This window comes from Carex rostrata, chromosome 6 (assembly GCF_964058835.1).
Source record: "Carex rostrata chromosome 6, lpCarRost1.2, whole genome shotgun sequence".
Taxonomy (NCBI): domain Eukaryota; kingdom Viridiplantae; phylum Streptophyta; class Magnoliopsida; order Poales; family Cyperaceae; genus Carex; species Carex rostrata.
The window spans coordinates 11,985,927-12,058,015 of NC_135923.1; the positions used below are offsets into that span (position 1 = coordinate 11,985,927).

Here is a 72,089-nt window from a genome sequence, read left to right on the forward strand (position 1 = left end):
TTCAATAAATCTTAAAAAATAGTAAAAAAATTCCAAAAAATGTAAAATTTGGTCTCCAAACACATATTAATGTGAAGAACAAGATGAACGGTTCGGATCGACCGTTAGAATTTTGAAAAGTCAAATATTGAGCCATTGCACGGAGGCCCTCTACGCTATGCGTAACATGCTTGCATATTCCTATATATATATATATAGTAAGGCTACCATAGATTGCAATGCATAGGCATTTTTGTGCATTGGACTATAAATCACCGGATTCAAAGTCCAAATGATCGATTCGAACCGTTCATCTTGTTCTCCATATTAATATGTGGTTGGAGACCAAATTTTACATTTTTTGGAAATTTTTTACTATTTATTAAGCCACTTTTAAAATCACTGATCCAACGGTAACAATAAAATCAAAAGGCACTGTTGGATCAGCAATTTTCAAAGTGGCTTAATAAATAGTAAAAAAATTCCAAAAAATATAAAATTTAGTCTCCAAACACATATTAATATGGAAAACAAGATGAACGGTTTGGATCAGTTATTTGGAATTTGAATCCGGTGATTTATAGTCCAATGTACCAAAATGGCTATGCATTGCAATATATGGTAGCATTACTCATATATATATATATATATATATACATATATATATATATATATAGAGTTAGGCTGGGGTGCTATGGATAGCATAGTGGCCTCTATGCTACGGCTCAATATTCGAGTTTTCAAAATCCAAACGGTCGATCCGAACCGTTCATCTTATTCTCCATATTAATATCTGCTTGGAGACCAAATTTTATAATTTTCTGAATTTTTTTACTATTTATTAAGCCACTTTGAAAATCGCTAATCCAACGGTTTTACTGTTTTGTGCAGCCACCATTGGATCAACAATTTTGTAAAATACTTAATAAATAGTAAAAAAATTCAGAAAAATGTAAAATTTGGTCTCCAAGCAGATATTAATATGGAGAATAAGATGAACGATTCGGATCGACCGTTTGAATTTTGAAAACTCGAATATTGAGCCGTAGCATAGAGGCCACTATGCTATCCATAGCACCCCAGCCTAACTCATATATATATATATAGAGAGAGAGAGAGATGGGCTATGGTGCATTGCAATGCATGAACCCTTTTATGCATTGCACTCTAAATCATGGGTTTAAAGTCCAAACGACCAATCCGAACCATTCATCTTGTTCTTCATATTAATATGTGCTTGGGGACCAAATTTTACATTTTTTGGAATTTTTTTACTATTTATTAAGCAATTTTGAAAGTCGCTGATCTGATGGTCCAGAAAATTTTACAGTTTTTTACTGTTCACAGCAAAACAGAAATTTTCAAAAATGCTTAATAAATAGTAAAAAAATTCCAAAAAATGTAAAATTTGGTCTCCAAGCACATTTCTATATGGATTAAACATCTAACGGTTTGGATCGGTCGTTTAGACTTTAAATCTGTGATTATAGTGCAATGCATAAGGGGGTTCATGCATTGCAATGCACCATAGCCCATCTCTCTCTCTCTCTATATATATATATATATATATGTAGAGAGTCCGGCTAATGTCATAACGTTATAATTTCAACCTAAGTTATAACGAGTCAGTTTTTGAGATTTCAAAGTCTGAATAACCGATCCAAACTGTTCATCTTGTTCTCCATATTAATATGTGCTTAGAGACCAAATTTTACATTTTTTGAGATTTTTTTTACTATTTATTAAGCCACTTTGAAAATCGCTGATCCAACAGTGCCTTTTGGTTTTAATATTGCCGTTGGATTAGCAATTTTCAAAGTGGCTTAATAAATAGTAAAAAAATTCCAAAAAAAATGTAAAATTTGGTCTCCAAGCACATATGAATATGGAGATTGTGTGGAGCAGTTTGGATCGGCTATTTGGACTTTGAAATCTCAAAAACTGACTTGTTATAACTTAGATTGAAATTATAACGTTATGACATTAATCGGACTCTATATGTATACACACACACACACACATACACGTCCCCCCCCACACACACACATAGATATATATATATATATATATAGGCTGTGGCTAATTTGCTGCCGGTAGCATTTATGCCGGCGGTGCTGCCAGCCTTTTTTTATTTTGTGATGTCCAAACAACAAATCCAAACCGTTAGATGTTTAATCTATACTATAATCTACATGGAGACCAAATTTTACATTTTTTGGAATTTTTTTACTATTTATTAAGCTGGTTTGAAAACCGCTGATTTCAATGCTGCAGAAATTTACTGAAATCAGCGGTTTTCAAACCAGCTTAATAAATAGTAAAAAAATTCCAAAAAAAATGTAAAATTTGGTCTCCAAGTAGATTATAATATAGATTAAACATCTAACGGTTTGGATTTGTTGTTTGGACATCACAAAAATAAAAAAGGGCGGCAGCACCTCCGGCTAAAATGATGCCGGCAGCAAATTAGCCGTACCACACACACACACACACACACACACACATATATATATATAAAGAGAGAGAGAGTGGCTATGCTCAAATCAATTTTTCCTGGGCCCAGGAACAAACGAATCGGTTTTCATATTTTCAAAGTTCAAACAGCCGATCTAAACCGTTAGATGTTTAATCTATATTAAAATGTGCTTGGAGACCAAATTTTACATTTTTTGAAATTTTTTTACTATTTATTAAGATGGTTTGAAAGTCGCTGTTTTTATTAAAATTCTGCACCATAAAAAAACAGCGACTTTCAAACTATCTTAATAAATAGTAAAAAAATTCTAAAAAATGTAAAATTTGGTCTCCAAGCACATTTTAATATAGATTAAATATCTAACAGTTTGGATCGGCTGTTTGAACTTTGAAAATATAAAAACCGAGTCGTTTGTTCCTGGGCCCAGGAAAAATCGATTTGAGCATAGCCACTCTCTCTCTCTCTCTCTCTCTCTCTATATATATATATATATATATATATATTCCAAGGAGATGGCTAAAATGAGCCATGACCTATATCATGTTGGTGCTCCATGGCTCATTTTAGCTATTTTGAAAATCCAAACAACTGATTCGAACCGCTCAACATGATCTCCATATTGAAATGTGCTTGGAGACCAAATTTTACATTTTTTGGAATTTTTTTACTATTTATTAAGCCACTTTGAAAATCACTGATCCAACGGTCCAGAAATTTTTACTGTTTTTTATTGTTCACAGTAAAACAGCCATTTTCAAAGTAGCTTAATAAATAATAAAAAATTCCAAAAAATGTAAAATTTAGTCTCCAAGCACATTTCAATATAGATATCACATCTAACGGTTCGGATCGGTCATTTGAATTTTCAAAATGAAAATATGACGTAGAGTACAAACGCTTGGTGCTCCATGGCTCACCCAAGTCAATCTCATATTCCAAAGACTATTATATGTGACATTTTGTTATGAAAATCAAATATCATTATGTAAAATTATTATTTTTATATATACAATCATTTTAAGCTATTGTTATCAAATTCAAACATTATTGTGTGACATTTTGTTATCATTAATTATGCGGCGATATTTATTGTATTGATCAAATATTCTGTTATATAAAAGTTGCGTTATAAAAATAATTATTAACCGAGGCTTCGTCTCCCTTCGTATTTTCTTTCTTCTTCTGTTAGCGACATGACTGAAGTCTAAAAGACTACAATACAGAGATTTGAACGCTCTTAATTTCAATTTCGGTACAAGACAAATATAGTTGTAAGTATGAAAACCTGGAAAATGACATAGACAATTTCTTTATTAATTTTCTTTATGATATAAAATAAAGTTATATTTTTTTAAGCTAGTGGCTGCGATTCTACAGTGACAGCTTGCATGCCGGCTTCTAATCAAATTTTATTCGAGGTCTTAATTGGGAAAATATTTGATAAGATGTCTATATTGACCACGCTTTCAAAGAAAAAAAAAATCATAATAGGGAAAGCAATGGAATATAAATTAAAGTATATGGATTGGAAAATGGACAAAACTAGCATTGTTTTCAAGGGGGCCGCATGCATGTTTAATTTTTATATTCGAGTCGCTTATTGGAGAATTTTTATTCATATATATAATTCTCAAAAGTGTGTTACTGTTACATCATCAAGTCTAATAATTATCTCTTAAACAATCTCAAGTTAGCTTCATCCTGTATTTCATTCCTAATTTCCTATATATATATTTACATTCCGATTTTTATAATATTTACAAACAACTACAGATAATATGACAATTTCAACATAATTACTAAATAAGCCAACTTGCTAAATTATTAATTATTTAACATTATGCAATTAATATTGTGATTAATTGATATTATTTTGTGATTGGGATGGAGGTGGTCTTATATACACTGAACTTCCCAAAACACTGACAACATTTATGCATTTATATTTTAAGGCAATTCTAATTTCTGTTAATTTTTACGATATGAAAATGTGATATTTTTATAGTTACTATCAAAAACTATCCAAACAAAAGTTAAATCTAGTAAAATTATCCAATTCTGTTTGTTGGTAATATTTGTATTTTTAAATTGCTTCGATTAGTTCGACTGCTTAATAAACTTTATTGGATTTGACGTGTGCTATGTTATCGATGGTGTTGCCGTGTTGGTATATAATAATAGATAGTGGTGTGTCTTGTGGACTTTATGTCTTTATGCCAGTAATATACGCGGAAACGACATCTTGTGTATTTTACATAATACGCACAGCATTTTGTTATTTATAGGTCTTCAGCTGTGAATTTTTTTTATAGGGGTACCAATTTTTTTTTTTTTTTCGATTTCTCGTCTAGTACAAAATTCATGTTTTCGTTTCAAATTTCATACAGAATTCGTTCAAAATCTGGAAGTTGATATTTTGAGCGAAGAAGAATGTACCTTGTATTAAACGAATTAATTATTATTATTTTTAACTGGCATACTAGGGTTCGCCATCATTTTTCAATAATTTAAGACAAAAAAAATAATAATTCAACAAACTGTACTAACATCTTAATACTCCGTCTTACCTTTTTTATTCCTTTCATTTTTTAAGGATCGTTTGATCCACTTTAAGATTCGTGCTCACAAAAATTGATTCCAGTGCGTACGGATATTAAAGTTTAGCGTACATATCTTAATATCTCCTTGATATGATATGCATTGAACCTGCTCCGCATATAACACAGTATCTTCTTGACCCATCTTTTCTTAATTTTTTTTTTTTCCTAGCAGAGCAATTCCGACTTATGATGCAGTTGGAGCAAATCGCATCAGATCAAATTCAGTCGTTGGTCAAAACTATATGATTCGCTCAAGATTCATACGTACTTGATCCACACAGATGTTAAAGCTATTATTACGAATCTCAATGCATCAAGCGACTCCGAGCAAACATGCTACCAGATTTGATCCCATGCCTATTAGATCTCCCAATTTCATTTACGATAGTTTCCGGAGTTTTTTCTTTACCCTAATCGCGGTGTTTCATTATTTTATTTTTTTACGTGAAACTTCAAGCATCAGACTTGCGGCAAATTATCATTTTTTTTTTCTAATTTATTTCCAATTCCAAAAAAATATCAAGTGAAAAAGATAATTCTATAAAATAAATTTTATACACAACAAATTTTAGATTCAAATAATTTTTCTACACGTTAAACGTGTGTGATGATATACAATTCAACTTATCGCATGGTATTGTGCACAACAACAAAAAATAAATTTCCTTTTTTTTTCTGAGTAAAAATAGAGATCTAAGTCTCTATCTATTTTATTCATTGAATCATGTCCAAACCATCTTAGATTTGCAAACAAAATCTGTTCATAAATCATGAAAATAATTGCTCAATACATTTGAGCAAAAGAAACAGTAAAAAAAAAAAATGAAACGTACTAGCAACATTCAATACCAACAAAAACCAGTAAAAAACCAGAAAAGAAAAAGACAAAAAAACAGTGTAAAAACTAGAAAAGAAAAAACTGAAAAAAAACCAATAAAAGACAAGCAGTAAACCAGTAACTGTGAACCGACTTTTGAGGATTAAGCAGCGACCTGGAGCTACAAACTTCGATTATTTTAAATTGGTCCATTTTTGCAGCATCATCCATTCCAACTTGACCTCTTCAACTATCTCAGCAGTTCCTTTCTCCTGATCATTGAAGATTCAAGAACACCTGATCATTGAGAATCTAAAATTTGAAATACAAAATTTAAGAAAACCAATGTTGACATCATCCACGTCTACCCGTATGTGCTCCTACTAGTATGCATCTTTACTGTTTATGCACCTCTACCAGTACGTTGTGCCATTCATTCTTCCACCAGTTCTTCTAGCAGAACATGCAACTCCTTATCTTGATCTCAAGAACTGTACCAACGTTACCAGAAGCGCGATTGACTTCAGCTGTACCATCGGCATTATTGATACTTGCCCCTGATCGCATCCATTATGTACCAATAATTGTACCAGTGGTACAATTGCCTGCCCTGCTACCACCAGTACCATAGATTCCAGCGGTACCGTGATCGATCTTGTTAGTGCGGTGAAGTTTCTCAGTCGGGAAAGTAAAACTTTTATTCATCTTGTACGATGCGATTTTAGCACTTCTAATGCGTGTGACTCCACTACTCTTGAATCTGACTAAGCAGTTCATAAAGATTAGCCTTCTTTTCTTGAAACATCCTTGTACATCTTTCACTCACACCGTATTATGAAATGAGTTTTGAGAGTATATAATATATTAGGTATATTAAACTAATATGTTTATTAAATTAAAAGTGAGAAGCATAATATATGAACTATCCTATCAAGATAAATGAGAAAATTATGGAGAGAAAGGTGTAGAAGGATCTTCAGATATGACAGTAAGGAGGTGGTGATGCTGGTAAGAGAGAATATGGTAGAATACCAGAGTTTGTTGTCCCTAAGAACACCTAGAGGGGGGTTGAATATGGAGCCTTTTAAATTTTTTCCTTAAATGGTTTGATATTCAACTATACAAATAAATCACGTGTGTACGTAAGTTGTTCTTGGCGAAAACAAGAAACTTAAAAATAAACAAGTGTACGTAAAGTAAATAGAAGAGTTAAGAGGCACTTGACGCGAGATATGATTACGGAGTTCGACACTAACACTTATGTTTCCGGAGCTTCACGACCTTCTTGATGGCGCGTCTTTCTTTACCCAATGAGAAATGAGTACAAGGTGAAACCGGTGAGCCCTTACAAACCTTGGGAAGTCACACGGCCCTAGCATGAAATTGTCTCTTGAGCAAAGGCTCTAGTGTTTGAAAAAACAAGAGATCTCACACAAATTACTCTAATTCTTACACAAGATTGAGTATGGTAGAGTATGTTGGTCCCAAAGACACTTAAGAGGAGAGTGAATAGGGCTTTTTCAAATTTTTAATCTAAGTTAAATTAACTAGCGTGTCTATAAGCTATTTTTGACGAAAACTCGAATAAATTTAATCTAAACTAAAATATATGAAAGTAAATAGTAGAGTTTAGAGACACTTGACACGAAAGTTGTTTACGGAGTTCGACACTAACGCCTACGTCTCTGGGGCCTACGACCTTCGAGATGGCGCGTCTTTCTTTATCCAATGAGAAATTAGTATAATGTGGAACCGGTGAACCCTTACAAAGCTTCTGGAAAATCACACGACTCAAGCACGGAATGACTCACGAGCACTAAAGGCTCAAGGTTGAACAAGGTGAGCAACAAATGCTCAAAGGCAAGCAACAAAGGCTCTAGTGTATAGGTGAGAAGGTTGATCACGTAGGATCACTCTAATTGATTGAGTATTTGTTGAATAAGTTTTAGATTGAATATGAATATTGAAGTTGAAGTGCATAAGCAGCAATGGTTTTTTCTAGATCTGAAAATTCGTGATTTGAAGTTAGGGGCGGCTAGAGTGATAATCCAAACCCAAATTTCTATTTATAGAGAGCTGACCAGAATGAAGTAATTTGACCTTAACCGTTATAACGGTTGGCCATCTTACGACTGGGTTTGGTTGTCGTTAACCCTAACAGTCGTTAACTGTTGCCACGGATGCATAACGGTAGATAACCGTGGTAATGGGTCCATAACGGTTGGCCTCTGAAAATTCAGGGATGCCAACCTATTTTATATGTTATGCTACCGTTGTTAAGGAATTGTTTTGTGGCACCACAGATAAATTATCCGTTGCAATGGTTGACCTCACTTAGATCAATTTGAAACTTATTTTACCAATTTTACAGATTTAGAATCTTAATCTTGAGATGATGCTTCTGCTGTCCAATGCCTAGTGCTTCATGACTTCATCCTTGATAAATGTAGCAATTGTACATCCATACTTGATGTGTATATTGCAATCTCTATAGTCATTAACCTGTACAATATCTCAAGACAAGAAAACTGTAAAAATTAATAAATATATGTTTTGTAAATCTACTCAAACCAACAAGTAGATTATGACACAATCCAACATAGTATGCTTGAGATTATTGTAAGGATATTGAAGTTTGATGCACAAGCAGCAATGGATAATTATATATTTGAAAAGATTACGAAATATTGCAATTTGAGGGGGCTAAATTGTTATCTCAAACCTAGATTTTGCTTTTATTTATATAGAAAGAAACAAAAAATGATAACTAGCATCAATAGTTGAAATGCTTGAATAAGTATTGTAACGGTTAGCCTCAGTTGGTAGGTTTGGTTGTGCTGGAAACCCTAACGCTTGTCAAGCGTTACAACAGAACTCTCTGAAGATTTTGAGGTGGTCCGAATTGATTTATTATGTTACAATATTTAATTTACCGTTATGACAGAATAAATCGATTAGTCTGTGAAATTTCAGATATGAATTGTTCCGTTGCAACACTATCTTAACCATTGTAATGGTTTGAGACCCAAATAGACTCATCACCAGCGTATCAGACGTAGATATCTGGCTCATCTGATATGTCATCAATGGCGTCACATCCAGGCAATCCTGCACATCTCAAGAGAGAGTCAAGGCGCGTCTTGTACCCACATTGGCACACCGCAGGTATATTGTGCTTGAGGATGGCTTTCCCGAACCTCTTTCAGTCCCGCACTGTGTCCATTGTCGCCGCTATGACGCAGCTCTTCACCAGATATAAGGCCTGCAAAAATGAGAGTATATAAATGTTGTACATATGTAAATATTGCAAGTTTTTTAAAGTAAACATACCGTAGATGCAAACGGTGCGCCGGCTGGAATGATACGTGAACCCGTCCTCTCCGATCTTTCGGCCTCGGTGCCGGCTCCTGAGGGTTGTCAGTGATACGCCCCTCCAGATACACCGTGTACGCGCCACACTCCTGATACCAATCTCTATATGGCATGTATTTTTTTTTTAAAAGTCATATATTACAATCATAAAGATTAAATAGAGACATAAAAAAGTCATATTCTTACACTGGTGATACATCCATGCGAGGGTGCTCTTCAACTATGGATGGGTTGGGTGCAGATGCCAGCTGGACATATTTTGCGTGCCAGTGCGCCCAGTCTCTGCCCGGAGAGATGTCCCTGGCAAAATGAAGTTGTCGCCATAGGTCCTCACTAATCGGCATCTTTGTGCCTCTTTTCTTCTTCTCTTTCTGCAGATTAGCGTGCGGTATCCCCAGCAACTCCTCACACAAGGACCTGAAATCCCCGTACTCAACACCCATCACAAGCTCCCCGACAATAGTCATGCCCCACAGATAGATGACATCCTGTAGGGTGACTGTCATCTCAGCATGGGGGAGATGAAATGAGTGGGTCTCAGGACACCATCGCTCAATGAGCCCAAACGACAATCCCTCGTCGGCATTCTCCTCGGCTATCTGGGATAGCTGGTGTAATCTCATGGCACGCAACGTACCTGCATAGGCCGTCTGGTACTTAAGCCACATCTTGTTGTGGCGTACCGTAACTGCATCTAGTCCTTAAATTAAAAAAAGGTCAGATCATTCAAATATTAATGTAAATAAAATTAGAAATAAAATTATAATTTTATTAATGATATAAAACTTACCCCACTGGCAGCCTCTGAGATACGGTGCTTCGCGTTCGGGTACCAGAGAAAGTCTGATACCCGATCAGTGCGGTGCTGGATACCGGGGACCACAGATGCTAACGCCTCCTGGACGTACTGTGACATCTCAGCTGGAGTGGGTATAGTGATTGCACCTCGACTAGAAGAAGGTGCATCCCTACTAGAAGACAGTATATCTCTCGTAGATGCCATGTTGTATTTTATATTTTGGTCTTTTATTAGGATTTGTAATTAAATTTCCTCACAATTAACCTATTTATAATTTCCCTATTGGTCTAAACATGATCGGTGTTAATTTTGACAGCTACTTAAAATTTGGACCTAATTTACTTGGTCTAGTAAAAATAAGTACTTTTGGTAAAATAAACTAATTATTTTGAGATATAACTAATTTTGGTACAGTTCGATATTTATTTTGGTTAATAACTAATTTTAGTACAATTCAATACTTATTTTGGTTAATAACTAAGTTTGGTACAATTTGATATTTACTTTGGTCAATATCTTAATCACAAATTTTAAACCCTAAATCCTAAATCATAATCCTAATCATAATCCTACTCCTACTCCTACTCCTAACCTAAACTAACAATTGAAATTAGAAAGAAGAAGAAAATTACCCGATTTGAAGGGATTGAAAAACCAGAGATTGTGAGGAAAAATGGCACCAGCGGCCCCCATATATAGGCCGGGGGGTGGCCACTTCCCCTAGATTCGGGCAGGGGTGGCCACTTCAATAGATGCGGCCACGGCTGCTGGGCCTAGATGTGGCCCAAAATCATGGCCCGCTTTTTCTAGATGCGGCCCGCGTAATAGTGCTTGCTTCTACAGGATGAGGCCATGCTAAATTTCGAAATTTCGAAAAATTGTGTTGTTTTGGTTTATCTTTTTTTTATTATGGTAGATTTAAAAATTTCGAGTGTAGGGATAAATATTATTATTCTTATTAAAATCATGACACCACTGATATCCTATTAGAGAAATGTTCATGTACCCCGAGCCACCAAACCCGAGCCCGTCCCCGAACTGGTTTAACTGGGTTTAACCGTCCGCTAATAACGGTAATTTATTAATTTTTCATTAATTAACGAATTGTTGTTTTAACGCATTGTAGTTTTAATTTAATTGTTTTAAACGTTAGCTTTGCATGCTTTTGTACTGTGTTTTAATTTCGTGGACAGTTTGTTAGGAACAGTTGTAATCACCAATCCCCAAATTAGTCCTCCAGATTGTTAACGATCCTCTAATCATTAATTAACTACTTAAGTACTTTAACTAGTTAAACTAGTTATAAGTACTTGAACGTACTTTAAAGTACAATTTAAACCCAGTTAGCTCGGGGACGCGGTGGGGGATTTGTTCTAATTTTAATTATACAAATTAACAGCTTTTGATATTTAATAACTAAAAAAATAGTCTTCATTTTGAACAACTAATATATTAAATGAAGATTTTTCAATGTTTGTAAACACAGGTTTATATGCTTTAAAATGTGTTTGTAAACACAGGTTTATATGCTTTAAAATGTGTTTGTAAACACATGTTGTTTGCTTCATGCACAAATTTTCAATGCTTTGTTTATATTGTTTGCTTGCCAGTACATATTGGTTTACATGCTTTACTTGTTCACAGGTATAAGAATTTAACTCATTTACAATGAAAATTAAACACTTGAATTAAATGCAAAAAATGTTCAGCACATCACGCCAAGCAAATTGGATAATTAAATGCAAAAAATGTTGTTAGAAGGGAAATTGAGCAAAATTTCCAGCACATAACAGTGAATTCTAAGAAAAATCAACCATATATCGGATTCAACAGTAACTATAATTAAATGCCTAACTAGAGAAGAGAGATGGGGAAATATCAAGTTTGAATTACCATAAACAATAAAAATTCAAAAAGAAATGAAATATATTGCTTACCAGCTCAACGTATCATGAAAACAATTGAGAATAATGATCAATTGAGAAATAGAATGAGAAAACATTACCTAACAGGTTTAATGAGACAATTTTGATGAAAATTTGTAGTTATACCTATCATCTTCTATCTCGATGTCTCTTACACCGACTGTTCCAGTGTTTGCCTTTATATGTCTGGCTTGATCCACATCTGCAATAATACAAGTTTATTTACCTCTAAAGTGAAGAATTTAGAAACTATGTAGTTATGAAGGACAACAAAGAAAAACAAATTAGTGAAAAAGCTCTTAATGTTTCAACCAATTATTTTCAGTGTTTAGACTTTAAGAGGGTTCTGAGCCAGTATAGTTTGGAATACCTTATCTAATAAAACATAGGGGTCAAACTGAAAAATTCCCAGCAGCACTTCTAAACTCTAGACAAACTTGCCTACTACCCATGTGTTTATATGTTTGTAAACACAGAGTTTTCCATGTTTGTAAACACATGTTTATATGATTTAAAATGTGTTTGTAAACACATGTTGTTTGCTTCATGTACAAATTTTCAATGCTTTGTTTATGTTGTTTGCTTGCCAATACATATTGGTTTACATGCTTTACTTGTTCACAGGTACTGTTCTTGGCACATTATGCACAAATGAAAAAAAAATGTGCTGGGGGACACCCTCGGGGATTAGTACAAATTTAGAGTTGTAAATTTCGTGATCGGGGACGCGCTTGGGAATTGGTTCAAATTTAGAAATGTAAATTTTTGCTCGGGGACAAATTCGGGGATTCGTTTTGTTTTAAAAAATAAAAATTTAACTCATTTACAATGAAAGTTAAACACTTGAATGCAGTTGATTAAACGCTTTCCTTTATATGTTTAAATTATATGATTGTTTCACTGCATTCGGCTGTGCTTTTGTTAAATTATATGAATGGTGCATAATTTTTTAGATCAAGTGATTTTCTACCTATCTGAAAAAATAGTAAATTTTTTTCAAAAAATATAAAATTTGGTCTCCAAACACATATTAATATGGAGAATAAGATGAACGGTTCGAATCGACCGTTTAGATTTTGAAAACTCGAATATTGAGCCGTAGCACCGTAGGTCTCTATGCAACCCATAGCACCGTAGCCTTACCCTATATATATATATATATAGAGAGAGAGAGAGAGAGAGAGAGAGAGAGAGATAGGCTAATGTGCTTTCGGTAGCATATGGGTCGAAATACACACGGTTCAAATTTGAAATTTCAAAATTCAAAAAGTCGATCTGAACCTTTCATCTTGTTCTCCATATTAATATGTGCTTGGAGACCAAATTTTACATTTTTCTGAAATTTTTTACTATTTATTAAGCCACTTGAAAAATTGCTGATCTAACGGTGGCTTAACAAAACAGTAAAACCGTTGGATTAGCGATTTTCAAAGTGGCTTAATAAATAGTAAAAAAATTCATAAAAATGTAAAATTTGGTCTCCAAGCACATATTAATATGGAGAACAAGATGAACGGTTCAGATCGACTTTTTGAATTTTGAAATTTCAAATTTGGACCGTGTGTATTTCAACCCATATGCTACCGAAAGCACATTAGCCTATCTCTCTCTCTCTCTCTCTCTCTCTATATATATATATATACATACATATATATACATATATATATACAGAGATGGGCTATGGTGCATTGCAATGCATGAACCCTCTTATGCATTGCAATATTAATTATGGATTTAAAGACCAAACGACCAATCTGAACCGTTCATCTTGTTCTTCATATTAATATGTGCTTGGGGACCAAATTTTACATTTTTTGGAATTTTTTTACTATTTATTAAGCAATTTTGAATGTCGCTGATCTGATGGTCCAGAAAATTTTACTGTTTTTTACTGTTCACAGCAAAACAGCAATTTTCAAAAATGCTTAATAAATAGTAAAAAAATTCCAAAAAATGTAAAATTTGGTCTCCAAGCACATTTCAATATGGATTAAACATTTAACGGTTCGAATCGGTCGTTTGGACTTTAAATCCGTGATTATAATGCAATGCATAAGGGGGTTCATGCATTGCAATGCACCATATCCCATCTCTATATATACATACATATATATACATACAGAGATAGGCTAATGTGCTTTCATAAGCACTTGGCCCAAAGTGCTGCCACCCCATTTTCAATTTTTCAAAATCCAAACAGTCGATCTGAACCGTTCATCTTGTTCTCCATATTAATATCTGCTTGGAGACCAAATTTTACAATTTTTGGAATTTTTTTGCTATTTATTAAGCCACTTTGAAAATCGCTGATCCAACGGTGGCTTTCCAAACAGTAAAATCAGGGGTTCACCGTTGGATCAGCGATTTTCAAAGTGGCTTAATAAATAGCAAAAAAATTTCAAAAAATGTAAAATTTGGTCTCCAAGCAGATATTAATATGGAGAATAAGATGAACAGTTCGGATCGACTGTTTGGATTTTGAAAAATCGAAAATGGGGTAGCAGCACTTCGGGCCAAGTGCTTATGGAAGCACATTAGCCTATCTCTATACATACATATATATATATATATATATATATATATATATATATATATATATATATATATATATATATATGAGTAGAACTAGGGTGCTCTTAAGCTCACCAAAGTATTTGGTGAGCTTGACTCTAAAACCCATCAAATCAATTTCAAATGACGAATCCGAACCGTTGAAACCCGCCTACCTTACGTGTGATGCGTCTACATGTGAAATTTTTAAACATTCAAATTAATTTATTATAAAGTCAAGCGGTCAAAAAACGTTCAAAAAATGAATGCACCAAAATTAATTTATTAACCTTCTAATTTTGACCGATTGACTTTATACTAAACTAATTCGAATGTTTAAAAATTTCACATGTAGATGCATCACACGTAAAGTAGGCGGGTTCTAACGGTTCGGATTCGTCATTTGAAATTGATTTGATGGGTTTTAGAGTCAAGCTCACCAAACACTTTGGTGAGCTTAAGAGCACCCTAGTTCTACTCATATATATATATATATATATATATAGAGTTAGGCTGGGGTGCTATGGATAGCATAGTGGCCTCTATGCTACGGCTCAATATTCGAGTTTTCAAAATCCAAACGGTCGATCCGAACCGTTCATCTTATTCTCCATATTAATATCTGCTTGGAGACCAAATTTTATAATTTTCTGAATTTTTTGACTATTTATTAAGCCACTTTGAAAATCGCTAATCCAACGGTTTTACTGTTTTGTGCAGCCACCGTTGGATCAACAATTTTGTAAAATATTTAATAAATAGTAAAAAAATTCAGAAAAATATAAAATTTGGTCTCCAAGCAGATATTAATATGGAGAATAAGATGAACGGTTCGGATCGACCGTTTGGATTTTGAAAACTCGAATATTGAGCCGTAACATAGAGGCCACTATGCTATCCATAGCACCCCAGCCTAACTCATATATATATATGTGTGTATATATATATATATATATACATACATACATATATATAGAGCTGACGCTTGATATCCAATATCAAAGGTTTTAAAAAAAAAAAAAATGAGAGAGAGAGACAGGGATGAGGAACCTCAATTAAAAAGCATCTGGGTCCATCAAAGAGAAAGAGAAGTGGAGAGATGAAGGGTATATCGATCAATACAATTTTTATAATATTTAAATAAAAGATAAAAATAGATAAATGGGGATTACGGAACAGCCATATAAATTCAATAAACACAGCACATCAGATAATGGTAGCCAAGAACCATCACAACAGTATACTAACTACAAAATAACAAGATACAAATTAAAACATAATATTCTTGGATTAACTAAAAGAGAGCCTGGTCTTGGCCGAAGTTCAACAGCCCAGTGTGATAAATCCTTACTGCTAACAAAAAAAAAATTCAACCAAACAGCGTAACTTCTGAATAGAACACATCTTAGAGAGAGAGAGAGAGACTAAAGAAACTAAAAATGGAAGTAGCAGAGCAAACAAAGCCACTGGATGCTTAGAAGAAAGGAGGGAGAATAACCCAGCGTCTCGGGTACTTTGGCCGGCCTTCTTTTCCGTCAAATAGCTGCGCATTTGAAAACATAAAATTACCAATTGAGATCCAGAGTAACAGAAATTATTTTATTCCCACAAAAACATTGAGGACTTCAAGTACTACATGAGAAACACATCAAAAACCTTGATAAATCAAACAATGCAATTTCATGTTTTTGGTATTTCCCTAGACATAGCCAATTACATTGCCTCATCATTTATGCCAGAGATACATTGAGGAACAAGGGGTGTGATTCAGGCATCTTTCGATTAGACTGGCGAGGGAGGGATAGAATTACAGCTTATTAATTATCAGTTCTTTATGGGTCATGTGATATTTCCAACTTTTCAGTTTATTAATTAACAGTTTTTTATGGGTCATGTAATATTTCCAATTTTTCTGGTCAGGCATGGTACCTTTCAGTTTCACAATTGAATATGTATACATTTTAAGGTTTTGCAGGGAAGGCAACAACAATGGCACAGGACAAATGTGTCATGCATTGAGCAGGCAATAAAAACGACACAATTACTTTGTACCAAAAAAAAAAGCTGATAACATGGGCAATAGGTACCGACCCCAGTTGGTGTGTCCCTCCTGGGCCTTTTTAACAAGTTTCACAAAAGCCAGTTTTGAAACCAATATGGGTACAATCAAATACTGAACAAAAAAAACCAAAAACCAGAAGAAAAAAAAAACTTTATTTTACCTTCCTGAGGCGGCGGTGTTTCCCCATGGCCCAATTGGTCATGATTGATGTGGCCACCACAAGAAAAACGTACCCTGCAACTGTCTGTGTGGCAATGTTGAACCCGAGCCACTGGTATATCTCTGTTGTGTAATTGGCACAAGTGACAATATTAAACAGGAAACCTTTTGGTATCTGGTAGCCCCCATTACCACTGGGACTTCTCAGACTCCTCAGAATTATGTGGCAGTAGAAGTTTGCCACCTGGCAGAGCAAGCCAAATGCAAATCCAATTTTCCACTGAGTCTCACCCACGGGTGTGTAGAGTGGGTGGTTCACATAATATGCGACGTATGCACCAAAGGTCCAGTAATATAAGCAGTTGCGAAATACATTGGAGAGAGGTGAGGTGGCGTGGCTGAACCGGTGAACGAAAAAGGTCTCAAGAATTCTCTTGGAGTAATGGAGGCACCAGTAGTACATGGCATAAGTCTGTACCTGGTGGATGGTACGGTCAGTATCAGCATACCCGAAGTATTTGTAAAGGGGCAAGTAGTAGAAGAGGGGGTAGATGACCAAGGGGCCCAGGTACTCAAAGAAGAAGAGGGTGCGGTATGAGACTTGTGGGCCCAGGTCCTTGAATACCACAGTTAAATTGTCAGATTTGCCCTTCTCACAGTAGTCCAACAGCTTGGATTTTGGGCTGAGAACTATGGGTTTGGCCGACCCACCCGGTTTTGCTGGGAGAGTTAGCCTCTGTCTAGAGGGATAGTATTTCTTGGCTGTTGTATGAAAAGTACATTAAAGTGAGATCATGGAATGAAAATCATGTCCATGAAAAAATGTTACATATTGTTTAGCGCTCAAAATAAGCAAACGATTTCCCCGTGCTTTGCAGAAAGTTACTATCTGAAAACATGTATGAGGACTGGTCACTCTTTTTCAATAACACTACTTTTGACCATGTCATAAGAAAACTGTCACTTTCAAAAGTAGGAAAACATCAATTCATAGGCAAGTATATTTACTACAGACATACTGATTTCATTACAGTTGATCAGGATTTATGAGTTCAGGAACCAAACCACTTTTCTCAATCAAATTAGTAGTGTTACAGTCTAGTTTATATCATAACCGTTCTGCAAGACTAATTGTAAATAATTAATTTAAGTATATCAAAAACCCAAATAATTTTTTTTTTTTGAGATAAAAACCCAAATAATTGTGCAGACAGCCAGATTCACCCAATCTTTGGCAAACTAATATAATGCCTTTAAAAGGCGGTAATAGACAGAGGAACCAAATTACCCAGATTAATAACGCATATCTAAAAATTACAAATTCTCTCTAAGGCAGATAGCTTACTCAGTCACTCACAAAAAGAAAAATTAGCAATTTCATACTTTATTTTTTTGTCAGTATTTGTACTTACTTCGGGCATGGATTGTCTCCTGGAGATCCTTGACGGTTGCCTGCGATCACGCCAGAACAGTATAAATCAATCAGTTATCTTCATAATTCAAAACACACACACACACAGAGACCAACTCAGCTCCCTACCTAAACAGACATGAAAATGATCCCGAAATTGGAGAGAAAATTGGCAAATAAAAACACGAAAGAATGAGAATTACCGACTCGTCGAGCTCGATTCCGCCTTTGACTACCTCACGGCCGTTACGCGACACCAGCGTCACCTTCATCTCGTTCGAGCTATGTATAGCAACAAAGCGGTACCCAGGAGACCAATGAAGAGAGAGAAAACAAATCTCTCACTCAGACCGCGAGGCAGAGAGAGAGAGAGAGAGAGAGAGAGAGGAATCGAATGGAGGACAGTTGAGTAGCAGCAGCCCATAAAACGGTCTTTTATTAGAAGCGGACACGGATTCAGCTTTAGTGGACCCGGGTAGTAGAGCGTTGGCCGGCCCAGTGTAATCAAAGAACTCTGCCTCTCATCTCCATTTCCTTACACAGGAGCTATTCCACATTCACAGAACTGGACGTCTACATTACTTCCAAAACAGAGGAGAACAAGATCAATTAAAGCTGGAGGCTCTTCGCGGTTGAGTATAATAATAGCCGGTCTACTTCTCAAAACTTAAAAACACCCGGTTCATAATTCTTTCAGTCACTGACTCAGGGTGTTTCGACTGTAGATTAGACTTCGGTGTAAGAAGGAAAGATATGTGAACTAATTTGGTGTAGTTGGGAGTAGGAGACCGAACAAAACAAACCGGTCCGGGTACCGATCGTGAGCAGTATCGCATACGGAATTTAAAAGGGAGAATTTCGTATATACCACTCAAAAACTGTGAAATTATGCACTTATCATCAAAAATTCTGTAATTACATATTTACCATCTAAAATTCTAATAACTCACATATTTATCCAATTAATCAAAATCTGAGATTAATTAGAGATTAATTAAGTTTAATATTATAAACAATATAATTAATAATTAAATTAACTCCTTTCCCATCTACGATCAGAATTCCTCTTTTTTTGATGCTAAAACCTAATGTCTCTCCCGCCTTCTCCTCTCCTGCCCTGCTAAAACTTTCTTCCCATCAAGCAAACTCAAAATCTAGTAGATCTATAGCATAATCTTTCAGCCAAAGCCAGATAATATTATATAACTCTTAACTCTATAAATGACAGAAATGACGAGGTAGTAAAATAAAATTAGAGTTATTTCATTTCATACTCTTTCTAGTTTACAAGAACATAATTTAGTTTATATTTGTTTTTAATCTCGTATTGGGTATAAAGAAGAAATCTAGGGAGAGAAAGAAAGAGTGCTAAGTTAATTCTTGATTAATTATAGTTTTAAGAATGTTAAACATAACATTTCAAAAAAAAAAGAATGTTAAACATAATTAATCTGAATTTTGGGTATATTTGATATATACTAAAGTTATATTGGGTAAATGTGTGAGTTATCAGATTTTTTAGATGGTATATATGTAATTACATAAATTTGAATGGTAAATACGTAATTTCACAGTTTTTGAGTGGTATATATGAAATTCTCCCTAAATTGAAAATTAAAATTTCTCGATTATTTTTTTGGGCCCTGATAATTGTCCTCCCACTCTCATCCCTCCATTATCCCTCCAATTTTATTTGTTCAATCTCGTCCACATTTCTCACGATCTATAAGGAATTTTACGAATCTAAAACCACGGCGTCTTCTATGCAATTTTATCTTTCAAATGAGATCCATGATGACATACTTTCGAGCTCGTCATCACACAAGTATTTATACCTAGTATTTTTCACATATGACACTGCTGACATTTAAAAGTATTAATATCAAGTATTACAAGTATTTATATCTATGCACTGAAGTATTTATACCTATGTGGTCAACTATTTTTGTTACATTCCGAAATTTTTAAAACTTGATTAAATTGATAAATCGATCAAATTGCTTAAATGAAAAGTTTAATTTAATTAACGATCGTTCAGAAATTTAATGTCCGACTAAAACGAAACAAAAATTTCGTAATATAAATAATGTATAAAATTATGTATAATAAAATTTAGAGATTTAGAAATAAAATAAAATATAGCACTAGGAATAAAATTATAATTATTCGGTAAATTAGAAACTTAGAAAATCCGTTACAATTCTTTTTAAGTTTTAGGAAAGAAGAAATTTATTTAATTAGATTCGTGTAAATAAATAAATAAATTGAATTCCAAATAAGAGCATAATTATACAAAATTATTCGTACAATTGGATTTTAGAATTTATAAAACTAGTTCATTTAGGAATTTTAGAGAGTTAATGGAATATATAAAAATTATACAAATTGAGAACGAATTATTCGAATCTTAAATTGAGAACGAATTATTCGAATCTTAAATTGAGAGATAAATACACAAATTATATGCACAAATATAGTTACAAAAAAATTATGAACTTTCGATTTGAATTTATGAAAGAAACGGAATTAAAACCAATTAAAAGAAACAATGTTTATATTATGAATTGTTTAGACCATTTGATTTTGCTGCAGCACGGATCTTAAAGCAGGCCATTTAACACCCCACCCTCTCCATTCTCTCTTTCTCTCCTCTCCCTCTACGTGACAGAAACCCAACCCCAACCCCAGCCCCCCCTTTCCTCTTGCTACGCCAAAGAAACAGAGGGGCTCCGCCCCCTCTTCCCTCCGCCCCCTCCTGTCGCCGGCGAACCCCACCAAACCCGCCGCCTTGCTCTCCTCTCTTCTCTGGCCGTGAGGGCTGCAGCCCCCGCCCCCTCTCCTCCTTTCTCCGCCAAAAACAGGGCGGCCCCCTCCCATTCCGCCGCTGCCACGGCCAGCAGCGCTGCTGCCGCCCCACTGCTCTCCTCTCTCTCTCTTTCTCGGTTCGGAAGACCCCAGCCCGCCCCCATCCTCTCTCTCGGTTTCTGGCCCCTTCCCCTTCCTTGAAACCCTAGAAACTAGGGTTTAGGATTGGTGGTGCCTCGGTTCGATTGGTGCTGTCCCGGTACTTGGAAGTGCTCATTTCATGTGGTGCTCGCTGATTTTAGACGACCGCGAGGCGAGGCGAAACCCTCGGAACAGATCACTTTTCTTGACATCCTCTCTTGTGGTTAATTTCTAAAATTCGTGAATTGTGTGTATTGATGAATTGATTAATGTCGTAGGATGTGAATTGGTTAAGTTTCGAGTACGGGTTGTTGATTTTCCCGACTCGATCGATTTGTTCGAATAAATTAAGTATAAGGGGTTATATTGTAAAATCTGAAATTTATTTGGTTTTAATTGATTTATGGTTTGTGTAATTGGGGAAAATTATTGGGTGCCTCTTAAATCTTTTATACGTACAACCACCAAATTAGTATGAGAATAAATTGATTAGATGTGTATATTTGATAACTCTTGTTCATCTCTTTTATATTTTCGGCCTTGGGTTGAACAAGGACTAAATTGGTAAATTTTGCAAATTGTGTCTATATACGGAAAGGTGTATGGTTTATATGACTAAGGTGCAAGTGTGTGAATTTTTGTGGAGGTTAAGTGATAAAAAAAAAGGAATACGGCATAAATGAAATGAAATTGTGTAATTTAAGACCAAATTGGTATATGTGATAAATTAGGCCGTGACCGTTACTGTTGGCTTGTGGATGAATTGATTAAATGAATTGGGGGCCTTTGTTTATGTATGCATTGGACTAAATTAAATAAGTAAGCCATTGTATTAAAATGTATGACATGCATAAGAATTTTATACATGGGCCTTGAAAGTGAAAATAGTTATAATGAATCTGAAATGAATTGTAAATTTTAAATAGGAGGCTTAAACCTTTACTAAATTATGGGTCTTTAATTAAATTGAATTGGAATAAAATAATTGATACGTCCAATGGACCAAAGTGTAATAAGGTGAAAGTTTATATAAGGGCCTTATTAAATTGGACTTGAATTAAAATAATTATAAATGAGCCGAAAGGTATAAAAGAATTGACGAATTGAAAGACGGCTTTTGGAATTTAAGTTTTGAGAATGTAACCGAACTAAACCAAGTAATCGTATAATATAGGTGTAGGCTCAGTCGAGCCAGATTTCGCGAGGCAATTCGAGACGCCTGATCTTTAAATTAAGCGGTACGCTCGTCATAATAAGGTGCGGGATTCTTGGACTTGTTTGATACTTTATTTTCAGGAATTAAACTGTTTATTCGTTTGTCATGTTGAATATCATTGATTGCATCACTGAATTGTGTATAGCATTTGCATCGCCCAATCAAATTAAACTCGAATTGATCTGAATTGAATGATTTGCATGCTGGTATGGTTATAGGTAGTATCGATCTATCATGATCTGATTTTGATTGAAAGTCACCACGATTGGATTGAATATGTGAATGTATGTGAATGGATTTACGAAGTTAAGCACTTGGATCCAATGAATTTGCCAAGTCGGGCTGTATACTGACTTGGATTCCCAGGATCCTAAATGGCCTTAGGTGAACAGCCCTCGATATTCCCAGTACCGGTTGGGACGAGGGAGGGTGATTATGTTATGAGATGTGTGATTGGAAATCGTGGGTGACATGTGTAACGTCTATGGCTCGGTGGCATTTTCCTACGTGTTAATGCATTTGAAAGGTCAATTGAATATTACGACTATTGGAATGATTCCAAAGTGGATTTTCTTTATATGATTCGAACCAGACCTTAATAAACTGTTAAGCCAAGCGATTGCAGATGGGTGTCAGATAAAGGGTCCAGCGGTTGGCCATCTGTAGGTGTCAGTAACCCTACAGATGTGGGTTTGATAAAGGTTCAGCTCGAAAGAACATCTGTAATTGCTACAAGCCCTAATGAACTGAGTTATGAATCGAGTTAAGCCAAAGTATATGTTGTGTTTGAAATTCATCTTGGAAATTCCGTAAACTGTGTTGCAGGTTGATTTAACTGTTGTCGTGCATTGGCATTCTGTTATTTATGTTTACGAATATATATCTGTTTGAACTGTTATTGGTTTGGGTTTCATTTTTGAATATAGAGTTTGATTGCAAGTCCAATAATTCAACTGTGGCAAATTCGCACTGAGAATTTATTCTCACCCCCACCCTCCCGATTATTTTCAGGTTTGTTACTCGGACGCAGCAGATGAGGATATTGGCAATGCATATAAAAGATCCACTGCCTTGCGTGTATATGTGACGCTTGATTTATACACGCGGCAGGCTGTCAGACCCGGTGGATTTGGGGTGTGACAATTTTTGTTAGAGAAAGGTTGACGCAAGGACGATTGGGGAATGTTGATGCAGAGATGCGGGGTCCACAATTGGGGATAAATACTTACAAGTATAGGTATAAATACTTGCACGATGAGGTATAAATACTTGTGTGACGATGAGCCCGAAAGTATGTCATCATCGATCTCATTTGAAAGATAAAATTGCGTAGAATACGTTCGTGGTTTTAGATTCGCAAAATTCCTCATAGATTATGAGAAATGTGGACGACATTGAAAAAAAACAACCCACCTCTAAAAACGAGTATGATTCTTCTCCCCATGTAATTTGAGTAGTCCCCCCATATAGTCATATCAAGTTAGACATGCAAGTATTAATATCTTAGGTGCGTTTGGATGAATCAAGGAATAGCTCGGAATAGCAGCTATTCTTGTGTTCGAAATAGCTGCTAACCGAACATTTCATAGGAATAGTGGAATAGCAGCTAACTCGAGCTATTTCTTTGTTGAGAATAGCGTTTTTTTTCATCCAAACGTGTTGTGTTGAGAATAGCTCGCCAGGAATAGCAGCTATTCCTAAGTTAGCGCTATTCCTGTGTCATCCAAACGTAACTAATAGTTTGCAAGTATTAATTTATTATCTTCCAAGTATTTATACTTATGAATTTAATTAAACTTGAAAGATCACAGTATTTTGAATAAATTTAATTAAACTAGTTAGTTAAATTAGTTTGTAGAAGTTAAAATATGTTTAAGAGATAGGGGAATGATGAGAAAATGGAAGTGGAGAGTTTCATATAATTATTCTATTTTTTTATTTTTTTAGTACTTCTTTTTGCAAGCTGTTGTTCACTTCGTAACTGTTATCAACTAGTTCTGCCTATCTTTCTCCAACTGAATTTTATTTTTAAATATTTGGAAAAGGACGGATTCTGATTCTATTCTCGGTTCCATCGATTTTAGTATTGTAGCGATAAATTAATTTTAAACACCGGACCAACCAACAAGCTAAACCTTGCTCTGATAAGTGATAGTTAGGAATTAGGATTGCGTTTTCGTTGTATTGTAAGATGAATCCATATAAAATTGTTCTATGCTTTGGATCGGTGCTGGCTTCCAAAGAGATGACGGACTCATCCACACGTTTTCTCCGGCAACAAGAAATTCAACTTGGATTTTCTTCCTTTTCCAGAAAAATAAGATTTTATTATTTAAATTGAGTCGTACGATTGAAAAATGAACGGACTAGATTCATCTAAAAGAGCCTTTCCGAATTATAAATCGAGTCAATTTGATTCGTTTGTTTTAAATTTTTTAAGTCGTACGAATTGAATTAAAATAGTAAAATCCTGATTTTTTTTTTAGAAAAAGTAGAATATACAGGACAATACAATAACAAAAAAAATTGCATTAATAATAATTTTACTTCTCAATAAAAGCCAACACAATATTTATAAAAAAAAATTAATAATATAAATATGTTTCCATAATTTATATAGATTATATATTAAATTTGATCTAATTTAAAAATGTTGGTGTTTAATTTTATTAACAGCGTCAGCAATCAAATTATATAAAATATAATACACAGTCTATGTGATTGTAAATTAAATAAAATGCACATAAAACTTCATTTTTCAATTTAGATAGCTATACTAGTTCGGGATAGTAACAGCATTGTGAAAATCAATGTCGGATGCTGAAGTTATAAAATCAATTTGAATATCAGTATATTCCTTTCTACATCCAAAGTTAACTATCCCGTTTGTATACAATAAAATATATCTACGCTTGTGTGTTATTAATTATTATATTTCAGATTGTGATTCCAGGGTATTAAATTTTATTTTAATTATCACATCACCATCATCTCTTGTTTGAGAGGAAACAAATCTGCTGCGATCCGAATTGAATGAACAGTACCTTGAAATCCGTGTTTTTTCAAATTCAACTGGTAATTTATTTTGAGATGCATGTATAGAAAAACTAGCAGTTTGAAAATGCGTGCACAGAAAAAGTTGAATATTTAGATTTAAAAAAGCAGGAATTTCAGGTACTGTTTATAAAATTCGGATTGCAGCAGATTTCATTCCTGTTTGAGATGCCGGGCTTCACTTTTAGCATCAGTACATTAATTTTTTTTTAAATCCAAATATTTCTTTTTTGAGATTCCGGGCTTCACTTTTCGAGCGAGGGTTTCTGACAGGCTTAGCTTAAGAGCAGAAACCAATACCTAGATCCAGATATTGGAAGGAAGAGAAGAAATAATGAAGGTCCTTAAAAGCCCTTTCCAGCCCGTCAAAATTTGAAATTTGAAACTCTCGCCTCCGCTACCAACAGCCACACTCCCTTCCTCTGTTCCTCTCCAGTCCCCCCCACCCCCTACTGGCCTCCGCTACCAGCAGCCACACTCCCTTCCTCTCCAGTTTCACCACCATGGACAACTACCTCGACGACGCCGAGCTCTGGGAAGCCATTGAATCTGCCGCTGCCTCCTCCCGGCTCCGTAAAGGCCTACCTCAGCCCCGCTTGCCTCCCCCCTCTCCCATCCCTTCCCACCAGTTCGCCTATCGCAACCCCTGCCGACCCCGACCCAAACTTCATCCTGACGAGGTCGGGGAGGTGTTGCAACCTGAGAAGAAGCCTAGATCATCTGTCCAGGAGTCAATTGATCGTCGACTTGTGGTGGCACAGAATCAGGCAAATGTCCCACCCAAGCAGGTCTATCCAGATCCAAATCCTATGGTGTACCAGTCACCAGTGAAGACTCGAGTTGTGGTAAGTGAGGTTAGTCCGGTGGCGGAGAGCCCTTCACCTGCAACGGAAGGGAAGCTTGGATCGAGGCATAGCTTGTTAATTGGAGAGTTTCCATCTGTTGCTACGTTCAAGCATTTCCAAGACACGGCACTGGCGGTAATTTGGTTCTTTTCTGTTAAATTAAGTTACAATTGATTTTCTGACATGGATGTACATTAGAGAAGCAATGAGTGAAATTTGGTCAGAGGCATAGCTTGTTAATTGGAGAGTTTCCATGTGAATTGCTCACTTGAACTGTGAGTGCCAGAACTGATCTGAAAATTTCTTTGATCATCGTGTTGCAAGTTATATGAAAGTATTTGCTGATTAAGCATTAGTTCACAACTTAGGATAGACTTAATAAGTGATTGTTTCTGCTGTGAGTGACTATTTACAACCACTGTCAAGTGTTAACAATCTAGGTAGGTAGCTGAGATGCCGAACAAGTGATATCTTTCTGTGTAAATTGAGTAATAACAAGCACAAATTCACTCAATGCTTGTCTAATGTTGAAACAGCAACCGAGAAAGAACCGTAGAATTGAGGCTCCAATATTAACTTCTTCAATGGCGAAAGGCTTGACATTCATCTTGGTGGTTCAATAAATGATAATATTGGTATAAATAATATAAATTGTTGACGATAGTTCTCTTTATTCTCTTTTTGATTTATTGGTTTCCTTTTCCAGATTCTAGAAAAATCCGACTACAGCGTGATTTCTGGAAACCCCTATATCAAGAAATCTGGTAAAGTAAAACCATTTTACATCTTGATTTATGTGTATCAAATTTTTCTTATTTGTTTGTAACCTTATCTTTTATATCAGGATGGAGGAAGATGTCGTTTTTCTTCAATATATCTTATGAAATCAAAGATAAGACTATTGAATTTGATGAAAACCGAAATGTTCGGCGTGCTGAGTTTGTTGTCAGAGCACACATGCAGTAAGCCTCTCTAGATATGATTTTTAGCATATAGTTAGGTCTAATACCAGCACTCTACCAGAACGTGCGATATCAATGCACACATCAATTGGAATGGATCATGGCTATTCTGCATTAAATTTTGGTTATAGAAATGGAAAACAAATGTTCAATTGGCAACTTACCTCTTGGTATTTTGCTGTTAATCTAACATATGATATCAACTGATAGTCTGATACCTTCACAAAGGTTGGATTTTGGTAGAAGTTAATCATGCTCCTATTCTACATGGCCTTGCCATCTCCTGTATACTAATTTCCTTGAAAACTTTTCAAAGAGGTGGGAGGTTCTCTGATGGGTGGGGTTCATGCGAGAAGAGTGAAAAAAGGTTTAACAAGCCAAACCATGACATACCTAGCACTGCTGAAACGAGGGCCAAAAATAAAGCTTGTCAGGTAAGAGCCATAACAGAATCTCTTTGATTTCTCCTTTAGTTATAGTTTACAAATGATATAATAATTCTTTTACAATAAATAGAAGTTGTTTAATTGATTTTGTACATGTAATGTATGTTATTTCAGGATCTTCTTGGAATCGGGCATGGCAGCAAGCGCTGATTGAGAGAAGTCTGGTGTGACGTTTGATTGTTGGATATGAAAATCGTAGATGTCATAAACAAGATGGAAATAAGAAACCAAAGCTTAATGTGTATTTCTAGGAGCTTGTCTATTTTGTGTTCAAGGATGATCAGGTATCTTGCTGATAGTCCCCTTTGTTGTTGTTTTTTTCCCCAAAACTTTAGCTACACCGATAATTTGTTTTAGTTTTTGAACAATATTTTCTCATAGGATGACACATTTTCTTTTTTGCTTCTGGGATTGTACATGTAAGATAATATGCCTCTAGGGTGCTAAACTGCTAATAGGATATGTGCTTTTAAGGGAAACAATAGTCCTTTTTTTTTTTTTTAAATTATGTATGTTGTGAAGGGCATCTTCGCAGTGGGGCTTCTGAATATTGATTAAAAAGAAAGAAAGAAAAAAATGGAAAGCGAAAACATAACTATTCACAGTGATTTTTTATTTTTTATTTTATTTCAGGAGTAAAATACAGATGTTTTGCATATTAGGTCTTTAAATTGTAAGTTGCTGCAAACAAGCAGCTTCAAGCAAGCCCACAAGTATTAGCATTTAGCAACGACTTTGCATACAATTTTTGATGGTGGTTCCAAGCTTCTTGTAAGCATTCAAAGTATGAATGCCAAAAGAGACCAAAAAAAAAAAAAATGTGCTAAAATTACAACAACATTACCAATTACCAAAAGAAACCAGTTATCAGTTGCATTTTATTAATAAATGATGAGATTTATGATTGTTGCTCGTTCTCGAGTCCCTTTGCATTTGGAGAAGAAAATTTTTAATCCGAAAACACTTGCATTATCATGTAGTCATGTCTACCAATGGGAGTGTAACCTAAGTTTCTTATTTTCAAGTCTAATTGAATAGTAGAATCGCTCTTTTTCGGTTATTCCTTTTCTTTTCCCAGCTGTTCTAACTTAATCAAATATATCATATTAACTTGGTGTAACGTCTCGTGTTGCTTTGACACATTTATTTAAGCATTTTATAACCATAATTTTTATATAATTAGTTCAGATATTTTAAAACAATGTGTATAAATAAATAGTGATCTCAAATTAATAAATGTTATTTCTTATAGGTTTATTAGCTAAATTTAAAGAATAAGATTTAAAATCTGTGAAATGGAACAGACTATACAAAACAACAATTTTTAAAGGTATTAAAGTGTAAAAAATACAATAAAATACGTGAACAATGTTTATTGAAAGTTAATAAAATTTATGCTGGTTTTTTTTAAATTGATCAGTCAAAATTAAGCAGCTAAAAATATGTAAATCTTTTGCATAGAAAATTTGAATATGTAGAAAGTAAAAAAATAAAATAAAAACCATAAAAATAAAAACTATGCTTAGAGAAGCCGGACTATAATCAGCATTAATTTGAAAAACTGAATAATTTTCAGCTTTTGAGTGAATTCCGCCTTGTAAGCCGAATTTCCACCTAATTCCTCTTTGCTCACTCTCTTTTTCTAGCTTTGTTATGTTATTCCATTCTTTGTTTGTTCCTTTTTTTTTTCTCCGGAAATAGCTGTTTGCTGAATTTGTTCTACTTGTTGTGCTGCTAAAGCCCATATTTCAACCAGGTAAGAAGGAAAAATAGGAAAGAGGTTTGTGTGTTTACGTAGTTCAAGAAAGATAGTGGTTTTTTTTTTTTTTCATTGCAAATTAGATCTCCGCTCGCAGCCATGTGACAGGGTATATTCACTGACTGCAGAGAATTGGCGGTACCAGTAAACATTAAATCCAGGCCGCAAAATACTGAAGGATGAGAGATCCAATGATAATAAATATTTTGATGATGCATTACAAGTTCACAACTATTTATGTATTATTACATATTTAAACTTTTAAATTACAATGTTATAATAGTGTATAAACGTAAACAACAGTTATTATATATATAATTATTTAGTACAAAAAATAGCATGTAAACAACAGTTATTATATATATAATTATTTAGTACAAAAAATAGCATACTCGAAAATTGACTACGAAACCAACAAATTTACTCCGATCACAACAAAGAAAACAATCACTGAGCTGTGGAATTAATTGATGTGCAAAGAAATTTTCATCTCTTGATACTGTACGATCATGAACTGTAAATTTCACATTATCCAGTAAACAAAAATTTCTCATTAATAGAACAACAGCAACAATTTAAATAAATTTGAAATATAAATTATTGCTGCAAGCAAATTATTATCTTAACATGTCACAAAAAGAGGTTATTCGATCTTTTCTCATACTGAAGCTGCCAAGGCACGGCTGGTGTGCTCTCTGTTTGTTAGAGGATTTAAGATTCAGTGGATTATCATTATATCAGATACAGCGAACAATATCCAAAAACCGAAGTATGTGGATGCAAAAATTTATAAGTTCTACATGCTCATCCAAAATTTCAAATGGAATTTCGAATCTTACCAGAATTATAAAATTTCCTACATTTTATTAATGATGAGATCTATATTAGTTATTAACATTATGTAGGAGCTCTAGCTTCCCAAGTAGAATTTCCAACCATGGCACAGGTGACTACTCTAATCTAAACAACACCATGGCAAAATCAATCATGCATCTGCCTACACAAACCTCGCATATGGATGGATAACAAGGATCCTTTTTCATTTTGGGAGGGAAAGTGTCTCCAGAGAAACCCAAGAGGAAAAACATTAAAAAACATTAAAAAAAAAAAAAAAAACTATCATACTGGCCAGACAAGTAAGAACCTAGCGCTGCCTCCCTCCAGCATTATAAGCTCTTCCACCAGCATAATGTGGCTCCAATCCACGGCCATGCGCGTGGCCAGTAGATTCGTAATGACTTGCCTGAGTAGGATAAGGGCCCCGCTGGGCCGCATCTCCACCGTACCCACTTGGGTACCCTTCTGCACCATATGCACCATGGTAGGCTGTTCTCTCTGTTGCCTCCATGTTGTACCCACCAGCAGAAGGGTAACTGTGGTGGGCCCCGCTCGGCCGAGGGGGAGGAGTGCTGTTGTTTTGTAAATGGGCCATGGAATTGGTAAGTTGGTTCTGCTGGTATTGTTGGAGGCGTGACTCAGACTCCTTTCTCATAAGCTCCTCTCTTATCTTCCCTTGGTTTGCTCGCAAAACCACCAACTTCTCTTGATACTGCGTATTAATCTCATTCAGCCTCTGTAAAAAAAGAAGAGAAAAATAACATCTATAATTAAACTACAAGATATGAAGTTCAAATTTAACAACTCATTAGGAAGAGATGAAGTATCTGTAGTGGATTTGTGAAAGTTAAGTACCGCACGGTGCCTTAAAACCTCGGCATCCTCTGCATCATGCTGTTCTTTTAGTAGTTTTGTGAGGTCTTGAAGAAATCTCTGCTCCAGCGCATCAATTGTTTGCGGAAGGGCTGCATTATCCTTGTATCCCCCTTCCAATGCACTATTATTTGGATTTTCTGCCCTTGATTCCGTACTTCCCACCTTTTCTGTGCCATGTTTTGTATCTACTCTCTGTGCCTCATACATGTAATTATGTGAACCAGCCTTGCCTTGACCTATATACCAGTTCATAAATAAGAAGAATAAAAAAAAAATTTAAAAGTCAATTTACAGACAATGAATGAATCATTGTACAGTGCAGCTGCATTTTCCAGGTACAAGTTGTGTGGGAGGAACAAAACCAATGACATGTATCAGTTTACCGATAATTAAGCATTTTCTTTTATTTTCTCAACTAAAAACTTCAATTGAATCGAAAAATAGCTTTGATTGCACATTGAACCATTCTAGTTTTGAACATTTAGTCAAGAGCAAATTAGACAAGTTGGTACCAACACAACAGGTCGGTAGCATCAATGGGTATATGACACAATGACAGTAACACTTGCCTTCAGTGTATCCAGTAGAGTAAGAGGAGATCTTATTATTGGGGTCTTTTGCAGAGTCACGGTCCCGGTGCCACTGTCCCTCAGCAGGCCATGAAGATCCATAGTGTGAATCAGCAGGCCACAGAGGATCCTGTGTGGAATATGCATTCCCTGACAGTTGTTGAGGCGGGTAAGGATGTTGCTGTTGCTGTTGCTGTTGCTGTTGCAGCATTGGATGCACACCTGATTCTGTATACTGTCCCTGCCTTCTCATCTGATACAAAGACATATGGTTAATTAGGTAACTAATACAAAACGTAACAATTCCCATTTTTGCATTATATCGACATGACAATTTATAAAAACTGAAAAGTTACACTGAATAAACGCGCAAAAAGATACTAAGTGTATCTCTGACGTTCCTTTTGAGTTTTAAACTAACCAACTATACGGAAATCTTAAAGAAATGAAGAAATGCGAAAGGTTAGACCTTAACTTGTAACACAACTAACTAAAACCGAGAAAAAGAAACGAAATTGGACGAAATTAACGCAGAAACATCAAACACTAACCGGCAAGAAAGCAAGAAATCAATCTGAGAAAAATCAAAGAGACACTAACCGGCAGCTGAGGCTCGAAACTTGTAACTAATTTACGGAGGATTGCGTTGGAGAAAGAATTAGCGAGGTATCCGTTTCCGTATCTCTCGTTGTTAGATCAGATGTGAGAAAGGTGAAAGTAGGGTTAATACTCAGACACAATTGGGCTTTGCTTGAAAGTCATAAATGGGCTTATTTGGGCTATAAAGAGTTATTTTTTCTACTCAAATTGTTGCGCTCTAATTTTGGGCTTTGTTCTTGGATCTACTTTCTTTATTTCTTTATATAAGACAAGGTGAAATTTGTGAAAGTGTCTTTGCGCTCTAATTTGGGCTGTAATTATGAAGTTCACTACTCACTAATTATTACTCTAATTTTGGGCTTTATGGTGAATTATTTTTCTTCTAAAAGCTCTGTATAAAAGACAAAGTGTAAAATATTTTTTGGGCTTTGCTCTAGAATATAATTTCTTTTTTTTCTTGGATCATTTTGTTTTAAAGCTCTATAGTGTATTATAAGACAATTAAAGTGTAAATTAATACTCTCTACCTTTCATTTACGGCAAGTAACTATGTTTCTACTCTGTTCTATTCAATTTCTTTTTCTCTTCCATCTCTATTGGGTTCTGCTAAGTATCTGTCGCAATCAACATCGACAGAAGATAAAGTTTTAAAAAAAAAAAAAAAAAAAAAAACAGCAGTGGTGATGGTTTTCTCCTTCTCCACAGACCACAGATGGTATCTACTTTTAGGCGGTCCTTTAATTTGCTGTCAAAAGAGGAGAGGATTTTAAATGTTTAGTTGTATAGAATGATTTTGTCTCTGTTTTCACTTATTTACTTCACAAAATCACTTGGCCTTTCAGTTGAAAAAAATGAACACCGTAGTATTACAATTAGTATGTTATAACCGTTTCTGTCAATTATTTAAACAGGACGTGCATTAAATTTAAAACAAGTTAAAAGGCATTTAGCTTTCCATCAAATAATAATAAAATATTAGAATAATTATACTAATTCCCTCCCCCTGTCCCCTCTTTTTCTCCGCACTCTCTCTCCTCAATATTAACTTTCTTAACAATCTTTATTCCCCCATTTATTCCGCTAATAATTTTCATTTATCTCCGCATTAAATTAGACTGTCATTTAATAACAATCCCTACATTAATTATGCTGTCCTCTGATAACAATCCCCGCATTAATTATATTGTCATAAAATAACAATCTCTGCATTAATTATACTTTCATTTAATAACAATTCCCGCTAACATAAAGTATTTATCCATATAACATAAAGTACTTATCTATGTAACATAAATTACTTATACATATAACATAAATTATTTATCATTATGCTTGAGAAGTATTTATCATTGATGTTTTACTAAAAGTTGCAGCTATGTTTGTGAAATATTTATCCATGTAACATAAAGTATTTATCCACATAACATAGAATATTTATCATTATGTCTGAGAAGTATTTATTATTGATGTTTTACTGAAAATTGCAATTATGTCTGAGAAGTATTTATTCATGTAACATAAAGTACTTATCCATGTAACATAAAATATTTATCATTATGCTTGAGAAGTATTTATCATTGATGTTTTACTAAAAGTTGCAGTTATGTCTGAGAAGTATTTATTCATGTAACATAAAGTATTTTTCCACGTAGCATAAAGTATTTATCATTATGCTTGAAAAGTATTTATCATTGATGTTTTACTAAAAGTTGTACCTATGTCTGTGAAGTATTTATCCATGTAGCATAAAGTATTTATCATTGGGTGAGGGGATTGTTTATTTAATGGTCCCCAGTTGTGCGGGGACAATCCAAAAAAAAAAATTTGTGTGGGGATAACTGACAAGTATTTATGAGGGGATTGTTTATTTAATGGTCCCCAGTTGTGCGGAGACAATTCAAAAAAAAAAAAAAAATTTTGTGCGGGGACAATTGATGGATTGATTTATTCAATCATAAATAGATATCATTGCATAGGGATTAATACTTTGTAAATTCAAGATAAATACTTTGATGCTTCAAGTTAAATACTAACAGTTTCTGCGGAGTATTAATGATTGAGCGGTCCCCCATGACTTTTTTGGCAGTTTGTGCGGGATTTTTTGCGGGGTTGAGACTGCGGAAATTGTTATCAGGATCCGAAATATTAATAGTGAGAGTTCATTATTTTATGATGAATGATCAATCAAAATCTAATTGACTACAAAAATCAGTCTTAGGTCTAGTGGTAAGGAGCAACACTCTCAGTGTGAAAGTCGTGACTTTAAAATCTAGATGAAAAGTTTTTTATAGACATTAAATAAAAGTTAATAGGCTAGTCATCCACATTTCTAGATATAAAAAAAAAATGATTGACTACAATTTAATACATGCTCAATTTAAATAATTGAGAAAACATGTACAACTGAAATTTTTAATTTGAAATGGTATTTTTTTTAGAGGTTCAAATACCTCTACTTTTTTTGTGTCTCCATCATACTTTCTTTTTTAATTTTTAATAATAAAAATTCTATAATTTATATGTTAAAATAACTGTTAGATTTGATCTATATTATTTTCTCTATACGCGAACAAAAAAAATCACTTTTCGATTTTGACTCTTTATGATATCAATGTCCAAAATGTGACCACATTGGTGTATTTTTGCAAACTCTTCATACTAATGAAAACAAAACTGAAATTTTATGATGTTTTTTGTGGTCATAGAGAAAATCATATAGATCAGTTTTATTTTGACATTTGATGTTTTAAATTCTAAAAATCAAAGGTTTAAATAGCGTTTATCGCGTTATAGCGGACTGGTTAAAAAAACAGCGTTATACCAAAATAGCGCTAATAGCACCATAGCTTTTATAGTCTGAAAACGCTATAGTGTGCTATTTAGAACCTTGCTAAAAATAGAGCCATATAATGGAGCACAAAAATGAAGATATTTGAAACCTCCTCAAAATATATATATACTGTAAAAGTTGGATGTAACATAAAACTTGAATGTGTAGAATTAGTGAATTACTCTTAACGAAATTTACTTAAATTAATCTATAGCATGTACACTTGTACGTTAATATAGCACTTCTAATAATCTATAGCTAGCACTCCATGGATAACAATATGAACAATATGGACAATCATTTAGTCCAATTGGTATTCTCCAGAATTAAATTTAATCATTCGGAAATTATAACAAAGAGAAGAACAACCGATCTAATTTATTAAAATCCAATGAGGGAATCTAATAAAAAAAATTCAACGTTTATTTTGTATAAACGACTGAGAACCATTTATTTCTATGCAGTGTTTTAAAATGCGGTTTTGTTCATGCATGTGAAAGATCACTGCATACTGCATATGCGGATCTGTATGCGGAAGTACATATGCGGTTTTACTATGCTTTTTTAAATAAATATGTATAAAATAAAACTAATTTATATATCTAAAGACTTATTTAGTCTAGTGGTTTGTGCTCTTTAATTACCATATTATAAATTATATAGATTATAAGTTCCTCCATTGCAAAATAGTTTTTAGGTTTTTTTCAGATCTGTATGGACCATATATGTGTTTGTATATTCAAAACTGCATGAACTTGACTGCATAGGAATCTGTATGTTGAAAACCAATGCATAAGCATATGCGGCCGCATTTAAAACACTGTTTCTACGTAGGTAAGTTGGTGGTATGATATACGAAATATCTCATGGCAATACTAAATATGATTAATGGCAGTATCTGCTTAATTATTTGATCGCTTGACAAGCGAACATTGTACCAATATGCATGTGTTCTCATCAGAATAACATCATGAGAAGTTGCTTTCGCTGCCTTTGAATCAACAATACAATCGCATACCGTTCCTGGCCCATCATATGTACAACAATTATGCCTTTTTTATTTTGCTTGTCCTTCCTTTTAGTTCTATTAAGAATTTTAATGGCTTTGACATTTCTCTTTTTTAATGGCTTTCAGCCTTTTACCTCATTTTGTTTCAATTAATATTGAGTTTTAAGGTCTCTAAGTCATGTTAAGTCATCAAGCATTTATTATCATTGAATTAATCATTAATTATTATCAAATTTATTGATTGTGTTCAAAATTATTTAACTTTTCACTTATTAATATTCATCAATATGGTATATATATAATTTAATGCACAAAATTAATTATTTTATCTAATAAAACATTTAAATAATTTTTATGTTGCATTCTATTTGATACTAGTTATTTCATTTCGTAATTTATTTTCTTAATACATATTTTATTTCCGATACGAAGCTCAAAAAATCATATTACAAATGCCTTCAATAAAAAAATTATTGAACGAAAGGTATTAAGGAAAGCGCAGGGAGAATAAGTCATAATTTAAGTTATTTAACTAGATCAAAGACTTAATTAAATATATATATATATATATATATATATATATATATATATAGAGTACGGCTAACGCGCTTCCTCTAGCATATGGGCCGAAATGCTTCCGGTGGAAATTTGAAATTTCAAAATCCAAAAAGTCGATCTGAACCGTTCATCTCCTTCTCCATATTAATATCTGCTTGGAGACCAAATTTTACATTTTTCTGAAATTTTTTACTATTTATTAAGCCACTTTGAAAATCGCTGATCCAACGGTGGCTTAACAAAACAGTAAAACCATTGGATCAGCGATTTTCAAAGTGGCTTAATAAATAGTAAAAAATTTCAGAAAAATGTAAAATTTGGTCTCCAAGCAGATATTAATATGGAGAAGGAGATGAACGGTTCAGATCGACTTTTTGAATTTTGAAATTTTAAATTTCCACCGGAAGCATTTCGGCCCATATGCTAGAGGAAGCGCGTTAGCCGTACTCTATATAGATATATATATATATATATATATATATAGAGGTGGGTTACGGTGAGTTGCGAAGTAAAGCGACTATTTTACTTCACGCTCATATTTTGTGATTTTTAAGTTCAAAACGTCGATCCGAACCGTTCATCTTGTTCTCCATATTGAAATGTGCTTGGAGACCAAATTTTACATTTTTTGGAATTTTTTTACTATTTATTAAGCAATTTTGAAAGTCGCAGATCTGATGGTCCAGAAAATTTTAATGTTTTTTACTGTTCACAGCAAAACAGCAATTTTAAAAAATGCTTAATAAATAGTAAAAAAATTCCAAAAAATGTAAAATTTGGTCTCCAAGTACATTTCAATATGGATTAAACATCTAACGGTTCGGATCGTCGTTTGGACTTTCAAAATAAAAATACGGCGTGAAGTAGAAACGCGTTTTACTTCGCAACTCACCGTAGCCCACCTCATATATATATATATATATAGAGTACGGCTAACGCGCTTCCTCTAGCATATGGGCCGAAATGCTTCCGGTGGAAATTTGAAATTTCAAAATCCAAAAAGTCGATCTGAACCGTTCATCTCCTTCTCCATATTAATATCTGCTTGGAGACCAAATTTTACATTTTTCTGAATTTTTTTACTATTTATTAAGCCATTTTGAAAATCGCTGATCCAACGGTGGCTTACCAAACAGTAAAAATCAGAAGCTACCGTTGGATCAGCGATTTTCAAAATGGCTTAATAAATAGTAAAAAATTTCATAAAAATGTAAAATTTGGTCTCCAAGCAGATATTAATATGGAGAAGAAGATGAACGGTTCAGATCGATTTTTTGGATTTTGAAATTTTAAATTTCTACCGGAAGCATTTCGGCCCATATGCTAGAGGAAGCGCGTTAGCCGTACTCTATATATATATATATATATATAGGTTTTGGCTAATATGCTACGGGTAGCTAAGAGGCCTCCGTGCTACGGCTCGGATTTCGAGTTTTCAAAATCCTAACGGTCGATCCGAACCGTTCATCTTGTTCTCCATATTAATATGTGCTTGGAGACCAAATTTTACATTTTTCTGAATTTTTTTACTATTTATTAAGCCACTTTGAAAACCCCTGATCCAACGGTAGTTTCTGATTTTACTGTTGGGTTAAGCCACCGTTGGATCAGGGGTTTTCAAAGTGGCTTAATAAATAGTAAAAAAATTCAGAAAAATGTAAAATTTGGTCTCCAAGCACATATTAATATGGAGAACAAGATGAACGGTTCGGATCGACCGTTAGGATTTTGAAAACTCGAAATCCGAGCCGTAGCACGGAGGCCTCTTAGCTACCCGTAGCCACATCCCCTATATATATATATATATATATATTGCCTTAAAGTATTCTAGGTGCACAAAATATCACGATGAATTATATTCTATGATCATCATTAGTTACCTAGATCTTTAAATACTTGAACAAACCATACACGCTAGCTCGATCGTGATTTATTCTATTCAATTTCAAGTTAAGGGTTTATCCAACGCTCATTTTCCCACTTTTAAACCGTGGGGTTTAAGCAATTGCGAGTCAAACCCTCCTTTGAATTCCTTGTAGAAGCATCTTCTAATTAACGCGTTTCCCTAGACAGCTTCCCCCCTTTGAATTTGAATTCACGTGTTATTAAATAGATCATACGCTGTTAAGTATTTCAAATTAAAAATGAAAATGGACAGTTCTCTGTAACAAGTAATATTTTAATACTTTCATAAAAAAATTGGTTATTGTTTATTATTTTGACATTTTCGTAAAAATTCCAACATTAAAGTATTGTGATTTATGAAGCTGGATAGATGCATTCGCACAAGAAAGAATGATAAACAAATATTTGGTGACCACAATTAATTCTTGGCGTCAGGCTGGGAAATGAAGTGCAACTAGGCGTAACATGAAATGATAGGGATACATGTGATGGCAATACATTTATACAAGCAACAGGTTTTAGTTAGATCCACCACCAGAAATGTGGTTGTCTTGACTTGACTTGATCAGTGCTTCAATTAATTGAGCAGCAAATTGGGCATACAGCATGCTTTGATCTTTCCACAGCACAGATATAATTCCAGAGCACCATGCACCGCCGATTGGTATTAAATTGAGGGAACAACAACATATATATTTACATCATCGGTCACATGGAGATAACATGATTAGTATGCATATGAACAAAAGATACATCTCCTCTCCCTTTCTTTCCCCCTCATTAAATTAACATTGCAAACAAAGGTAGAATAAATGTGAGTCCAGATAGATAGGATTGATACGCAGTTCTGTTAGGCTGGGCACAAAGGATGAACATGGAATGTGCTCAATTGTAGGCTGTAGCTGCACACAGCCTGTAATCCAACCCCAAAGTAGGACAATTGGAATAGAACACATGCACTATACCCAAAGTTGGTTTGGTCGACTGGGAAAGGAATAGTGTAACTAACGGTAGGAAGGCATTATTTAATCATTGCTTATTCATATATAGTTGTATGAGTATGACTTGTATCAATGTTCTTTCTTTTCCCTAGATTGATTTTTGCTTCGTTATTCCTTTTTGGTGGGTCTATAAAGTGCTTTCCTTGTATAATTTAGTTACACTTACCGGAATGAAATTAATTGTAAAATAAGAATCTGCTTTATTTGGTGATTACTAGGAATTCTCGTTTGTATTAATCACACTATATATTGAGGGGCCCAGGCAGAATATAGAGAAAAAAATTAAGGCACAATTTAAATTTTAAAGATAACCGTTGGGTACAAACTAATGAAAAACGCTTGAAACAGGTTCATCTTGAATCAGCCAATCAGGATATATAAAACAAAATGATGATTTTTTTCTTCAATAAGTAAATAATTATGCCAGGACCAAGGGATTGATAACATTATTTAGTTTCTGGTAATAAGTAATCCGATTTTATTTGAAGTACAAAATCAAGGAACCGAATCGTCTGCCCCCAGAGTCACTGCAGAGTGGGCCTCCATATAACTCTAAACCCAAAACCACTTTAACTCTAAACCCTTTAACAGTAACCGGGCTCACCCCGCAGTGACTCTGGGGGCAGGAAATCTGATTCCCATAATCAAACCATGATGGGACAACTGTGAGTTTCATATTCATTGATTCAATCACAGAAAAAAAGAATGACCAGAGAAGCATTCAATTGGGGAACCAAGAATTGGTAGGAAATTGAAGGATACATTTTCATTTAATACGGTTGTTATTTAATAAAAAAAAATAATTATTATATGAAACCCCTCACTCTCTCTCTTCCTTAACTGCCATATATCCCCCACTAATTTCGTTAAAAGTTTCATTTTATCCCCACATTAAATTAGACTGTCATTTAATACCAATCCCCGCATTAATTATGTCTTCCTCTAATAACAATTCTCGTATTAATTATTCCTTTAAAAACAATCTCCGCATTAATTATACTGTTATCTAATAACAATTCATGTTAATAAATGCTTATCTGTTAATTAATGTTTAAAAAAGTATTTATCATTATTTCTGAGAAGTATTTACTTTTGTAACATAGAGTATTTATCATTATATCTGGGAGTATTTATCATTGATGTTTTTACTGAAAGTTGCAAGTATGCATGAGAAGTATTTATCTATATAATGTAAAGTATTTACCTATGTAACATAAAGTATTTATCATTATGTCTCAGAGTATTTACTATTGGGTGAGGGAATTATTTATTTAATGGTCTCCAATTGTGCAGGGACGATTCAAAAAAAAGAAAATTTTGTGCGGAGACAATTAATGGATTGATTTATTCTTTCATAAATAAATATCATTGCATATGATTTAATACCTGAAAAATTCAAGTTAAATACTTTGATGCTTCAAGTTAAATATCCGCAATTTTTTAAACGCTCATTAATGATTAAGCGGTCCTCCCATGTTTAATTTTCCCCAGTTGTACGGGACGATTCAAAAAAAGGGAAATTTTGTGCGGGGACAATTAATGGATTGATTTATTCTTTCATAAATAAATATTATTGCAGAGAGTTTAATACCTGACAAATTCAAGGTAAATACTTTGATGTTTCAAGTTAAATACCTGCAGTTTTTTAAATGCTAATTAATAATTGAGCGGTCCCACCATATTTTTTTTGACAGTATCTGCGAGAATAAATGTGGAGTGGATTGTGCGGAGATTATTATCAACGTCCTAAAAAAAAAGTTTAGACATCTTCACCAAAGATCTGTGTTATTTTAAAGGTCTTGTTTGTCCGTCTACTCAAGCTCATTTAGTATTCAGATCTAGTGTACTTTTCAATTGGATTAGCAGGTAGTTTTATAATCCCTATGTATTTGATTAATAGTGTGCCACTGTCACACCAATAATTATCTTTTTTTAGTACGGATAACATAATCAATTTCACTAGCTGTCAATAAACCCTGTTATAAAAGCAGAGAGATCACATGGGGACAGATTACAGAAAAATAAATTCATTGAACTAAATACAAAAGTATATACTATTCGTTTAATTAAATGTGCAATGTGCAACAGCTACAGATTCTCCACCAATACATCTAACGTACCATTGAATTAAGAAAAAATAAAATTTAAATAAGAAAAAGTAAAAAATAAAAAGCAGATCCAATCTCCTTTAGCCTTTTCCTTCCCAATAGAACCACCACCACCGAAAGAATGAATTAGTGAGGCAAGCGACTGCCGAATCAGATTTCAACTCTTTCTGGGTTCCTTTTGCAAATTTCAACGCACCATTTACAACCTGATTAAAGTTCCTCCCCTATTTTCTTGTTAATAAATGCACAAAGGAGAGAGAACTGAAGCGAGAGAGAACCCGGCTCGTGAGAGAAAGAATGAATTGGTGAGAAAAAAATGAAACAAATTTCTACACAAATTGGTCAATTCCTCCTGTAACCCTTTGTTCTTCTAATGTACAGAAATGAAACCTAAAAAAGGCTTAAATTTGGTTGAATTAGTTTTAGGTGAGAAGGCAAGCCTCAGACTTAAGTTGAAGTTTAGCTTGCTGGTGGGCCCAGTATGCCTGGGCTTGAAGAACCCGATCCAGGAGCTCCTGTGGAACCGGTTCACCACGCCTCTGTTGTGGTGCAATACTAGCTGTGTGCACCAATGTTTTCCATTTGTCCTGATAAGGCATAAGAATTTGACCGTGAGTATAGCACATGGGATAAATGCAAGTATAAGAGAAAAAAGTAAAAAGTATGTTAGCTTGAGAGAATTGACCACCCATGACATGGTAGATGACCAAGTTTACCAGCCAATGATGGAACGATGAATTGATGAATTGATGACTAAAGGATTTTGAATTTGAATTTTTGAATTGAAGACTTGATCTGGTCAACAGACAGAATTGGCTGCCGTGGGGACATAACTAACTATTCGGGGTTTATTCCAGGTAAGAGGCTTTGTAGCTTTTCTTGGTAAACAACTTGACCTGGTTTAGTACACAGGACAATAGTTTTTGCGTGTGGACACCAAGAACTAAATCAAAATTTGGCTCAAATTCTCTCCTAAAATATCTAAAGACACTTCTTCCAAACTTGGAGAAATCTCGAGATTTCTCATCCTCTCCAAATGATCCACTTAAAGTAATCCAATTGGATGCATCAAATTAGGATTAATTCGAATGACCAAAACACCCCTCTAAGAACAATATACTAACTAAAACACGGTAATAGATACTAAAATGGAAGGTATACGTTATTAGTATGAAACCAAGATGATACAATTTCTAAATTTAGAATATGACATCAAATTTAAAATATGATTTACGTTTACTAAACAACTAAAAGAGCATTACCAAATCATATACAAAAACTAAATTGAATCAGTAAGAACTAAAAGTCAAATTAGTATTCAGAAAAAAAAATGTGGTGAATTCTGTTACCTTGAGGTTTACTAAACAACTAAAAGAGCATTACCAAATCATATACAAAAACTAAATTGAATCAGTAAGAACTAAAAGTCAAATTGGTTTTCAGAAAAAAAAAAAAAGTGGTGAATTCTGTTACCTTGAGATCCACATACGTGCGGTGTTTTGCATTGTCAAATGCTCTGATTTTTACATCTCTCCACCTGAAGAAATATCAAATACAACCCATAAATCCCTTTTCATCTTTTTTTTATTTTTCTTTTCTTCATTCGAAAAAAAAAATGAAAAACAAAAACACACCTTCCAGTGCCTAATTTCTCAACAGCATGAACAAGGGCTTCCACCTCAGCAACAGAAAATGGGCGGCGGATTCTTCTCTGACCAATTGGTTCAACCCGCTTAGTTTTCCGTGCTGGTACCACGGCAAATGCCTCTTCCATCTCCATCTTATGAACCACCATTGCATTTGATTCAGTACCTGTATCCGAATCTTTTGAATTTGAATTTTTCTCAGGAGAAGACATATTCTCATCTGGTGAATTAGGCGTAGGAGCTGAGTCATAGCCACTCTCATGACAGTTCAGTGAAGGTGATTGTACTGGGTTCTGCACAAGGTTTGGAATCGGCTCCTGATATGACACCTGGTTCTCTTGTGGGGGTGTAGCTGGTGGTAAGCTGAAATAGAAAAAAAAATGATTTTCATTTATTAGTGCAAATAATTAAAAAAATATATATATGTCGTAGTTATTATTCCATTTAATTTGCATTAACCTTGCTAGAGGCTCAGTTAGGTCACCGAGATCAGTGACGTGGCTATCTTCCTGCACCACATTTTGGCCAGAATTGTTTTTCTGATTCGACTCGGGTACGAACTTTGGTTCAATAGAAAAATCAAGACTTTCGATTTTCTTGCTGTGGTTGATCCCCATCTGTACCAATGTGGCTGTATCATCTCTCACTTTCTTTCCATGAACTGTGACGCCGACATGTAGGCCATCTCCTAACATAGCTCTCATACCCTCCAATATCTTTTTCTGTGATATGCAAATTAGTAAATATTAAGTAAAAATTCAATTTTTAGTTTAAAAGTTAAAAAAATTATATGAAGAAGATCATTAATTAGTTACCTTGAGAGAGCCAACTGTAGCCATTTCAGGGATTTCAATCAAAAGCTCTGGGATCTGGAAGGACTTGATACACAGCTTCACTTTGTCTTTAGATTCATGCATTGGTTTCTGAAGTTTTGCAGCTGATGCTTCTCTTTTAACTGAAAAAGAAACAAGAAAAACGAACTAAGTTGACTTCCATAAATGAGAATCTTAAAAGGCATCTCTCCAAGTTATAAATTACCAGATAAATTATGAATAATGTTACCTTCCCGGGTAAATACGGAGCCCTGACCAAATTGCTTCTTTCTTTTAAACTGAGTTCTCTGGCGAGTATAAAATAAGCTACTGTTGCGGAAAGTTGGCTTCATCTCACAAACTGAATCAAACGAAAACCAATATATCAATTGGATTGAAAGAATAAAAAAAAAAAATTTAAAAACCCGTCATCCAATTCCAACGTACCACTGTAATTTTTATCACCCTTGTGCACCCGAGGGGATGCCATCTTCCTATACTTGGGGGAAAGGACTTTCTTGGAAACTTTGGACTGGGGCCCAAATGCCTTGGGATGCGTGCAGGCCGACGAGTTATCTTCACATTCTCTGTCAACAATTTCAGTCCATGCAATTTTAAAGTTCTCTCTGTCTGATGGCATCTCAGTGCTGCTGTCCGAACTAACCAAAGGTGGCGTCTTCACACCCAACTCCATTTGGCTGTACAAATGGGGAGAGTCTGTTAACTCTTTAAGTGGTGTTTCGCTCTCATTGCAGCTATCCTGATCCAGTGGATCAGATTTCATCACTTTGGGGTTAACAGTTTCCTTCACAGGCGTTGCATTTGTGTCAGATAGGAGAAGAGAATTCTCCCCTTCCGTCAGAAGCTTCCCAGCTAGGGTGGCTAACATGTCAAATGCACACATCTCATTCAGCTCATTTTTCTTTCTGCTGGATCGCTTTCCCTGAGAATTTAGAAAAATAAGAAAAATGAGAAGAATGAGAATTCGTAAAATAAAAATGGGGAATGGAGAATCAAAGGCCTCAAGCGAAATTAATCCCAACCTTAGGTACTGATGGTGTGACGGGTATGTTGTGGCCGGAGGAGCCGTAATCCGATCGCTTGTGAAACACCATATCTTTTGATAATTAAACTGAATATTTGCTAACTCAAATGATGAAAGAATAAGACTGTATCATCCTTTGATCTCCTCCCTTCAAATGCAAATCTGCACCAAAATAAAAACATTCTTAGTTTTCATATTTCTCTATATAATTTATCAAGATATTCAGAACGAAAAATCAATCAATTTCATGAACAGAAAAGGTAAATCAAATATATTAGACGGACCCGGTAATTCCCTCACATAATGATTTGATCAACTTACAAATACAGCAATTAAATTAAAATGGCACTGAATGATGACAATCTAACAATAGATCATTAAACCCAAAACCCCTCAAAAGATTTTGGAAGATAACCACCAATTAACTCCCTAAAATCAGAAAAGAAAAAAAATAGGAGAGCAAACAAGATAAGGGTTTTTTTTTTTACTGTTCATTTATGTCGGAAGTGATTATTAAATTCAAACATGAAACCCATCCATGAAGCAATCCAAAAGACAAAGAAACATCACATGCATAGGGATCCGTGTGGATCAAGCAATAAAAGACGAAGTGGTGTGGATCTAAAGTCTACCAAAACGTACCAATTTCGGCAAAGCAAGAACTTTTGGCTAACGCAAACATTACATTTCTTGAAGTTTTTCAAAAAAAAAAAAAAAGCAAGGTTCTTATTCAAATTATGGACAAAAGAAAGTTCAATTGAAAAATTGAGCATTACTAAAATTCCTGGCGATCTAATTTGAAATTAAATATAGTAAAATTTCAGTAACCCGGGAAAAGATTTTTTTTTTTTTTCTGGCAGAAAGAACCATTACCAAAAAAAGGCCAATTAAACAGTGATCAGTGAAAACACACGGACTGCTCCCTGAAGTAAATAAATAACCCAATTGATGCCGCAATCCTACAATAGCAGATCCTGATCTTCAAAAATTCAACTACTTTTTCCAAATTCTCTTGATAGGTAGTTTCTAATTGTCACCTTAAAGAAAAATTGGACTTCAAAACATACAATTAATGATGATCAGGGACCAAACAACAGAATTCAACGGAACATTTTCGGAAGGTACAAAATTAAGCGCAATGGTTAGCATATTTTTCAGATCGGATCTCGTTCAGAAATATTCAGAATTCAAAACACAAACTGTGACTAATCTCTACCTAATTATTCAAAATTGACCCCTCAGCAAAAGTGCTTGGTAAGGAGAGCAAAAGGTCCTCTAATTAAACATCACAATTGAGAAAACAACCGAAATTGAGCGCAATTTCCACGAACATAAAGAAACACCACAATCAGCAAAATTCCAGACGACAGGCTCACAACCAAAACAAACATGTAAAACCAGAATTGAGATGCAACAAGCCGATCCAGTGATCTCACCTCAGATCAGACGATCCACGATCCCTCTTCCTTTTCCACTCAATTCTAGAATTAAGTTTCAGCAATGATTAATCAGCAATTTTTCGAATTCGTCTTGTATATTTCTTTCTCTTCTCACGTTTCTTCTCCCTTTTTCTCTCTTTGATAATTGAGATCGCCAAAACCCCTCAAAACCACCTTCTCTCTCTCTCTTTTGCTTAAACCCACAGAGCTCTTATACCTTTGACCCCTTTGCCACCGGACTCGTCGGGTTAAACCCCCCACAGATACCGCCTACTCCCGGTTTCCTTTAACAAACTGAACCGTTTCATCAACGATCGACCTCAATTCGTCCAGCCACGTGTCCTACTCTTAAATCCTAAGGCCAAGATTTAACGACCTGCTCTTTTCTTTTTAACTCGAGGGACAGATATGAGATAAATTTAGCTTAAAAAAGAAAAATTAATTAATTCAGTTAGAGACGTGACGGAACACCAGTTTAAATAACTCCAGTTCTCTCCATTGCATACTCGACTGGACACAAGAATTGAACAGGATGGCTGTATCCATATTTTGTTTGACTGGCGAGAGAGGGATTGCTTTTAAATCTGCGCTAACTCTTCCCCGTTTGGGAAAAATTCCGCCTTCTGGGGAAAAACAAAACTCTTAACGTTAAGCCACGTGGATTCAATCCGGGCCGTCTATTAAATCCTGGGAAAATTAACCGCGGATGGATCTCACTGCCCGTTTCTGGAAAACCTGTAACTGAATGTTGTATTTACAACGAGAAAAGGTTGTAAAAAAGGAGTTTGTGGATATTATCACCGTACCTTAAATAAAAAAGAAGAAGAAATGAATTTATTTTCTATTTTGTTTAATAAAAAGGGATGGAGTTTTGTGGAGGAGAAAGAGAAAGCGATGCTAAGATTCCGCTCTAGAAGGCATCTTCGCCAGAGAAAATTAGATAAGACTTTGTGGATCACATTTTTCTCTGCGCCAAGCAAAATAAAATTCAGAAAAATTGTATAATTTCCCGAGGGTTGGGTATATTATGATAGATTCTCTTGAATCTGGTTGTATTTGAGTGCTTTTCGATTGTGTTGCTAGCAGTCACATTCACGTTAGATACTTAGATGACATGTTATTGTGTTAGAATATATGTTATAATGCATTAATGCATATTTGAAAGAATAAAAAAAATAACCAGGCCTAGTTTTAATTCATCGTGCATGTAAAACGTAAAGAGTTTCTCTAGAAGTGTGAGCTAATTAAATATTAAGCAAATGAAAAGGAAAAGGCAGGAACATTTATTCTAACTCCGGAATTAATTTTCTAAAAAATTAAAATGTCAGTTTTGAGATATTGAATGAACTGTATTGATTTTAAAACGGACAAAGAAGTTTTCCCACATTAATTTCATTTTTTTTAAATAGTTATTTTATGTTGAAAAACAACAAGTTCAAAAAAGAGTAGAGACATGTATGTTGCGTTGGATATGTTGTCATACAAGAAGGGACCAAATCATAAGAGTAGAACTAGGGTGCTCTTAAGCTCACCAATGTTTTGGTGAGCTTAACTCTAAAACTTATTAAATCGATTTCAAATGACGAATTCAAACCGTTGAAACCCGCCTACCTTACGTGTAATGCATCTACATATAATATTTGTAAACATTCGAATTAATTTAGTATAAAGACAAGCGGTCAAAAAATGTTCAAAAATGAATGCACTAAAATTAATTTATTAACCTTCTAATTTTGACCGCTTGACTTTATACTAAATTAATTTGAATGTTTAAAAATTTCACATGTAGATGCATCACACGTAAAGTAGGCGGGTTTCAACGGTTCGGATTCGTCATTTGAAATCGATTTAATGAGTTTTAGAGTTAAGTTCACCAAAACTTTGGTGAGCTTAAGAGCACCCTAGTTCTACTCAAATCATAAATGGTGATATACGTGATAGACTTGGGTAGTCCCGACTAAAAAGAAGCTTGTCCAAAACCGCTTGAGATGGTTTGACCATCTCCAACGGAAGCCTCCTGAGGCATCGGCAATCAGAATTATAAGTTGTTTCAAGAGCACAAGAAGCAATGGTCGGCCAAAATTGAAATGGGTGGAAGCAATAAAAAGAGACTGAAGGAATAGAATGCATTTAAAAAGTTGGCTTTAGAGGTCGCATGGAGCTTAGCAATCTATATACCGAAACCATAAACTGGGAATGAAGGTTTAGAATATGTTATAGGTTTTAGGAGAATGTCTAGGCTCAAAACGTTTTTTCCTAACTCCCGGAACAAACGACTCATTTTCTGATTTTCAAAGTCCAAGTCGATCCAAACTGTTAGATGTTCAATCTATATTAAAATATATTTGGAGACCAAATTTTATATTTTTTGAAATTTTTTTTTACTATTTATTAAGATGGTTTGAAAATCGTTGTTTTTACTAAAATTTTGCATCATTGAAAAACAACGATTTTCAAACCATCTTAATAAATAGTAAAAAAAAAATTCCAAAAAATATAAAATTTGGTCTCCAAATATATTTTAATATAGATTGAACATTTAACAGTTTGGATCAACTGTTTGGACTTTGAAAATCATAAAATGAGTCATTTGTTCCGAAGGCTAGGAAACGTTTTGAGCTTAGCCATTTTCTGTGTTTTTGATCCTTAAGACTTTTGAGCGGGACTAGTGATGTGGGGCTTAGGACTTCGATATTTACAATTTACAATGCATGCATAATATTATTAGTATTATTATTGTTACTACTGCTACTATTATCAGTACAATTACGACTAATGTGAAAATGGTATGGATAATATTCGATTCATATTCAAAAAATTAGATGTAGATATATGATATTTGAATATCCATGTGGATATCGATACTGATATGCTTACGTTTTAATTATCCATATTCAAATAATAGATATATACCATATATTTTAATATATATTATGAAAATATTATGTTATTCACCATTCAAATTAGATAAATATTATGAACTTTAGTATTTTTTAATATTCTTTTAAATTATTTTAATAAATATCTGATCCGATCCGCATCTATATTTGAATCTATATGATATCCACTCTGAATCCGTATCCGAAAAAGAAAAATATAAATATGGTACGTTTTACCACTATCTGCTCTGTTTTCATCCCTAATTACTACTGTTGTTGTTATTATTGTTATTATAATAATAACAACAATAATAATTTTTTTGAGAGATAACAATAATAATTATTATTATTAGAGATGAGCTACGATGAGTCATGGAGTAAAACGCGTTGGTGCTCCATGGCACTATATTTTCATTTTGAAAATCCAAACAACCAATCCGAACCGCTAAACACGATCTCCATATTGAAATGTGCTTGGAGACCAAATTTATATTTTTTTGAATTTTTTTACTATTTATTAAGCAAATTTGAAAATCGCTGATCCGATGGTCCAGAAAATTTTACTGTTTTTACTGTTCACAGTAAAACAACAATTTTAAAAAATGCTTAATAAATAGTAAAAAAAAATTTAAAAATATAAAATTTGGTCTCCAAGCACATTTCAATATGGATTAAACATCCAGCGGTTCGAATCGGTTGTTTGGATTTTCAAAATGAAAATATAGTGCCATGGAGCACCAACGCGTTTTACTCCATGGCTCACCGTAGCTCATCTCTAATAATAATTATTATTTATAATTTATTCAACTTGTTTGAACTAAAGGCTTTGTTTTCGATTGAATTTTGTTTATAGTTTATCCAACTTGTTTGAACTTAATGCTTTGTTATTGTTGTTTCAGCTGAACAATATTGATTCTTAAAATCTCGTCCTGCATTAATAAATTAATTTTAATCCTTCAAATTTTGTTTCGTTAAGATTAAAAATTAAAATTCAATCCCTTCTTTTTAAAAAAAGAAAAGAAAAAGAGCTTGGAACCCACGAACATCTCTTCAAGAGTGGAAATGTTGATCATGTTTCTCTTCTTTTGTCATTTTTAAAGCTAGGTTTACGAAAAATTAAATGTATTTATTTTCTTGAATATTAAATTTAAATTAAATTAAAAAAATTCGGAAGAAAAGGCTGCAAAAAAAAAAATAGCTACCACATTTTTTATTTTGTCGCCGCAATTCACAGTTAATCCCCCAAAAAAAAAAATTGGGGGACGAAATTGGGGATAACGATGTGCCTCGGACCGGATAAAGAATCGTAATATTCTTTATCCCATGAATTCCCCAAAATGCCCCATAGAATCAGGCCCGTTTATATCTTGTTCATCAGAAGAAGGGTAGTTCTGTCCTTTCAGATAGAAGCGGAATAAGAAGTAAGATTCGTGGCCTTGCATCTGTTGATGGATGCCACGTAGGAATTCATGACACCTTGTAGAGGTGGCAAGTGACGCAAAGTTCACAGGGCCCACTTATGCAATTCCACCTGGCTAGTGAGTAGTGACTTCCATTGGATAAGCTTTCTCTGGCAAGTTTATCAGCTTAAATTGTTATATATTTTTTTAATACTATTATAGATAAATTGATAGAAAGAGGACAAACATCTAATTTTTTTCTGCCACGTAATTTTACTTTTATATTAACAAATTATATTTCCCAGCATCCGTCCATTTTTTTTTTGTTTTCAGTTACTTTATGCAAGATATTATTAGAGATGATTTGCACATTTGTAGTACACTTTTAGCATATCTTTGAGTATAATTACATTGGGGGCACTGCCTTTGCTGTATGAGCATATCTCTATTTTATTCCTACTAATTTAAAATTGAAAAGGAAATATTGGCATTTCATTCGCTAAAAAAAGTGCATCATTTTTTGTTTAAGTCAAATAAACTTCTAATAAATAAAAATAATATGTCCAATTTTATGTATATTAGCTGGGAATTAAAAAAATAACAATAATAAGATAATAACTTTTGCATCCTGAATATTATTGTTTCCGAGTCGTCTCTAACAATTAAAGCGCAAGCATGTCAATCATATTCTATCAAGTGCTATATTAAAATAGGAAATATATGTCAATTTTTGTCAAGTTAAAATTTTCTATAAATTTGAAGCGGTGTAAGGTTAACACTTATAAATGATAATATAAGACAATATAATATGCTCGAGTTAATTGGTAAACGGAGAAAAAAATATTTGAGATGACCATCACATGTTTTTTGTTATTTTATACAAAAAAATTAAGCACTGGTCAAGTCAACAAAATAAATGCATTTATACGAGACTGGGTCAAATATAAAGTGCCGACTGGAGATGAGAATACATCTCCGAAACATCTACTATTTAATTATACTTATCATCAGCGATGAAAAATATCTTCATTTTGAATTTCGTTTTTTTTGCCAAACAATAATATGTTCGTTTTTTTCCAGAAAAGAGGGTCCGTCAACTTTGGACGATGGCTAAGCGACACGTGGATAAGTGACGTCACAACTGTTAAACACTGACGGCGTTAATTTAGACGTGGCAGAGCGATAGCCAAGGGAGATAACGGCGTGAAGTAGGAGATAACAGATAAGGGGTGGGGCGGTGGGAAAAGCGTGTGGTGAGGAGAAGGCGTGTGGACCCACCAACCCTCTCGGCTTTCTTTGCGTGGCTGTCTTAACGCTTCAAAAGTTAAAAAGAAAAAGAACAAGAAACTATTATTCTTTACTCGGATTTAAATCTACGGGTTATATGAAGACCCGAATCCGCAATATTGTATTAGGCAAAGTGAGAGACCAGAAGGTCCACGAGAGCGTTAGAGCGGTTTTTGCTATTGTAAGTTTGTAACGGTCAACGAATTTCCGGGTTCTCTTTATAGAACGGATCCAGGTGTCGGTGTCGGTGTCGCTTGGAAGTGTATTTCACGGAGTACGTCAGTGCTCCAGGTCCATCTTCATTAGTTATAGAAATCATGTTCTCTTTGCGTGACGCCACGGCAGTTGATGGCTAAATTCCGGTTAGAACTGGTCTTTGGGTTCTTGGTTTCTATCGTGAGATGCTTGCTGATCCTAAACTCCTGGAAAGCTGGAACAGAGTACGTGGGGCCCGCATAGTGATTGGAAGAAATCAGTATTGTTTTTTTTTGATGAAAGCCCTTAGGCAGAAATCAGTATTGTTCCCATCGTACGATAAATGTCAATGACGGTACGTACGTCGTATTGTTCCCATCGTACGATATACATATACGCGCGTAAGGAGCTACTTCGATTTGCATTTTTATTTTTTCAATGATCAAGACCGTAGGTGCTCCCTTTTTTTGCCAAAAAATATTAATTTAAAAAACTAGCCAAATTGGTGATATTTTTACCGGTTTTGATCAATCTTTCTAGTAACAATATATCACCGGTGCTTATGCGAAATTGATGATATTAATTTTAAAAACTAGCCAAATTGGTGATATTATCACCGGTGCTTATGCGAAATCAAATTTTAAGATATATATTATTTTATTTTATAGTCATTTTTTATGGAAGACCATAAAAGTTTAATCACTGATAGTACTAAATTAATTTTTATTATAAAGAACTCCAATTAAATATATATTATTTTATTTTATGGTTATTTTTCACCGAAGATCTTAGAAATTTAATTGCCGATAACCTTAAATTAATTTTTATTAGAAAAAGTCTAATTAAATATATATTATTTTATTTTATAGTTATTTTTCACCGAAATCTCTAGAAGTTTAATCGCTGAGATCCCTAAATTACTTTTTATTAGAAAAAATTCCAATTAGATATATACTATTTTATTTTATAGTTATTTTTTACCAAAGACTTTAGAAGTTTAATCGTCGAGAGCCCTCAATTAATTTTTATTAGAAAAAGTCCAATTAGATATATATTATTTTATTTTATGGTTATTTATCACCAAAGGGCTAAAATTATTATTTTATAGTGAAAAAAGTCCAAAAAGCCAGTTTAATCACCGATAGTCCTAAATTATTTTTTATTAGAAAAAAAATCCAATTAGATATATATTATTTTATTTTATAGTTATTTTTCACCGAAGACCCTAGAAGTTTAATCGCTGTAGTCCTAAATTAATTTTTAGTAGAAAAAGACTAATTAGATATATATTATTTTATTTTATGATTATTTTTCACTGAAGACTCTAAAAGTGCAATCGCTGATAGCCTTAAATTAAGTTGTTGCCAGAAAGATTGATCAAAATTGGTAAAAATATCACCGGTTTGGTCTGCTTTCGGCTCAAGTTTCAATGTTTTTTTTTTTTTTTTTTTTTTTTTAAATTAATATATTTTTTGAATATTAATAAAAATTTCGGCTAAAGTTTCAATGTTTCATGAATTATAATACTATTCAGTCATTCGCTACACCATTTCTTTATTGGTTGTATTTGCAGAAGATCTGATGTATTTGTACACTTAAAAATCAAACTCGAAAGATGTTGATACTCAGGAAGAAATTGTCAAAGATTGCCTTCCATCTGAGATGTAAAACGGGAGCAAATGAATTGAGCTAGGCACCGCTATCTGATCTTGATCGTTGGATCCCGGTCAAACGGTTGGGAGGAAATTCCAAATTGGTGAAGAGTTAGTGTGGGGCCAGTAACTAAGCGCGGCGCGGAGGAATCTTTTGTAACGTGCGTGATTGGATAGTAGGAGATGCTGCGCCACGTGAGCTAGTCTAGTGACTTAGTGCCATGCATGCATGCAAACATGCATCATGCTTCATGCATTGCGAAATATTAGCATCAAGAAACGTTCTTGGCATGCCTGTTTTCTTTCCATTTCTAGCTAAAAATGCTTCTTGCAATAAGTAGTGCAAATGTGCAATTTAGATATTCATTGCAGATCTCAACTAATTTAATTACCTTGATATATATATATATATGCTTCTCCAGATTTGGAGAAAGTAATTAATAACTTTGACATTTCAAAGTATTAATTACCTTTTTCCGAAGCCGAAGGTAAACATATGATGTAAAAGTTGGGCATGTATATATACCTCGTTTACTTGATAGTCAAATATAACGGAACTTGTTGAAGCTTTCTGGCATATTACAGAAAGGTTCGATGGAGAGGTTTAGAAAATTTAAATTTAAGAGAGAAATTTGTTGGAGATTCAACTTAGTTTATTATGATCAAATAGTCAATTTTGTTGGGTAGGATGTATATATTTTTGTTTTCTAGATACAGTAATGATTTAGATAGTCTTATGATATCTTCGAATATGCATGCAAGCCGGCCGCAAGGCATGCTCTTTGGTTATTAATTGTATGAGACAAATGGTATTTAGTGTGTTTGGTAGAGTGCATAATAGCCGAATAGCGAAATTGTTGCCAAATAGTTTGGAACAACATGTTAAAGGACCATTATGTTAAAGGACCACAATGTTAGACAACACACTTTTATTTTTCGAATAGCAATCTTTAAGTTAATATAACTGAGAAGTGTTAGTTTAAAATATTGGCTGAGCAAACATTTTTTTTTATTCATTTACTTACATTTAATACTTTGTTCTCACTTTAGAATTGATAAAAAATAAAAATAAAAAACTTTAGGGTTTTTATAAGGAAAACAAATATGTATTAATTTGGAGTAGAATTAGGGTGTTGTTAAGCTCACCAAGTTCTTTGGTGGGCTTAACTTCAAATAATATCGAACTGACGTCAAACAACGAATTCAAACCGTTAAAACTGATCCACTTATAAAGTGTTTACATGTCAAATTTAAATTCTTTGACTTAATTTTGTATAAAGTTAAGCCGTCAAAAAAAGATTTATAAATTAATTTTAATGCGTTTATTTTTTATCATTTTTTTGCCTCTTGACTTTATACTAAATTAATTTGAAAATTCAAAACTTGACATGTAAATGCATCACTCGTGAAGTAGATCAGTTTCAACGGTTTTGATTCGTTGTTTGAAGTTAATCTTGATAAGTTTTGAGTTGATCTCACAAAAAACTTGGCGAGCTTTAGTACTTACCAACTTTGTTTTAGAGTAGAACTATGGTGTTTTCAAGTTCACCAAGCTCCTTTGTGAACTCATCTCTCAAACTTATCAGATTGGTTTCAAATGATGAATTTGAACCGTTGAAACTCATCTATCTTATGAGTGATGCGTCTACATGCGAAAATTTTAAATTTTCAAATTAATTTTGTATAGAGTCAACTCTAAAACCCTCCCTCCACATCTTGTGGTGATTTTGAAAATGAATTAACGATCCATGATAATGTTAAGATTAAAGAGGATTGAGTTTTTAAATTTAAGAGACATGTCATGATATTTATTTTATCATCGATCCGTTCGATTTTTTTTTTTTTGGTCTTCTTATTTGTTTTGATCGAACAAATTTTATGTTTTCATTATTTTTTTCTCATTTGCGTACGGAGAAGTACTGTTTACATGTCAGAAAACATAATGCAACTCTTTTGTGTTTTTCAGTTTTTCTGCAAAATTATTAAAAAAAACATGGTCACAATAAGGCAGTATAATTACTAACATTTACTCCAATCACTTTACTAAAAAAAATTGCTCCAAGCGGAATAAATAGTTTCTTTTACTGGTAAAGTTTAGATTTAGACAAAATCTTATCTAGAAGTCGGATCTAAACCGTTCGATAGGAGTTAACATTTACAGTTTATATTTACATGGCCAATTAAATTTACTAAATTTTAAATATATTCACACGAATCTCAATGCAAAACATACAATTTAAATCTGATTTTGGATCAAATTTGTCCAAAGCCCTTTGAACCACACCCAATTCCTTATTTTAATTACTTGCATTCTTATACTTTGATCGATTATATATGATTGTAGCAATTTCTGTGGAGGGAACTTGAAGAACTTCAATTTCCCTGTAGTAAAACGGCTACCTTGAGGAATGATATCAATTCAGTTGGCTGAATCAATCCATGTAAAAGAACCAGATCTGGATCTGGCAGTTTAATGCCTAACTTTCGGGGCTCTGATACTTAAGATTTCGTTTCTGGTATTACAATAGCGTTTTAATTCAATTTTGAGTTCTGACTAATACCCACAAAATCCGATTGCGTGGCGTGTACGGATAGAAAACAAAAGAGTCAAGGGAGAGGAGTTGTATGCATTATGCATCTATTCTAATTCTAACCTTTGCTTATACATTTTATTATATTATATTATATTTATTTTTTGTGAAGGTAGAAGAAGCAACCTACCTTTATGGGTTGGCCATGTGGCCTTTTTAATTTTGCGACGATATATAGCTGGTGGAGTGGTGGGTGTTTGCGTTTGCGTACTCCATCAACATATCTCCCTTTATTTACCATTTTACCCCGCTGTAAAACTGTAAATATAGAAGAACTTTATGTTGTGGTCCCGGCTTTTTGTACCGGCCTAAAATACAAAAAATTATCCATCGTTTGATTCAGTTTTCTTTCATTGTTCATAATATTATGTAGCTATTGCTGCTTGCAAATATTTCAGTTTGATAAATAGCAAGAAAGCGTTAATCCTCGTTTTCAAATATACTTTCCAAATTAATAACAGCATATTTTCTTTTGAAAAATATTTCAACAAGAAGATGATCCCAAAAAATTCTTCAATGTTAAATTATTAATTAGCTTAACGTCGAAATCAATACGCGCCGAATCATCAAATTTAGGCAAATCAGATATCTACTAGATATTTGAGAAGTAATACAAGTCGATCAATTCATAACAGACTATTTGAATCTACCTGCAATGGGGTAATTTTTATATACAATTATAACCTCTGTTATTTCTTAAAAAAATATTTATTAAAAGCAAAACAAAAAGGAAAGGAACAGATTTTCTTTTAAGGCACGTTTTCCATATCATTCAAAACATTCTTGTAATTCTCACAGAAATTATCTTTCTCATGGTAAAATAATTTTATCCCACAAAATTCTCGTGCCTATATATTTTAGAAATCGATTCATAACATTTTATTGAAATAAAAGGCTAATCAAATTACAAGAGATTCTATAGCAATTTAAAGAAGAAACAAAAAAGGGTTTATCCGAATCTTATTATTCCTGTATGCGTGAACTTTTACACTGGTTGAAGGTAAGAATAACACAACTCACAAGAGAGCGATAAAAAGTGCCAATTTTTTTAAAAATAAATAAAAAGAGAGCATCTTTTTTGGAAGCCTGGAAGGAAAGCGACTAAGGGGGCAAATGTGGTCCCTGAGGTGTGATGTCGTGTCTAACTGGTAGGATCCTACGCCTGCTAGTGGGTCCCATGAATTTCAAACTCAAGATCTGATCTCAATTCTCAATTCCCAAATTGTTCATACAAATGGAGAAATTAAAAGAGGGAGAAAAAAAAACGCAGCTAAAAAGAATGAGATAAAATGTAAAAACATGATTTTATCCCGAAATTTTTATTTATACCCTTTCACAAGAAAAAAAAACCAAAACAATTCAAAATATGGAGAATTCCACATTTATCTAAGCCGCTAAGCCAATATGCAGCTCCATTTTTTAGAACACAGATTGGTTTGGAGGTCTCTCAAATCTTAAATATATTTAATATTACAGTGCAGTTTTGGACTTTTTGGGGGACCACCAAGCCAATCTACAACTCTCCAAGAATAAAGCTGCATATTGGGTTAGCGGCCCAAATAGATATGAAATTCTCTTAAAATGAAGGTGTTTTGATTTATTTATTTTTTATTATGCTATAAATAAAAAATTTGGAATTTTATCTCTGGATAAAATTAAATTTTAAATATTCGATATGAATTGTTCTTCATATGAAAATATTTTTGAAAGTTAAATTTCACATGTTTTTTTTTTTTTGCTATTTGTTTAGAAGGTAGAAAATTACTTAATTTGAATATTTAATTCAAATGCGATAGTTTTCTATCTATTTAAAAAGAGAAAAGGTAACGTTCCCCGGACTACAGTCCCCCGAAAATCCCCGCGTATAAAAATCTTACCTTTTTAGCTTAGTTCCGACGCGCTTTCAAAGTACTTTTTCGGCTACGTGCTTTCAACTGCCATAACCGACAATGACGCGCTTTCAACTGCCATAATTTCAAGTACAATATGTATGTTCACAGAATAATATTTGTATGTTCACAGGATAATATGTGTATGTTCACAGGATAATATGTGTATGTTCACAGGATAATATTTGTATGTTAATAGGATAATATATGTATATTCACAGGATAATATTTGTATGTTCACATGATAATATGTGTATGTTCACAGAAGGTGGTCCCCAGTTTAACTGCCGATTGTACTTCAATTGTACTTTGTTCGTTGACCACCCGTTTTCATCTGGGACCACGCGGTTTCATCTGCAGAACATTCATTGAACTTATTTATAGGATTGTTTTCATAGTATTATCGGATCTAATGAACTTGTTTATAGAATTAGTGTAAAAAGTCCGGGGATTTTCGGGAGACTGAGGGCCGGGGACTGTTAGCTGCTTCCATTTAAAAAATAGAGAAATCCAAATGCAGTAGTTAAAGTCCAGCTTAAATTAAAGTCCAAATATTCGATTTAAACATTCAACATGATCTTCATATAAAAAAAAGACTAGTGTTTCTATCACTTATGGTAACTAAACAATGTCATATTTTTCGATTTGATTATTAATTTGGTCCCAATTATTTTCTCAAGTTCACCTTGAAATCAATTATACCCAAATTTAAGAATTTGGTGTCTGGTACCACAAAATTGAATACTGGGTGTCTCGTTGCAGATTTTTTTCTCAAAATTATATGATTTCATTTGTGAAAAATTTGAAACCTTTGAAGTTGATGCTATTATGTAAATGTGATATTTTAAAAATTACTGCTACAAAAAAGGTTTAATTATCATCTTGTAAGTTAAATGGATCGATAATTCGACAAGTCAACTGGTTAATTTATCTATCATTTGAATTTCAATGAAAGCGTGGTTTAGATTTTTATGGTACCAGGTTCTGCTCATTTAACGCACTGTTACAGAACATTTTTTTCCTAGCGCTTTGAAATTTGATTTTGTTTTGGCGATGATGCCTTTATGACATTAGGAGAGAATTTGCATGATCATTATTATTGTGGCTCTGTATGAAACTCCAAGCAACGGAAGCAGAGGCAGAGGGAAACCTCATTTGCGTTACATCACTTTCTAACTACTTTTAGGAAGTCAGAACAGATGGGTACTTAAAAATCACAAAAACGCACAAATTTGATGGAATGTCAGATTTCGGGATAAATATATGATGGATTTAATTGGGTCCAATCTGGTTAGGTTGTCAGAAGTGCAGTGGTTGGATCCACCATCCACGCTCACTACACTGTTTCCTTTTATTATTCTCTTCTTAAGTTTTATTATTCTCCTCTCCAAAGCTAAATAATCCAGTTCCTCTCCAGTCCATAATTGCCTTGGAAGTCTCCAGAACTTGATGGGATGTGAAACAATATAGCCGGAGGCATCCATTTTATTATGACTGGAGAGGTTGGAATCAGTTATTCCTCGAGAACATGAGATCACTGGCTCTTCAAGATACTAGGTACCTCTTTTAGCCAATATTTTATTTTCATGGCCTAATCATTTTTAAGGGGCCTCAATAATTAAAACCGTTGATTTTCTCTGTGGGTCTTGATATCTACCTATTTATACAACAAAAGATTGATTGATCTCTTGCTGTTGGTTCATGATAAATCCATCTAGGCCATCCGATCAAAATCATACGGTCTACGAATCTCTAATACATTGAAGTTCATTTAGTGTTAGCAACTTCAAATTTACTTGAATTGATTCAATTGCCTGTTTAATCCAATCCAATTCCATTTATTTTTCTCTCTTGTTTGACTTATTATAGTTTAGATCCAACATTGACTTGAGACATGTTACAGCCTCTGAATAACTAAGTCCCTAGGACCTGATCTAGGAATTGCTCCAGATCCAAATTAATTATTAAATTTGAACATAAAAATAAATTGTGTGAACCATTATATGAAAGACCTCAAAGGACCAAAATAAAAATAAATTGACTGATTGAGGTTAAAAAAAAAAAAATTGGGAGAACAAGGTGGGATCAATGAATGGGAGACATCACATTAGGTGTCAGTTGGGGTCTATACAAAATACATCAACATACTCACAGATGCCTACAATTAGTGCCTCCTCACCCACCTCCATATTAATTAGATCAGATAGAAATAAGCTAAGCAAAGTATGAATAGATGTACTTGTATGCACAATTCACGTTTATATATTAAAAAATAATTATATATATTAAGTGTGTGTTTCTGTGTGTGTGAGTGAGGATGACCCAGCTTGCTAGGAAATAATAAATTGGTATTGTGATTGAGTGTAGTCAGATGGGATGGGGGCTCACAAGGGACTAAAAATACAGTAGAGATTTCTCACATGGCAAGTGTTGTGCTTTGAGTAATTGAGTTGGCTCCTCACTGCCTCACATGCATTATCAATTGATCACCTCTACATACTACAAAACATAAGCTATTCTGCTGCCAGGTACCATAAAATTTAGATTGGGGGCTGGAAAGTAATACGTATAATGTGCGGTCACTGAAATTTGAATCAAGTCTTCACAACTATAAAATGAAACTTTAACCACTAGACTACGATCAAATATTATTTTATATTTTATGAAGGGAGTTGAACTTTATAAAAACTTAAAAAATAAATATATTAAATTTGTATATACACACAATTTTTTTTTAAATCATGAATGTGACTAAGCACCCTCTGCAATTAATGCTTTAAGATCCACCCTTGATAATACAATCACGGCATGTAATTCGAACTATTCGATTTACATCTTGTCGATCTAAAAAATTTCCCTACAAAGCAACAGTGTGATCTGACCAGTGGATGCGAATCGCACGGCTAAGGTTAGTTGTGACTTGTGAATGGGGACCCAAATTAAGATGCAGATAAAAAAGAGGTGGTGGTGGTGGTAGCTGTTGCCTTAGCTTTACCTCGTGATGCATGACTTCATAAGAATATATCCCCATGTGCTTAATTAGTATAATTACAGCTCATTAAGTTATTGTGAGATCTCTTTCCAAGAGTACAAAATTAATGCATGTTTCCTTTGTATGCGGTCATACATGTTGCTTTTTCTCTTTAATAATCCCAAAGAGATCCTTCCATCTAACTAATATATGATCAATTTATTGCATCAGGCAAACAGGACACAAAAAAACTGACAAAATAAATTCAAATTTAAATCAGCTTCTTGCGTATTTTACCATCGCTAGTAAACACCAACGAATTAGCACTAAAAGCAATAATACCGGGTGCTTTAAATTGTTTGTATTTGTTAGATCAAGCAAACGCCAAATTGATAACTGGTTCCAATTTCTTCTCTTATATTGAAGGAGATAAACTTTCCTGTCATATCTAATCAATGCCTTCGTTCAATCAAGTTTCACTGCACGCCAAAATAAAAGAGCGGTTACCACCATAGCTACCGTCTACCGGTACAAATAAAGTTTGTAAATGATAAATGCTGGGATAGACTTGAACCCATTGTTAATTCTTGTTGGGTCCCATGACAGTGACAGTGTTGCTATCCGTTCTATTATTTTTGAAGGCTTTAATTGTGCTAACCTACTTTCGACATATATTTCACGAGGATCAATCCTATTTGACTTGCTAGAATGTTTTATTTCTTTTCCAGATGCAACGAAAGCAGGTTCTTCTGGTTATCTATTACTATATAATTATAATAAATCTTCTATATTTAGTGTGAAATTATCCCACCAGATAACAATAATGAACAAAATAAGACCCCATTATATATGGAGACCTTGGAGAAATGTGAATTGTGAACTCTTCTGAAGAAATTGTACTCCTGAATCGGTCCTGGTAAGCATGATTGGCACACAGAAAAGGAAAAAAAAATAAAAAAATCAGTGGACTAATGCGCACAAGTCCCTTAATAATTAGTATTTTTGTACTACAATTTTTTAGAATAAAAATTGAAAGTTAATTCATTCAACTATTTAAAATTTACAAAGCTTCGCCTCTTCTGTGTTTGAAACCTGCGACCTCCCTTTTGTGCTACAAATTTACAGGGGTGTCAACAATTAACAAGCCAGTAAAAAAAATTGATATGGAAATTTTAGGATAAAAAGCAGATTCTGATATTTTTTTTTTCGGTCATGCAGCATCAAGGGAAACTGACACAGCAAATCGGAAACAGTAGTGTCACAATTCACAGGTCACAATCTGTAACTAGGACTGCTAATGATTAAGGTTCGGCTCAAACTCAGCTCGGCTCAATGAAAGAAGCAAGATAATTAAGCTCTAACTCGGCTCGCTTTTGAAAGAAAAAAGCTCAACTCGACTCTGCTCATGTAAACACTTGACTCGGCTCGTGAGCTCGCGAGTTGGCTCATATTTTTACTTATTTTCCTCTTGCACTCAGTACATCTACTGTCCTACTACAGATACATATTGTTCACATGTCTTATTCTAGACCTTTCGGTGGCTTAATGCTTGAGCTTGACTCGTATAATTAGTAGATAAAATTACCACATATTTTTCTAGCGCATCTGTTTTTATTTCTATTTTGAAGTACATAGAATTATAAGCATCGAAAATATATAAACAATTTTTTTCTTAAAATATTAGGAGAGGCTACCAAATTATAAACATAAATATTTGAAAAATTATGAAATTTGATAAAAAAAAATTAAAATTTGAATTTTTTTGAAAAATGCATAAACAAACAATAAAAGTTTTATTAATTTATGCATGCTATTATTTATCATATGATTCATGACATGGAAAGGCGAATCTAAGTGTTAATCAGATTTTATTATTTAATTAAAAGTTAGTAGGCTTATTACTTTTATATATATATATATATATTTATATATATATAATTTTGATAAATATTTCATCCTTTTGGCTCTCTTTATAAAATGAAATTATATTACTGTGACATAATATTTGATATGACACAGATTGCATATTGTGTATTTTCTTTCATGGCACCTTTAAATTGGCCCAAACAACGATTCAATTATTATCATTACAATAGCAATAAACAGTTACAGGTTCATGATTTATAATATCTAGATTTACAAGTTCATGATTTATAATATCTAGATTCCAGGGGTAAGAATTTACAGATTGAAACCAACCACGAACTAAACAAATTTAAAAAAAGAGATGAAGAACGAAAGGAAATTCCCCCCCAAAAAATGGCGCATTGTAGCTAGATATGCATAGGGAAAGCAGTAGCCTAGCAAAATAAGTAAAAATATTAGCCGGCTCACGAGCTGGCTCGCGAGCTCGCAAACCGAGCCGAATAGAGTCAAGTATTTACATGAGCCGAGCTTTTCTTTTCAAAATCGAGTCGAGTCAAGTTCGAGCTTTTTTCAGTTTCAAACCCGATTCGTTATAAAATAATGAGCTGCTCAACTCATTGATTTGCAAGCTGACTCGACTAGGAGCGAGCTTGAAACAGCTAGTCATTACAGCACGTGAAAGAAAACAAACTTCATGTTCATAACTCCTAAAAATTTGATGCAACGCATAATACAATGTTAAAATAATTAATCATGCTTGATTCATGTGCTCACCGACACCAGCTCCTTCAAATCCAAACAGATTCCTCCTGCGATACTGCACTTCAATTGTTTGCTTGTTTGCTTGTTTGCTCTATAACCGCATCAAGGGATCAAATATGTTTTCCCCTTATATTTCCCTATAGCGTTCGGCAGCTGCTACTTTTCTCAAAATTACCCACCAATTTTCCTCCGATTTTTTCCGTCTACGTTCAAATTAGTGGGAAAAACAAAATTCAGTCGAACTCAATTTTCGTTTTCCCAAATTGTACAGCGTGCTACTTAATCGGGAAATTATGTCATAACACTTCTCATTCAAGAAAAAAAAAATAATCTTATATAACACTTCTCATTCAAGAAAAAATAATTAATCTTATATAACACTTCTCATTCAAGAAAAAATAATTAATCTTATATAACACTTCTCATTCAAGAAAAAAAAAATTATATTTTACAAAATAATAATTAATCGGGAAATTATGTTATATTTAATTGAATTATTTATAATTTATTGAAAAAAGAAAATTGTATAGTATCAAATATTTTAGAAAGAAAAATATGATATTCCACAATTAATCTCAGTACAACCGAACACTTATTTCAGCATATTTCCATAATTATTCTTGTACATACCCATGCCCATGAGTTCCCGCTTTTTAAAAAGTGAATTCCAATTCCATCACATCTCGTATAATTCCATGACATCCGAACGTCTTATGGATCCTATAATTGTAAACTGGAATATCTGCATGGGCCCCAGTACAGACCCATTAAAAGCCCGTTTTCTCTCTACTACACAATGCAAAAACCAACTTGCCGGGAAGGCAATACCATTGCATTATTGCAACATACATTCTCACGAAACCACAGTGAATTTCTCACACTCAAAAGAATTAGACTACAGTCAGACCTAGCACATTTGCATATTCCTTGATTAGGCGAGCCACATAAATTGATATAAGCTCTTGGCTTAACAATACATTGTGTCCAGGTCTACCAAATAAAATACGACAGACTAACAGATGATAATCTCATTAGGTTGGAAAAATGAATTTAATGGCACCGAAGAAGCCCAAGATAACTGAAAAGTTGAACTCTATTTTTTAAGCTATAAACGGATACGACATGCATAAATACAACAAACACTGGTCTCTACATGAATATCAAATCTAAAGCAAGGTTTAAGAGCACAACAGTACACGAAAAAAAATATATCTCACCCCCATAAAACACAACAAATATAAATTGACATGTTGTAACTCATCAAATAAACCCCCCTGCCACGCTCTAAAAACTAGTTCATTCAGCTACATCAGAATACTGCCATGGGTTGAACTCGATGGTGGTGGGGTCAGCCTCAGTAAGAGATGTAGAGCTCTCGATCTGAGCCCGATGTTCAGAGTATTTACCGTTGTACTCATAAATTTCTAAATCACCCCAAGGTGTTGGAGCAATTTCTTCAGTTAAGTTGAACCATCTAGGGGTATATTTGTCATTTTTTGCCTCTCGCATCCTTTTCTCAGCTCTTTGTTTCTCCTCCAGCCTGTCAAGGTATTACGATAAACAGAGTTTAGAATGTGTCGGAATTGATTTCCATGAGTTACACTGATTATTCTATTGAAAGCATAGCAGACAACAGCTGAAAGTTAGAATCCCACATAATAACATTTGGCGCACAATAAAGGGTAGTTATAGCAGCTGTACAAGTACATTGTAGCAGGACCCATACCAATAATGGCAGTGACCAAAAAGGTAACATTTGACAGACCAGGTTTGTCGATGATCATACCACAACTGTTCTTACAATGAATTTAAGGCATAAATTGATTCATCTGTTTCTGCAAAACAATTAGAAAAGCAAACAAATATGAGTTTCAGAGGTTGTGTACCTGCTCTTTTCACTGCCGGATTTAGACATGTCACCCTTCTCTAAGGCATATCTATCAGGCCTAAGCCGGGAGTCAGAAGGCAAAAGCCCCTTTGGAGCCGTCTCAAAACTGTTGAGTTTATGTTCAAAATAGGTGCACTGGTACTTGTCATTGGCAGGTGCTGGTGCGCATCTCCATATCTACACTCAATGAGCACCCCAATTCAATTTAACAACTAAAGGGCCAGAGAGAGAGAGAGAGGAGCAACAGTAATGATTCAATAAAAACCTCTTTGAGTTCAGTGCCAGGAAGAGGCTCTCCTTCTAAGTCGCACGGTTGGCATCTCATGGACTCATTCCATTTTCCGGTCATCATCACCTTGGGCTCTTCTTCAGAACTGTACACGTAACCATCGACCTCGTATCTTCCTTGCCTGAGGAATTAGTGGAGACAACATATCAAACAAGCAAACACAGTGCAAGCAGATGGATATCAAATGATATGCTTTCATCGTAATCATAGGACATGATGGGAATTAAGTAGAAGTATAAGACAGGGATACACACCCAAACCAGCCGCAAGGATGGAAATAGAGAACGACCTTCTCCCCAGTGGTCAAGTTGGAGAGCACCATCTCTCCAGGGGAGTCAACCCATGTCCTCCCAAAAATAAGGTTATTCACCTTTGTTAGTGGTGGTACCAAATCCAACACGTGACCAGACTTCTTCAACACCAGCCTTGACCTGTCATTCCATTTCACAAACAACCACTTCTCATTCCATCTTCTGCTTCCTAATTATAAGGTTTGAGGAACTGAGAAGGCATGGATAGATAATAGGGATTTATCCTTACCTGCCGACAGGATAGACATCAACTGAGTTACCCAAGAACTTGGTCTTCAATTTGGACGTGATGTCATATATGAAATGCTCGTTCTCACCGTGTCCCACGCTCATCGGAGGATGATGGCTCACCTATTCAAAAACAAACCATGATAAGATAATCTAATTAAATAGTTCAAATGCGGCTGTTGGGTGTTCGCAAAGCAAATTGCAACATGGCCTAGCATTAGCAACATTAACTACAAAAGGTATACTACCCATATGAATTCACTAAATGATGCCTTGTCGTGTCTTCCACAAAACAAACAGATATCAATTAAACCCAAATTATAATCACGCACAACAAAGCTCTCGATATAACCCCATTCACCTAATTGTGCCCTACGCAAACTATGCCCCAATTATGCCTTAACCACCCATTGTGCTAATAAAAAATACAAAGGAGCCCCAAACAAAGACAAGGACGAAGAATGATACCACAAACCTAAGTAAGCAATAACCAAACAGTGCATACTTGTGGTATGCAAATTTGTGCAAAGAAATGCACTTTGACAGGAGATCGTGCAACTATAAAATATGTGCATTACACCATTACCAAACACACAGGTTCAATACCAATCAAATCAGTAACAATATTATCAGAAAATATCATAAGCATACCTGCTCAGCAATGAAGGAGATGCCACAGTGGTTGACTATCTCAAATGTTTCTCCTAGTATTGGATTGAAAGGCTTCCACGGTCTCTGTAATTGATAGTAATTCGATACAAACCATGTGGCTGTACAATTTGGAACGAAAGTTACTGATCAGCACCAAGGAATTACCGAAACTAACCTCAAAGAGTGTGCAATTAAAGGATCAAAGAGCAACCACATACCTGCGTAAGCAAGGCGCATGTAAGGATCATCGCATTCGTCAGCTTTATTTAACAGCTCAGAGTATTCCAATATCTGTGGAAAGACAGATCACTGTGTTATTTATTTTACATCCAATTTACAGAGCAGTGTGTAAAATAGCAGAAATCAAGCAAAACAAACCTCAGACATTCTCTGAAGCATAGACATAGGCTCAAATATAATGACGGGAAGTGTGACAAGAGAAGTAACATCTGCTCCTATGTATTTGTGCATCATCTTCCAGTAACTATCTCTGTCCTGCATTTTCATATTAAAGTGACATGATTATTAGCATATTATTTAGGGAGGCAAAATCAATCCACCAGAATTAATAACCCAATTCATCTTATTTTGCATGCAGAAAAAGTAATTAACCGCCAAAAATAATTACACGATGTGTTCAGCTGATGGCTCTCCCCTAGGGGTGAAAACGGTATGGATAATATCTGATCCATATTCGAAAAATTAGATGTGGATATCTGATATTCGAATATCCGTGTGGATATGGATACTGATATGGTTTTACGCTTCAATTATCCGTATCCGAATAGTAGATATATAACATACATTTTAATATATATTATGAAAAAATTATGTTATTCACCATTATAATTAGTTAAATATTATAAACTTTAGTATTTTTTAATATGTTTTCTATATTATTTCAATAAATATCCGATCTGATCCGTATCCGAATCCGGATCCATCTGGTATCCGCTCCGTATCCGGAAAAGAAAAAAGGGATATGGATATGGTTTTACCACTATCCGCTCCATTTTCACCCCTACTCTCCCCTCAACATCTATTGACCCAGAAATATAACACATACTATTATGATGTACCATACTTATTTCATCTAGAACCATTGGAAGGTAAATCACGTGACGGAGGCTGAGGAGAAACTAAAGCCTGTTAGTTTCATTTTAAAAGAAATACAAAATACAATACCTCCTGCTTCCATCGGCCTCTAGATGCTTCGGCCTCTGCATCCTCTGTGCCTCCTTCGGGATTAATAACTTCAAGCCCTTCATAACCCATTATCCTAAGTACAAATAAGTTGATATATTAATCTGATCGCTTCCATGTAGGCAATCATTCACCAAAGCATGGTAACAATACAACAAAATTAAACACTCATCTTGTTTAAAAAAAAATAAAAAATAGGGGATGTAATAAGGCGTCTAGTTAGGATAGACAATTCAATCAGCCCAATTAGTCCATTAATAACTACATATGAGATGCCTTTAGATGCAAAGCCTATTAGAGCTGAACAAACCCTTGTAATCTATTCAAACACATCCATTTGGTGTTAACTTGTCATGAATTAAGCAAACAGGACCGTAAGGAACACAATTAAAACCTAGGGTTTCGGGCCAATTAGAAAAAGAAAAGTCAACATCACCAGATTTTAAAAGTGATAGGGGCATAATCAAAGAGAAAAAAAAGATCTGGTACGATACCCATTGACAGATTTGTGTACGGCGGTGCTCCAGCTCTTTACACCGGCTGCTATAGTAGAGAAAAAACCTCCTCCTGCTGCCGACGCCTTATCCTCTTTCGACCCCATCGATTAAAATCAAATTGCTCTGATCGATCTACCGAATCGTATTCTCAGATCAAACCGGTACGATCGATAGAACCTGTACTAGAAAATACTCTAAAAATGGAAAAATAAAGGGAAATTAACTAGGGACTGTATGTGTAGATTGATTGATGGCGAGAAAACCGAGTGTACGGTGGCGGTGACCTCGCCTTTTGTACCTCTGGGGTCAGACTGAAATCTGGCAATACTGCAATCAAAAAAAAAAATCTGGCAATATTTAAGCCGATTGGCTTTTAACTGTAGACCGGATGACTGCCTAGTGGTCCAGGAGTGCGTATCCTCTGAGATATCTCATATTTTGCGTGACCGACGTGTCGTGCCTATTCTGGGATCGCGCAAGGGACTGTATTTATTTAGGCTTCCAGATTCGTGCATAACATATTAAAACAGTTGCGAATTTCCATACAAAACCGCAAAATATGAGATAACTCAGAGGATTCGAATTCTCTGTCCAGAATGACGAATAACTGAAATATCAGTGGTGGTATGAAATAGACCGAGTTCAGGGAAAGTTCGTTACAGGGTGCGATTTTGTTTCCCTAAAGTAACTCAATTTTTTAGTTTTAATCCAAACTGTCCAATCAGAAATTGGGCCAGTCCGGTCCGTGGTGGAACGCACGGGGTCACTTTAATATTAGTGTTAGAGCAGATCGGACAGTCCGGATCAAAACTCAAAAATTGAGTTACTTTAGGGATCTGAATTCGAACGAAGGTGGGTCCGGATTTAACGAAAGGACGAAATTGCCCTGTTTCGAAGACTTTCCATTTTCTTTTGCTTGAAGTTTAATGTTGGAAGATAATTAGATAATCGATTACGATTCACAAGAGCGCGTTGTTTTACTGATTGTTCCACAGAATTGTGGGGCCAGCGTCGGACCATTGGTCAGTGAGGTACTTTTTTTTTTTGTAAATTTTAATATTACTGAAATATTACTAATTTGATGTTATATCGAAAAAAAAAGCATTCGAAAAAAATAATAATATTATTCTCGAAATAGTGCTTTCGTGCATTTAAAATATGCATCTAGAAGTCTGAATCACATAGACATAGTCAATTGGTTTATTGTCCTTCTATTGTGTTCTTTTAACACAAGCGCGTAGACATTTTCTTTTTTCTTTTTTTGTTTTCTTGAGTTGCTGTCAGAATACAGATTCCATGAATTGCAAATCACCTGGGCAACAGCAATTGAGCTTCCATAAATTGCTAAACTTTGAATAAGTAAATTGAAAATAGTTGCTACTTAATTTCTAGTCATTTGTGCTTTAAAGATTTCAAGTTGTACGGGCTCTTTTTAACAACATCAAGGCTGTCTAAACCCTAAACAAAATAAAAACGAAAGTTATTCAATGATTATTTTTTTCAAATTAAATGTACATGAAGATTCTTCCAGATGTCATATACTGGCTCGGAATTATTCCCTTTCGCTTTCAAGCTGTCCAATTATTCTTTAGTACTGATCGGTGGCCCAATGAAAATACACATGCTATGCCTTATATAAAATTTCATAAAATGGGAATAAAATTAAGAGAGAGAAAAAAGTTTTTCCTTCATACACGTAGGAGTTCGTATTAAATTTACAGAGTTTGTACATTGAACGAAGAAGGATTATAAATTTCTTGTTTCATTTTTGTCATTTGAATTTGATTTGAGACTTCTCAAGTTAGCTTAAGAGCTTGCTCCAGAAGGAGGGACGCAGAGGGAAGAAACGGCAACGGAGGTGAAAAATCTCAAAATCTGGTCAGCCCAGATCTCGTCCCCTGCTCCAGAAGAGGAGAATCCGAGAGGGAGCGAAGGGGAACGAGAGGGAACAAACACTGTTCGGAGGGGAGAGCCAACGCAGTTTTGGACGAAATTTGTCACTCCTGAATCGGGATGTAGATTTTACTGTTACGAGGGTAGCCTCCCCCGCTGTCCCCTTCCCTCCCTTCCCTTTAATGAGACGATACTGGAGCACAGCCTAAAACTCCTCAGAGCTGAAGACCAATAAAATGAGACCGAATCGTCTGCCCCCCGGGAGGCAGGAAATTCCTGCCCCCAGAGTCTCTGCGGGTGGGGCCCCATTTAAAAACAGTAACAATAGTTAAACCCTTAAACAGTAACCGGTCCCACCCCGCAGTGACTCTGGGGGCAGACGATTCGGTCTCCAATAAAATAAGGCTTTAACAATTGGAGCGCCCGGCTATCATTTTTGGGCTTCTCTTCTGGCCCGTTTGGTACAAGAGCAAAAACAGATAGATTATCATAAAGGTATGATCACGTTAACATGATTATTTAATGTTTAGGAGCCGATCTATCTGGCAATTTCGCGTGGATTTGATCGTATTTTTAACAAAATTATGTTGGAACACATTTGCAATACATTTTGAGGCATCTATTCATTTCATTATTCAATTTGAGGCATATTTTGAAATTTCAGATGTATAAAATAGACAGATAATCTTAAATTGATATCATAAACTCAGGCATTAATTCATTTGGGCTTATTCTGAAAGGTCATCAGATTGCTAAAGTATATTTAAATTATAAAATACCTATGCTCTGGTACTTTTTTTTTTATATAAAGGTCCGTAATAGCAAACGGAATAGCTCAGAATAGCTGCTTAGTGCATTTGGATGAATCAAGGAATAGTTCGGAATAGCAGCTATTCCTAGATTCGAAATAGCTGCTAATCCAACATTTCATAGTAGTATTCCTTTGTTGAGAATAACATATTTGTTCATCCAAACATGTTGTGTTGAAAATAGCTTGTCAAAAATAGCAATTATTCTTGTGTCA

General features: G+C 34.3%; 5 protein-coding genes across 10 annotated transcripts; 1 reads left to right on the plus strand and 4 right to left on the minus strand.

Annotated features, from left to right (window-relative positions):
* Window positions 1-15,708: 15,708 nt before the first annotated feature.
* Window positions 15,709-18,563, minus strand: CER10 (3-oxo-5-alpha-steroid 4-dehydrogenase family protein). Its single transcript, XM_078303710.1, has 4 exons — window positions 18,354-18,563; window positions 18,152-18,191; window positions 16,741-17,501; window positions 15,709-16,061 (listed from the first exon to the last, which is right to left on the minus strand). The coding sequence occupies exons 1-4, from the start codon at window positions 18,420-18,422 to the stop codon at window positions 15,993-15,995; spliced, it is 939 nt and encodes a 312-aa protein (XP_078159836.1). The 5' UTR covers window positions 18,423-18,563; the 3' UTR covers window positions 15,709-15,992.
* A 7,222-nt stretch (window positions 18,564-25,785) lies between these two features.
* Window positions 25,786-28,122, plus strand: LOC144555729 (peptide transporter family protein). 3 transcript variants are annotated; one of them, XM_078304139.1, is made up of 6 exons: window positions 25,786-25,801; window positions 25,839-26,346; window positions 26,918-26,980; window positions 27,056-27,173; window positions 27,490-27,607; window positions 27,734-28,122. In XM_078304139.1, exons 2-6 carry the CDS (start codon window positions 25,870-25,872, stop codon window positions 27,771-27,773), a joined length of 816 nt encoding a protein of 271 aa, XP_078160265.1. In that variant the 5' UTR covers window positions 25,786-25,801; window positions 25,839-25,869; the 3' UTR covers window positions 27,774-28,122. The 3 variants fall into 3 exon arrangements, with proteins under 3 accessions (XP_078160265.1, XP_078160267.1, XP_078160266.1); XM_078304141.1 differs by having other exon boundaries at window positions 26,918-26,975; window positions 27,734-28,120; XM_078304140.1 differs by lacking the exon at window positions 25,786-25,801 and having other exon boundaries at window positions 25,829-26,346.
* A 2,011-nt stretch (window positions 28,123-30,133) lies between these two features.
* Window positions 30,134-32,358, minus strand: LOC144555332 (ubiquitin carboxyl-terminal hydrolase). 4 transcript variants are annotated; one of them, XM_078303624.1, is made up of 4 exons: window positions 32,261-32,358; window positions 31,661-31,913; window positions 31,071-31,327; window positions 30,134-30,951 (listed from the first exon to the last, which is right to left on the minus strand). In XM_078303624.1, the coding sequence occupies exons 2-4, from the start codon at window positions 31,911-31,913 to the stop codon at window positions 30,523-30,525; spliced, it is 939 nt and encodes a 312-aa protein (XP_078159750.1). In that variant the 5' UTR covers window positions 32,261-32,358; the 3' UTR covers window positions 30,134-30,522. The 4 variants fall into 4 exon arrangements, with proteins under 4 accessions (XP_078159750.1, XP_078159749.1, XP_078159747.1 ...); XM_078303623.1 differs by having other exon boundaries at window positions 31,071-31,321; window positions 31,655-31,913; window positions 32,261-32,357; XM_078303621.1 differs by having other exon boundaries at window positions 31,661-32,274.
* Window positions 32,359-41,574: 9,216 nt separating this feature from the next.
* Window positions 41,575-46,840, minus strand: LOC144556153 (telomere repeat-binding protein 5-like). The gene is made up of 9 exons (XM_078304641.1): window positions 46,611-46,840; window positions 45,173-45,336; window positions 44,577-45,072; window positions 44,380-44,490; window positions 44,133-44,272; window positions 43,777-44,039; window positions 43,306-43,680; window positions 43,145-43,208; window positions 41,575-42,258 (listed from the first exon to the last, which is right to left on the minus strand). Exons 2-9 carry the CDS (start codon window positions 45,242-45,244, stop codon window positions 42,094-42,096), a joined length of 1,686 nt encoding a protein of 561 aa, XP_078160767.1. The 5' UTR covers window positions 45,245-45,336; window positions 46,611-46,840; the 3' UTR covers window positions 41,575-42,093.
* An 18,340-nt stretch (window positions 46,841-65,180) lies between these two features.
* On the minus strand, window positions 65,181-69,494 carry LOC144556203 (oxysterol-binding protein-related protein 3C-like). Its single transcript, XM_078304706.1, has 10 exons — window positions 69,170-69,494; window positions 68,658-68,751; window positions 67,851-67,967; window positions 67,691-67,763; window positions 67,473-67,591; window positions 66,823-66,944; window positions 66,537-66,713; window positions 66,259-66,403; window positions 65,992-66,170; window positions 65,181-65,645 (listed from the first exon to the last, which is right to left on the minus strand). The coding sequence occupies exons 1-10, from the start codon at window positions 69,274-69,276 to the stop codon at window positions 65,402-65,404; spliced, it is 1,377 nt and encodes a 458-aa protein (XP_078160832.1). The 5' UTR covers window positions 69,277-69,494; the 3' UTR covers window positions 65,181-65,401.
* Between the last annotated feature and the right edge of the window lie 2,595 nt (window positions 69,495-72,089).

Bases quoted from the DNA above. Each gene is read 5' to 3' on its own strand.
- LOC144556203 (XM_078304706.1), bottom strand. From the start codon at position 69,276: ATGGGGTCGAAAGAGGATAAGGCGTCGGCAGCAGGAGGAGGTTTTTTC. The intron at 67,968-68,657 runs GTATTGTATTTT...ATGAAAATGCAG, and splicing joins GAGGCCGATGGAAGCAGGAG to GACAGAGATAGTTACTGGAA. The intron at 65,646-65,991 runs GTACACAACCTC...ATACCTTGACAG, and splicing joins TCCGGCAGTGAAAAGAGCAG to GCTGGAGGAGAAACAAAGAG.
- LOC144555332 (XM_078303621.1), bottom strand. From the start codon at position 31,970: ATGGGAATTGTTACGTTTTGTATTAGTTACCTAATTAACCATATGTCT. The intron at 31,328-31,660 runs GCAAGTGTTACT...ACTGGTATATAG, and splicing joins CTCTACTGGATACACTGAAG to GTCAAGGCAAGGCTGGTTCA. The intron at 30,952-31,070 runs GTACTTAACTTT...CTTTTTTTACAG, and splicing joins AGGTTTTAAGGCACCGTGCG to AGGCTGAATGAGATTAATAC.
- LOC144556153 (XM_078304641.1), bottom strand. From the start codon at position 45,244: ATGGTGTTTCACAAGCGATCGGATTACGGCTCCTCCGGCCACAACATA. The intron at 43,681-43,776 runs GTTAATGCAAAT...TTTCTATTTCAG, and splicing joins CTAACTGAGCCTCTAGCAAG to CTTACCACCAGCTACACCCC. The intron at 43,209-43,305 runs GTGTGTTTTTGT...ATATTTCTTCAG, and splicing joins GAGAAATTAGGCACTGGAAG to GTGGAGAGATGTAAAAATCA.
- CER10 (XM_078303710.1), bottom strand. From the start codon at position 18,422: ATGAAGGTGACGCTGGTGTCGCGTAACGGCCGTGAGGTAGTCAAAGGC. The intron at 18,192-18,353 runs GTAATTCTCATT...GCGTGATCGCAG, and splicing joins GAATCGAGCTCGACGAGTCG to GCAACCGTCAAGGATCTCCA. The intron at 16,062-16,740 runs GTAAAATAAAGT...TCAAATGCGCAG, and splicing joins AACACCGCCGCCTCAGGAAG to CTATTTGACGGAAAAGAAGG.
- LOC144555729 (XM_078304139.1), top strand. From the start codon at position 25,870: ATGGACAACTACCTCGACGACGCCGAGCTCTGGGAAGCCATTGAATCT. The intron at 27,174-27,489 runs GTAAGCCTCTCT...AACTTTTCAAAG, and splicing joins GTTGTCAGAGCACACATGCA to AGGTGGGAGGTTCTCTGATG. The intron at 27,608-27,733 runs GTAAGAGCCATA...ATGTTATTTCAG, and splicing joins CCAAAAATAAAGCTTGTCAG to GATCTTCTTGGAATCGGGCA.